Source organism: Opisthocomus hoazin, unplaced genomic scaffold (assembly GCF_030867145.1).
Source record: "Opisthocomus hoazin isolate bOpiHoa1 unplaced genomic scaffold, bOpiHoa1.hap1 HAP1_SCAFFOLD_121, whole genome shotgun sequence".
NCBI lineage: Eukaryota > Metazoa > Chordata > Aves > Opisthocomiformes > Opisthocomidae > Opisthocomus > Opisthocomus hoazin.
Window position 1 is genome coordinate 7,014 of NW_027449004.1, and position 71,799 is coordinate 78,812.

The window sequence follows — 71,799 nt, forward strand, 5'->3', positions numbered from 1 at the left end:
GCAGCCCCCTTGTGCCACCCGGCAGATGCATTTGTGACGGCTGCGTGTGCTGCTGCGTGCTGCGCTGCGTGGAGCGAGGCAGAGGCAGGAACAAGGGCCTCGAGGGCGCGAGGGAAGGTGGTGATTCGAAGATCCGGTAGGAAAACCTCACAGCACAATGTACACTGCTCAGCAGGGATTCTTTATTGCGGCGCCGGGCACACCGGGGATTTCTCCTCCAAACGTGCGCACCAGACACCCTGTTGCTTCAGGTTAAATACAATCACACATGTAAATACTCATTATATTTCTAGGAACCAATTAGCATATGTAAATATCTTTCACGCATGTCTGTTAGCATCTTTGGGTGGTCTTTGGGGGTCCCAAGATGAAGGCCCATCCTCTTCATCACGCTGTTCACTGATTGACATTTGTCTCTGCGCAAACTCCGTTCCAGGATCACGTATATCGTGTGCTTCAGGTGGTTTGGCTCCGGTCTTGTTGCCCTCTTGGTGCCTCCTGATCTCTGTAGCTTGGCGCATTTGCCCTCCCAAGGCCGAGCTGTCTGGAGTAGAGTTATTTAGGAGTCTCTTTTATCCCACAATTATCCCAATTATTTGCTGAGAACCAAGACCACTTTTGTTTCACTTAATTATTTTGTCTAACGACTAAGTGATAGCTTGTGCCCATGTCCTTCCACTACATTCCTTAATGAGGAAGCAGGGATTAGTGTAACAGTTACATCGTTAGATCACTGTGCATGCAGGAATACAAGTTACAGTACTAAAGACTACTAAAAACTAGAAAATATTAAGGCTTTTTGTTATAGTTTCACATTTCTTACAATCCCCTCTATCAGTCCCCCCTTCTCTTTAAGACTTTTGTTTCTTTTAGATCAAAAAGTCTTAGTAATCATCAGATCAGTCCATTCTTACATTCCCAACATAATCGATCACAGCACTTGCAGCATTGAATCATTATGCAGGCCAAAACACATACACCTCCTGTCACAAGAGCTAGGAGAAACAGGTTCTTTAACCAGGATAAATTTGGTAGCCATGAGGTGAGTTTATCAAATAGCTGGACTCATGGCTACCATCATTACCCACGGAGTTAGACCCATCGTGGTCGTCTTGTTATTTTTATCTTGAGATGCGACTGTTGTTGTACAGTCCAGGGAACAGAGGCTTTCTGGACCCTTGAATAATGAATCCGAGCTGGTTGTTCTCGGATTTTGATTGCAGTACAAGCGGTTAGCAGCTCTTGATAAGGTCCGTTCCACTTCTCTCCAAGGGGATCACCTGAAAGAGTCTTAACAAAAACCCAGTCTCCAGGTTTGATTAAGTGTATTGGTTGGTCTAGGCTCCTACCCCGTGCTTCTCATTTTTGAACATTATTTATCTGCTTTCCCAAAGCTAACAGATACTCTTGTAAGTACCCCTCCCCAATTTGCACCATGTCCCCCGCTTGATATGACAGTTGATAAGGCCTTCCAAACAAAATTTCAAATGGACTAATGCCCTCTTTGCTCCTGGGTTTTACTCTGATTCTCAGTAAAGCTAAGGGTAGAGCTTTGTCCCAAGACAAATTTGCCTCCTGACCGATTTTTGCCAGTTGTTTGATCCAATGATTCATTTTTTCTACTTGGCCACTTGCCTGCGGTCTGTAGGGGGTGTGTAGCTGCCAATCAATACCCAGAATTTTACTGATGTGCTGTACTACTAGTGCGCAAAAATGTGACCCTCTGTCCGAGGATATGATTGCTGGCACCTCAAACCGTGGTATGATTTCATTTAACAGAATTCGTACCACTTCCCGAGCCTTATTTGTTCTACAGGGAAACGCTTCAGGCCATCCGGCAAACGTGTCTGTTATAACCAGCAAGTATCGATACCCCCCTTTTCTTGGAAGTTCTGAAAAATCTATTTGCCAGTGTTGTCCTGCTATGTTCCCCTTTCCAGTTTTCCCAAAGTGTACTTTGCATGTTGTATTTGGATCATTTCTCAGACAAATTTCACACATTTGGGTTGCTTGTTTTACAGTAGTGTACAGGTTTCTGCCTACTGTTCTCTTGTTCAATCTTTATACAATGCATCTGCTCCCCAGTGAGTTTTGTTGTGTTCTGTTCTGACTACTTCCCATAATAGGTTTGAAGGTATAACTATACGATTATCTGGTGTTAAATACATCTTACCTTGCTCACTGGCTCCCAAATCTTTTACTAATTTCATATCCTCTTTTGAATATTTAAATTCCATTTCTGTATCTACGAGCTTACCGCCTGGTACCAGTGCCAAGGTTTTTACAGAATTTCTGTCTGCTGCCCTTTTAGCCTCTTGATCTGCAGTTTATTTCCCAGTTCCTGTTCAGTGTTACCTTTTTGATGCCCTCTGCAATGCATTATTGCCACTTGTTCTGGTAGATTTATAGCTTCCAAAAGCTGCAAGATTTCTTTGGCATGCTTGATCTGTTTACCTTGAGCTGTGAGCAGTCCTCGTTCTTTCCACAATGCTCCATGAGCATGGACGACCCCGAAGGCGTATTTGGAGTCTGTCCAAATATTTATTTTCTTTCCTTTCGCCAATTCTAAGGCTCTGGTTAAAGCGATTATCTCTGCCTTTTGAGCAGACGTAGCTGCAGGTAAAGGTTCTGCCCCGATTACCTTGTGTGCGGTGGTTACTGCATACCCTGCTTTACGAGCTCCGTCTTTTATGAAGCTGCTGCCATCGGTGAACCAGGAGTCCTCTGCGCTTTCCAACGGTTCCTCCTTTAAATCAGGTCTGCTGGAACAGACTGTTTCAATAGTCTCCAAGCAGTCGTGCGTTAGAGGTTCCATAGTGGCGGAATCTTTACTAAGAAAAGATGCTGGATTTACGATGTTAGCTGTCACAATATTAACATCATCTTGTTCCACCAAAACAGCCTGGTCCTTCAGGAATCGGGATGGTGAGAGCCAATGGCCCCCCTTTTGTTCCAATACTGCAGAAACTGTGTGTGAGACTACGACTGTCGTTTTCTGGCCCATAGTGAACTTAGGAGCTTCTGGAATGTTAAGGACAACTGCTGCAACAGCTCGCAGACACCCAGGCCATCCTTTGCCTGCCCCATCCAATTGCTTGGAGAAATATGCCACTGCTCCCTTGTGCGGCCCCAGCTGTTGAGCGAGCACTCCCAGGGCAACGCCTTGTCTCTCGTGAGAAAGTAGCCAAAAGGGTTTTAGAACATTTGGAAGTCCAAGAGCCGGGGCTCTCATAAGTTCCCTTTTTAATTGTTCAAAAGCCCTTTTTGCATCTCCGGTCCAAATCAGGTATCTGGCATTATTTTTCAACAGTTCATACAAGGGTTTTACCATTAGCCCATAATTATATATCCATAGTCTACACCATCCTGTCATTCCTAAAAAGGCTCTTAATTCTTTTACCGTTTGTGGTTCTGGAGTCCGGCAGATTGCTTCTTTCCTCTCTCTTCCCAGTTCTCGTTGTCCTCTTGAGATTTTGAGTCCGAGGTGAGTCACTTGTTGTTGAATCATCTGAGCTTTCTGTTGAGAAACTCGATAACCATTCAGTCCCAGGAAATTAAGAAGACTCACTGTCCATTTTTTGCAATCCCGCTCTGTTTCTGCAGCGATGAGGAGATCGTCGACAGATTGTAACCAAGTCCCCTTTTGTGTCAGAGGATTCCACTTTTCGAGATCCCGAGCTAGCTGATTTCCAAAGATGGTAGGGCTATTTTTGAAACCTTGGGGTAACACTGTCCAGGTTAACTGGGTTTTTCGTCCAGAATCTGGATTTTCCCATTCAGAAGCGAATAGGTTCTGACTGTTTGAGGCCAGAGGTAAAGAGAAAAAGGCATCTTTTAAATCCAGTACGGTAAACCATCCCTGGCTATCTTCCAGTTTATTCAACAAGGTATAGGGATTAGCTACTACTGGGTAGAGATCTTCCACGATTTTATTAATTGCCCTCAAATCTTGTACTAACCTGTAACTTTTCCCATCCGACTTCTTCACTGGCAAAATGGGGGTGTTGTATTCAGATTCACATTACACTAACAATCCAAAATTTATAAAACTATCAATTATTTTCTTAATTCCTCTTCAGTCCTCTAGCTTAAGGGGGTATTGTTTGATCTTAACTGGTCGAGCTCCAGGCTTCAATTTCATCTCTATTGGGTCTGCATTTTTGGCTCTGCCTGGGGTTCCCGAAGCCCATACCCCTGGATACGCTTGGTCCAGTATATCCTGAGGTATTTCTCCTTTTTCTAAAATTTGAATCAATGCCAGGCTCAGAATTTTGGTTAATTTAGTATCCTCAATTTTAAATTCTATTTGTGCCTTTCTGAAAATGATTGTGGCATTCAGTTGTTCCAACATGTCTCGTCCTAGAAGGGACTTAGGGGCCCCAGGCAGGTACAAAAATCTGTGTATTCCAATTTGCTTACCTAATTTGTACTTTAATGGTTTTAGAAAATATGCCTTTTCCGATTGGCCTGTAGCGCCCACAACGGTTATAAAATCCTTACCCAAAGGCATCAGTTGTTGATTTAAAACAGAAAACGACGCACCAGTGTCTACCAAAAATTCCACACTGCGTTTCCCTAGCTTGATATTAACCAGTGGATCCGCTAGGGTGGATTCCCCAGGTCCCCGTCATTCAGTGTCCTGTAGGTCAGCAGCTATTGTGGGGCAGGGTGCCTTTCTCTGCTGTGGACATTCCCTCTGCCAATGTCCGAATCCCTTACAACGAGCGCACTCATTGCTTTTTAGTCTCCTTTGATCGTAATTCCTCTTACTGTTCTCATCCCTGTTACGATACACTCGCCACGCCTCTTCCACTAGTGTCTCTAAATTCCTTACATCTGGTTCTTTAAGCTTCTGCAGCTTCTTTCTAATATCATTAGCAGCCTGTCCTATAAACAGAGATACCAGCTGCTGTCTAGCTGCATCTGATGTCGGATCTATGGTTGTGTGTTTCCGCACTGCTGTTCGTAATCTATCCAGGAATTCTCTCGGGGTCTCTGTCGGACCTTGTTTTACTTCATACAAGGCTGACCAGTTTACTGCTTTCGGGATCCCGTGTTCCAGCCCACACTGAACCCAAATACGGTATTGCTGTAACAGTCGATACTGGGTGTGATCATTAGGGCCCCACCCCGGGTCTCTGAGTGGAACATGTTGCTCCTCGGTCCCTTGTAAAGTACCTGCAGTAATTTGTGCCCTCACATGATCCCCTGCTGTTTTTAACACAATTCCTTTCTCAGTCTCTGTCATTGCCTCGACCATCAAATCCACATCTTTCCAATCCGGATCCAAATTCTTAACTATCCGTTCAAATTTCTTGGCTACCCCGCTAGGATCTTCCCTGGATTCCCTTACAGTTTCTCTCCATTTGTCTGTATCTTCCATTTGGAAGGGTGTTCTTATCAGGGTTGGCCCCCCCGGCCCCATCGCCCTTCTTAAAGGGGCTTGGATGATGGGTCCCACCTCACTGCGAGTCCGAGCAGTGATGGGACTTGACCGCTAGGTGGCGCTCCGCCCTCATCAGAGGCCTCGTCCCCGTCTGCGCGGGCGGGGGTTCCCGCAGCCGACCCAGCATCGGGGAGGGGGGGGTGACACAAAATCCTCCCTGCGCTCCTCCTGTTTCTTCTGATTCCCTTTTGTTTTCAGACACCTTTGCCCTATGCTGCATGCAGAACAACACCGCTTAAGTTTTCCCAGCTCGTTCTTTCTATCCCTTTCTAATGCCAGTCTGCGGGGCTAGATTTATACCACTTTCTTTTTGCCACTCGGGGTGATTTCACAAAGTGAAAAACATTTTGGCATAGGAGACCTCATCCCATTTTCCTTCTCTTCTCAAGAACAACATTAGCTGTAGCAAAGTATTATAATCCAGGGTGCCATTCTCAGGCCACTTTGCCTCATCATCTAACTTGTACAACGGCCACCATTGATTACAATACTTAACTAATGTCCTTTTATTCACACTACCTCCCGGGGGTCCCCCTATCTCCTTCCAATGATGCAAAATACAGCCCAAGGGGCTCTTCTTCAGGATCTCTTTGCTCTGTGAAGTTCCCATTATGCAGCACGTCCACCTCTGTTCCCCAATCAATGTACAGCAAACCCTAACAAACAAGCCTAAACCAACCCTTCTGACGCCGATAGCTCTAATTACTTAACCAAAATTCTATACTTTAAGCTACGAGAAATAGTTACTGAACCGCAATTTTACACCGGAATGTTGTATGACACTTATAACAAATACAACATACTATTATGATTATCACTAGTAGTATAATAACAACATAGGATAATTACTTTAAAATAAACATTCACTGTTTTCTTACGCTTTGTTTTTCACTGGCTGCTTCCCTCGTGGGAGAACAGAACCGCAGGTCAAAACTCCACACTCACCCTTGTTTCTATGTCTCATTCACACAGAGGCCTCACACACAGTCACACAATTTTAATCCGGAGTTACTGCAATCCGAACCGATTGCCAGAATCGTAGGCAATTTCCAGAATAATGATCCATGTATCAGTCAAGACCGCATCCAGTGGGGACTCAAACCCCTACAGTGGGGACTTGAACCCCTACAGTGGGGACTTGAACCCCTGTATACCTCTAAGGCGCTGGCAGCCCGGTATACTCTCCCTGTGTAATTAAATTACGACTCAGTGGACTCGAACCCCGTCGGTAGTAAAGAGTAGTAAAAGAATACCTTTACTCACAGATGGTCCTTGTCTGTTCCCGCGGTGATCCAGATAAGGCGAGGAGCCCCTTCGGGAAAAGGCTCCCGAGGGCCCAAGGGGGTCCTCTTCTTACCGGGTCCCGCAGCCGAACAGAATGGGTCCCATCTGGGGTGCCAAACTGATTCGAAGATCCGGTAGGAAAACCTCACAGCACAATGTACACTGCTCAGCAGGGATTCTTTATTGCGGCGCCGGGCACACCGGGGATTTCTCCTCCAAACGTGCGCACCAGACACCCTGTTGCTTCAGGTTAAATACAATCACACATGTAAATACTCATTATATTTCTAGGAACTAATTAGCATATGTAAATATCTTTCACGCATGTCTGTTAGCATCTTTGGGTGGTCTTTGGGGGTCCCAAGATGAAGGCCCATCCTCTTCATCACGCTGTTCACTGATTGACATTTGTCTCTGCGCAAACTCCGTTCCAGGATCACGTATATCGTGTCCTGCAGGTGGTTTGGCTCCGGTCTTGTTGCCCTCTTGGTGCCTCCTGATCTCTGTAGCTTGGCGCATTTGCCCTCCCAAGGCCGAGCTGTCTGGAGTAGAGTTATTTAGGAGTCTCTTTTATCCCACAATTATCCCAATTATTTGCTGAGAACCAAGACCACTTTTGTTTCACTTAATTATTTTGTCTAACGCCTAAGTGATAGCTTGTGCCCATGTCCTTCCACTACATTCCTTAATGAGAAAGCAGGGATTAGTGTAACAGTTACATCGTTAGATCACTGTGCATGCAGGAATACAAGTTACAGTACTAAAGACTACTAAAAACTAGAAAATATTAAGGCTTTTTGTTATAGTTTCACATTTCTTACAATCCCCTCTATCAGTGGCCTGCTCTTCCCCAGCGCTCGGTCGAGTGCTGCTGCCAGGTCTTTTGGTCTCCTGGTGGGCACACAGCTTCGGGTCGCCCTTGGAGGGGCCGTGCTTTCCCCGTGTGTGCGGCAGCCGGGAGGAGACGGCACCCGCCGCTGCGTGCTCCCAGCACCGGAGTGGATTGTGCGCAGCGTCGGCTGAGGAGGTGCTGGGGCTGTGTGTGCTCTGCCGCGTCCCGGCACAGCGCTGGAGGTGCAGAGCTGGGCTCTGCCCCGTGCCCCGAGCGTGCTGCAGCCGGTGTCCAGGCAGGGAGGGCGGCTGGGGCAGCTGTGGCCACCGAGTGCTGGGCTGTGGCTGAAGCTGTGTGAGGAGCAGCGGAGCCTCCCGGGAGACCTTTCTGGAAGGGAAGCCGGGTGGCCAGTAAGTGTGGTCTGCGAGGGCTGGGGTCATGGCCGAGAGTTAGAACATTGTGGAGGTCTGCAGAAGCTTGGTACAAGGGGCTGGGAGTAGAGGTGATCGTGTGTTCAGGAAAATGCATTGTGAGAAACCCTTCCGAGGACAACTGGCTTCCGAACCGACCTCATTGCCGAGGGATGAGTATGGACGTCGTGCGGTCACCGACGGCTTCTGGTTCACGTTGTTTTCTGCCTCTGCCGTCTGCAGGAAAAGCCTCGCAGGCAGACTGTCTCTCCCTGGAGCAGGAGCACGGTTCAGCCCAGGCAGTGCGAGTAAACTTGAGTTTTCTGGTGTCCAGAACAAAGCAGTTGAAATGCCTGCCCGTGGCCGTGATGGCGTCACGCAGTACCTGGCACCTTTGCTTCTCAGCAGTGCTGCTGGGAATTGTCCTTTCCTTCCGAGGAGGAAGAGGAAGGATGCCAGCAAGTGCCAGTGGGAGCTGAGCATGGGCACTGTGCCGTTTGGAGTGGCCTGGGAGTTCCCCTGCTGTCAGGGCTCTGGCCCGTGGGGAAGAAAGCCTGCGCTTCTTGCTCTAGCAGCAGGGATTTGAGCTTCGCTCCTGATGTGCTGTGCTGGGCACCTGCCTGCTTTGGGCAAGAGCAAGGCCTGGCTGGAGGAACAGCCTGCAGTAGCTGGTCCAGGTCAGCTGTGCTGGGGGATACCAGTTCCACGCTGTGAGCAGCGGTGGAGCTGCTCTTGTGCTTTGCATTTCTGTATCAGTGTATTTCACCAGTTCCCCCTCCCCAACGCGTGTTCCGGCTTTAGGACCACAAGTTTGTTGAGCAAACACGCAGGCATTCTCCACACCAATGTGGCCAACAACAGTGAGCCCAGGGCACTGGAGAAACGACTTGGTCCTTTACTGCCAAAGAGCAGAGGTTTCTGTTTTCAGAATGAGCGAGTGGCAGGGGTTGGAAGGGCCCCTGGGGATCATCTGCTCCAACCCCCCTGGCAAAGCAGGTTCCCCCAGAGCAGGCTGCAGAGGACGGCGTCCAGGCGGGTTGTGAAGATCTCCGGAGAAGGAGACTCCACAACGTGTCCGGGCAGGCTGTTGGGGTGCTGTGCCACCCTCAAAGTAAAGAAGTGCTTCCTCGTGTTTCTGCTACCAAAGAGCGTGGGAAATGCGTCTGCGCCGTGTGGCCAGGACCCCAAAGATGGTGTCCTGGTTTCGGCTGGGCTAGAGCTAGTTTTCCTCCCCGCAGCTGCTGTGTTTTGGGTTGCGTATGAGAAGAGTGTTGATCAGAGTGGTGGTTGTAGTTGTTGCTGAGAAATGCAGGGCTTTCTGCAGCCTCCCGTGCTGGCTGCTGAGCGGGTGTGCTGGAGCTGGGAGGGAGCAGAGCCAGGCAGCGAGGCCAAGGTGGCCCATGGAAAGAGTCTGTACCATGGATGTCATGCTCGGGTGGTAAAGGCAGGTTTTGTGGGGGTCAGGAACCCTTTATTTTTCAAATTCTCTTGTCTCTCTCTTGTGGGGGTTCGAACTTTTCCGAGAGGTTGGTCTTTTTCCCAGAGTTTGGCAAACTCTATGGATTTTGTGAGTTTGGGGAAATGGGTGAAATTCGTGAGCTCGGGGAAGCCCGCGGGTTCCGCTGTCGCTGCTCAGGAACTGGCTGCAAATCAGTCATCGGGCAGTGAGAAAACGGTCTTGTGTAGCGTTTGTTTGGCGTGTTGGTTGTTAGCAGCAGTAGTATTGGTACGAGTGTTTCCAGTGTTGTCGTATTAACGTGTCTTTGTCTCAACCCGGGAGCTTTCCCTGGTGTCCGTTTCTCCTGCCCATCGCCCTGTGAGGGAAGGAGAGGGGTGAGCGAGCGGCTGCCTGGTGCTTGGTTGCTGGCCGATGGGTTAAACGAGGACAGGTGGCATCTCTCTGTCTTTGCAGAGCAATGGATTTTTGTTGTTGTTAAGCTGTACGCTAAAGAAAAAGCCATCTTCCCTGCCAAACTGTGCTGTAGGAAAGGTGGAAAATAGGCAGCAGGAACCTGGCATATTTCTGAGAAGGGAGAGGTGTGTGAGCAGTGAGACACAAACCAGCAAGCAGGTTTTGGAGGCAGGCTGAGCGCTGAGTGTCAGAGGTGGCCAGCTGATGGTGCAGTGATGGTGAAGAGATGCGTCGGGGTGACAGTTCCTAGCTGGATGGAGCAGTTGTTATTCCGTACCCTTGTATTTTATTCTGCCGCGCGACTTCCATGTTAACGTGAGAACTCTCTGTTCTGGTTTTCTGACAGCCCTCATTTACGTTACTGAGAAGAAGCAGAAAGTGAGGCAGCCTTCAGGCAGTTTGCAGTGTCTTTGTGTTTGCTGTGTCTCTCAGGCCCATGTCACCAACCTCAGAGCTGCTCGTGCTCAGGACCGTCCCTTTGTGCATGGGGTCTGCCTTTCTGCAGTCCCTGCATTGCCCCAGCGGTGTGGCTGTCCGAGCTGGAGGCCAGAGCTGGAGGCTCCTCCCTGGTGAGTCACGTGCTCCAGTGGCTCCTGTGAACATGTCCCCAGTCTGCTGTGCTGGATGGAGACTGCAGCTGTGAATTGCAGTGCTTGCTGAAGGCACATCTGGAAGGAGTCAGGCCCTGGGTGTCTGCAGACCTGCTCCAGACTGCCCGACTGGGATGGAAGTTGTGTCAGGTGCTGCTGATCGTGTCCGAAGGGAGCAGGAGTTAGGCCAAATTTGCGGGTGATACAGAGGCACCCTCGGAACCTCCGGTGAGATGGGGAATTGGTCAGAGCAGCTTTTAGGGCCTTTTCAGTCAATGCAAAGGCACCAAAGGCTGCAGTCAGTGGGAAGAATACAGTGCTGAGTGATGCGCATTGCGTGATGAGGGAGAGCAAATGGATCCCCTTTTTCTCCTCCAAGCCTGGAGAAGGGCAGTTTTGAGGTGGGGCTGCCCTTGTCTGCAGAGGGACTGGGTGGGAAGAGCAGCCCTGCTCCTGCCCGGGTGTGTTCAGGACGGCCTGCTTCCACCTCGCTGCCTCTCGACAGCAGAGTCGCCAGGGAAGTTCCACGAGCTCGTTACTTTGCAGGGTGTGATGGGACCTGAGAGGTGTTCACCAAGGTAAGAGACTTTCCTGCTGTACAGCCTGACCGAGAGCAGAGTTGGGGAAGGGAATTTCCCTGACAGGTCTGAATTCCCTGGTGTCGTGTAGAACCTGAGGAGCGTGTAGAAACGCCTGGCGCAAGGAAACCCGGTGTTGGCCGTGAATGGACAAGAGCATGAGCAAGTACGTATGATGGGGAGCTGTGTTTGTTGTCCCTTTCTCCTTAGGCCACCCCTCTTCTCAGTAGCAAAGAGGTATCCAGAAAAGCAGTTTTGTTGGGAATACTGCTGAAGTTTTCGTCATTTGTTTCAGATGAATGAAGGTCACGATCGAGTGAGTAGTACCCCCGAGCTCTGCTGCCCATTTCAGGCCATGTGGGACTTGATGACGCGCTGCAGAGGGTTCCCGTGACAAGTCAGCCGGTACGTAGGAAGCAGAGAAACCCCTGACGATGGCTGCTTCAGGCCAGTTGTCGTTTGTTTCTTGACTGGACCTGCTGAGGCTGCAGGAGCGCTGCATCCCGCGGGATGCTCACCGCTTTTGAGCGGCTGGTGATGCTGTGCTGGATGCAGCCCGGGTGCGGTTTGCCCTCTCTGCGGCCAGGGCACACTGCTGAGTGACGCTGAGCCTGGTGTCGCGCAGCAGCCCCAGATGCCTTTCTGCAGGGCTGCTCTCCAGCCACTCGTCTCCCAGTTCAGACTTGTGCCTGGCAGGGCTCCGTCCGAGGCGCAGAATGCGTCATTTGGAGTCGCTCAGCGCCATCCCATTAATCCTAGCCCAGCGCTGCCATCTGTCTCGATCCCTCAGCAAGGCCTCTTGTCCGCCCAGAGAGTCAACAGCACCTCCCAGTTTGGTACCGTCAGCAAGGTGGCTCCTGGTGCGTTGAACCCCTGCTTCCAGATGGCTGGTAACGAAACATGACGGAGCTGGCCCTGGAGCTGAGCCCTGAGGAGCAGCGCTGGTGGCGTCAGAGCAGTGGGATGTTGCCAGCTGATGTGTGGGAGGTTGAAATCTCCCGTAAGGATGAGGTCTGGAACTTTCTCCTGGTGGCCTAAGGAAGAACTCGTGGGTGCTTCCATTGCAGCTGGGCGATCAGTAGTAGACATCCACTAGGCCATCTCCTTTCTTTTTAGCCAATGGAGATGGATGATTTTTTTGGAAGTACAAGTGTTACTTGACTGTCTTCTTGCTTTAACAATTCCTTTTCTCTCTGCGTCGAGTGGCGAGGCGGACGCGTACCTCGTCTGGTTAGAGAAAATATGAACCTTTGCCAGGAAGAGGAGAGCTGGTGAATGACTGATGCACAAAGGCTGTGCTCTGAAGAAGAAAAGGAAAACTTTCAGGATTGTGGTTTCTCTCTGTTTTTTCTTTTTTTGTAATGAATTTTTTTCACATCAGTTTTCATTGCAGCATCCAAAAAAGCCCTGAAAACATTGCCCCACCTAGATTAGAATTCCTTTTCTCCTTCTAAATTCTTCTTTCCTTTCAGCCTTTGAGAAGAAACAACTGTCAGCAGTGTCACCTAGCACCGAGGAGGAAAAACCAGTGGGAGCTCCAAAGCGCGGGGATCATTTGCAAGATGTCTGCCTGCGATTTCTTACGGCTGCTGGCCCTGGCTGTGCAGGGGTGGAGGCCGGAGAGCTCTGCAGTGCTCCTCAAGTGCTCCTGCAGAAGGCATTGCCTTGGTCAGAGAGCTTGTGGCCAGAGCCTGAGGGGAGATGCCGCTTCCCAAAGCCGCCTTTGTCTTGGCTGGCCCCAGGGTTTGGAGGTTTGCCTGGGAAATGGGCAATAAGGAGAGATGAAGTTTCCCTGCACTTGGTGTCTGGTTCGGTGATTGTTTTAATTATTTCTTTTCTTTCCCCCTTGCTGGTTCAACAAAGGCAAATGCAGGGTCCTGCACCTGGGGAGGAACAACCCCAGGCACCAGTACAGGCTGGGGCGGCCGTGCTGGAGAGCAGCTCTGGGAGAGGGACCTGGGTGTCCTGGTGGACGACAGGCTGACCATGAGCCAGCAGCGTGCCCTGGCTGCCAAGAAAGCCAAGGGGATCCTGGGGTGCATCAAGAGAAGTGTGGCCAGGAGGTTGAGGGAGATTATCCTCCTCCTCTGCTCTGCCCTGGGGAGGCCCCGTCTTGAGTGCTGTGTTCAAGCTCTGGGCTCCCCACTTCAAGAAAGATGAGGAACTACTGGAGAGTCCAGTGAAGGGTTACGAAGATGATGAGGGTGTCACCGAAAATCCGGGAATAACACCTCATAACACCAATGTAGTGTTAAAAGGCAGCATTCTTTATTGCAGCGCTGGATGCACGGGGGATAATTCCACCGAACGTGCATACCCCATACCTTTTCCGTATAGTTTATATAGATCAAAATATACATATTTATTAGGTTACATAACTTATCCCTTTCATAATAAAATTAGTTCATTTTCATACACTCCTCCCACCCGCGCTTGCGCAGTGCCTCCTAGTGGTGGTCGTCGGGGGTCCCAAGATGAAGGCTTATCCTCTTCGTCACAGTTTCTGCGCAAACTCAGTCCTCTTCTGGCTCTTGTCCCTGCGGCACGGGTCGTCTTGACCAGTTCTAGGCACCTGCTGGTTTTAATTGAAACTAACTTCTTTGGGGGGAGATGTATGACTTTTTGCTTCAATTAATTCACACAATAGATAGGTACCACAAATACACCTGCAATCATTTAATAACACTATTTCTATTAAAAATCCCCTTCACCATTATTGTTTAATGACTACCTAGGGACTAAACCCTCTGTTCCCAGACCTAATGTCCAGATGGGCAGGGCTGTACAAGGGACATAGCAGCATTGTTCGTGGTTTATGATTAATTCCATCACCTCGGTTACATTTCCCCCCTTTGGAAGTTTTGAAATAATTCTCTTTTCAATACTTCCATAATTAAATTTTTCTTAATCATATAATAATTAAATATTATTATAATATTTTTTTCAGAATCACAACACTACACTTATAGTCCACTTGTTTCGCTATAGGGTGGTGGAAGTGTAACAACCGACTCACTAAGGTTTTGTCTTCTTGCAATAGCCTGAATAATCTTTCGATTAAAAGCTGTTCTGCTGGTGAGTTCCTTTTTCAGACAATAATATATGAGCAGTATTATTAAAACTACTACCAGTAAAAGCAGTCCGGTACCGATTAAAGATTTGACCCAAGAACTAATATTCCACCCTAATCCGTTAAAAATTTTATCAAGCCAATTTTCTTGCATGTCCTGTTGGATTTCCTGAGTGTCTTTTTCTATTTGTTTTAGTAAGTTTAAGTCATGTTCAACATCCTGAGTGACATTGGGGATATGTAGACAGCAATGATCTCTCCTACCTTTTAGGTACTCACGTACTCCATGTTCTTTTAACAGGAGCATGTCTAAGGCCATTTTATTTTGCAGCGTCATTCTTGAGGTTGCTTGCAACTGTAGGTTTGACTGTCTGAATCCTCTCCTTGTTACATTTGCTAATTTTTCTACTTGACCAGTTAGTTTATATAACCAGGCTTTATTCCTATAAGTCGATAAGGGAGTCAATAAAGATTCTAAGGCCCATCCAATTTTTACTCCTGTTGAAGGCTCATTCCAGTTTTCATCTTCTTCAACTTCTGATCTTTTTATCCGTAATAATTTCAAATTCTCAGAGTTCCCCTTAAAGGGAGTCTTTTTCCAAATTGGACATAATGTTGGCATTCCTAAAGTAATTTGTTTTACCTTACCATCAACCGGTAGGTGAGTGGACCAGGTTCCATCACTCATTGCCCAAACTAAGTGTCCTGGACTTTGAATTGTAGATTTTCTACAACTAAAGAATGTTCCTCTTTGGGGCTTATAGCTATCAGTCAACTGTAAATCATTTCTAAGTCCCCTACACTGGCATCCATATTTCAAGGCAGCTGCTAAAGGTGGAACACTTTGGATTGCTTTACTAACTGTACTGCAATTACACATTTTTGTACAATTCCACCAGGGTACTACAATTTCCTTTTCCCGGGAAGTACTTCCTTTGTCATCGACCGATGGGAAAGCTGCAAAAATCATCCCATCCCAGGTGAAACACCAGGGGCCACTGGCCATGTACTGGAACTGAGATGTGATGGCCATGGACCATACTGAATCCCACAAAGTTATCTCTTGTTTAGTTTGATTGGGCTCTTTGCATTCCCATTTCATGATTGTTCGAGTAACATTTTTCTTAACGGGTTCATCATAAGCACACCAACCTATATTTGGAAAAACTATTTGGACAAAAACATAATTTAGTAACTTCTCACAATTTGCTTTACTTCCAGGGGTTTTTCCATTGTTTTCTAACATAATCTATTCGTTCCTGCCACTCAACAACGGGAACTTGTTCACAATGAGTACCGTTCTTGTTGGGTTCTTTGTTACTTCGATTTGTTGTCAAGATTCCCCACGGAACTGATTCTCCTACCGCCCTTGGGATTGGAAGACACGCAGTTATTTGGGTCACGTTTTGTAAATTTGCAAATTCTTTTATAAGCCCGATCATCAAATTTTCTTCTGGAGTCCTCCTTGGGAGGTATATTAATTGTTCTGCTTTTATTGGCAGCGTAGTAATGTCTTTTGTTCTTACTTCCAATACACTGAACAGTGCTCCTATTATCATCAGTTTCCAGATCGAGATACAGTCTCCCCGCATTTTGCAGCAATAGCTACTCTTTTTAGATATATTTCAAAGTCAGTTTTGCAGTCTCTGGATCTCTATTGATGACTCTCCACGAAGGGGCCTTCTTCACTCGGGTGTAGTGTATCCACGGTTCCACCCCTTCTACTTTGATCGCAGTGTCAGTTGTTAACAGTACCTGAAAAGGTCCTTTCCACTTCACCTGCAGTGGTTCAGAGTTCCAAGTCTTTATGCACACGAAATCACCTGGTGGATATTGATGCACAGGTGTATCCAAAGCAAGCGATCTGGTCAGCACAACGTATTTTCGGAGTGCTTCAAGTGTTTTTCCTAAAGAAATCAAATACATCTTTAAATCTGTTTCCCCTGTTATTTTCATATCCCCTGGGATTAAAGGAGTCTGATAAGGTTTGCCATACAGAATTTCGTATGGACTTACACCATCTTTAGATCTAGGTTGAACTCTGACTCTCAGAAGTGCTAATGGTAAAGCTTGTGGCCATTTCAAAGACACCTCTTGACAAATTTTACTTATTTGTCGCTTTAATGTTTGGTTCATTCTTTCAATTCTCCCACTTGATTGTGGCCTCCAGGGGGTATGTAAATCCCAATTTATCCCTAAAATTTTACTTACTTGCTGAACTATTTCTGCTACAAAATGTGGTCCCCTATCGGAAGACATGCCAATTGGTACCCCAAACCTTGGTATGATTTCTTTCAACAATATTTTAACTACTTCTCTCGCTTTGCTGGTGCGACAAGGAAAGGCTTCCGGCCATCCAGAAAAAGTATCAATGAATACTAATAGATACCTGAATCCATTCTGCCTGGGGAGTTCAGAAAAATCAACTTGCCAGTAATCTCCTGGAATGTTACCCTGTTTTGTTACTCCTAGGGGTGCCCTTTTCCGATTTAAAGAATTATTTTTGAGACAAATTGGACACTTCGTTACTATGGATTTAATTACTCCTGTCATTCCTACACACACCACAGATGATTTTAGGCTCGAGACCATAGCATCTACACCCCAATGTGTCTGTGCATGTTTTTCTTTCGCAAGTTCTAACATAACTTGCGGGGTTACAATTACCTGTTTTTCTGGCGTTACCTACCGCCCTTCTATATTTTGTGATGCTTTCAATTGTTCTGCTAATTGTTCATCCAATTTACTGTATTTTGGTTTCAGATTTGGGATTTTTATTTGTTTTACTGGTACTAGAGCAAGGATACCTTGTTCAGCAGCCTCCTTTGCTGTTTTGTCTGCCAATCGATTACCTATGTTTACAGCTGTCTGACCAAATTGATGAGCCTTGCAGTGCATCAGTGCCACTTCCTTTGGTTTCTGCGCCTCTTCGAGGAGCTGAAGGATTTCTTCTTTGTGTTTTATCGATGAACCTTGGGCTGGGAGCAGTCCTCTTTCTCTCCAGATGGCTCCATGAGCGTGAATCACACCAAATGCATATTTAGAGTCAGTCCATATATTTACCCTTTTTCCTTCTGCCATTCGCAAGGCTTGCCTCAACGCCACCAGTTCTGCTTTCTGTGCCGAGGGATTTGCAGGCAGCGTTCCTGACTCCAGTGCCTCGGTGGTGGTGACAAGAGCGTATCCGGCCGTTCGTCTTCCTTCTTTCACAAAGCTGCTTCCATCCGTGAACAACTCCAGAGCAGGGTTCTCCAGAGGCTCATCCCTCAGGTCCGGTCTGCTGGAATAGACTTGTTCAACAGTTAGCAGGCAGTCATGTTCTAGATTTTCTGTCGGATTCTCCGTTGACAGAAACATTGCTGGATTTACGATGGTTGTGGTTTTTAATTCCACATCATCTTGCTCCAGTAAGACAACTTGATATTTCAGCATTCTGCTGGGGGACAGCCAATGACCCCCCTTTTGTTCTAGAACAGTTACCACCATGTGTGGTACATACACCACCATCTTTTGGCCCATAGTCAATTTTCGAGCTTCCTGAATCAGCAATACCGTCGCTGCCACAGCGTGCAAACGTCCCGGCCATCCTTTACTCACGTTGTCAAGTTGTTTAGAGAAATATCCTACTGGCCGCTTCCAGGATCCCAGACGTTGTGCCAGCACTCCAAGGGCCAGATGCTGCCTCTCATGGACAAACAGTTCAAAAGGTTTGGTTAAATTAGGTAAACCCAAAGCAGGGGCCATCATCAATGCTTTTTTAAGTTCTTTAAATGATTTTTGGCATTCAGGTGTCCATGTCAGATACAAGTCTTTGGATTCTCTTAAAGCGTTGTAGAGTGGCTTCACATATAGTCCATAGTTTGGAATCCAAAGCCGACACCATCCAATCATTCCCAAAAAGGTTCTCAGCTCCTTTGGACTGTTAGGTTCTGGGATTTGGCAAATGGCTTCCTTCCTTTCGTTGCTTAGTTGCCTTTGCCCTTGAGATATTTCAAATCCCAGATAAATCACTGCTTCTCTTCCTATCTGGGCCTTATTTCTGGAGACTCTATATCCTCCTTGGCCCAGAAAATTCAACAAACTGATAGTAATTTCAAAACATTCTTCTTTGCTTTCTGCTGCTATCAGAATATCATCCACATATTGTAACAATGTCCCCTTTTCCTGGTTTTGTCTCTTCCATATTTCTAATTCCTTTGCCAACTGGTTTCCAAATACTGTGGGGCTCTTTTTAAATCCTTGTGGAAGTACAGTCCACGTCAGTTGCATCTTTCGTCCTGTTGCAGGGCTCTCCCATTCAAAAGCAAATATGCTTTGACTTTGTGCATCCAGAGGTATGCAAAAGAAGGCCTCCTTTAAATCTAGTACAGTAAACCATTTATGCTCCTCTTTCAGGGATGTCAATAAACTATAGGCATTGGCTGCTACTGGGTGTATATCTTGAACTATTTGATTTATAGCTCTTAGACCCTGGACTAGTCGATATTCCCGTCCCCCAGGTTTCTTTACCGGTAATATAGGTGTGTTATATTCTGACTCGCATTCTACCAAAAGCCCATATTGCAAAAATTTCATGATTAACCCCTCTAATCGTTTTCGTGCCTCCCACTTAATAGGATACTGTTTTTGTCTTACCAGTTTGGATCCGGCTTTTAAGGTCACTTTTACCGGTTCTGCCAGTTTAGATCGTCCTGGAACCTCACTTGCCCAAACCAAGGGGGTTACAGCATTTTCCACCTCTTCTGGAATTCGTTCTTCTTTAAAAGAATCCTGTAACATAAATACTTTCGCCTCTATGGCTTTTGATTCAGGTATCAATAATTCAATTTCCCCATTTTTAAAAGTTATTTGTGCCTCCAATTTACTTAACAAGTCTCGCCCTAACAAAGGCAAAGGGCATTCAGGCATATATAAAAACTGGTGTGTTACCCACTGTTTTCCCAATTTAAATTTTAATGGTTCCAGAAAAGGCCGATTTTCCCTTTGTCCTGTCGCACCAACGACATCTACCAAATGATGACTGCATTTTCCTCTACATGTGTTCAATACCGAATAAGTGGCTCCCGTATCTACTAAAAATTCTACTTCTTCATTCCCTAGCTCTAGTGTAACCAGGGGTTCAGCTATGGTTGACTCCCCCGGTCCTCTTCATGATTCCTCATCTAAAGTCATCAATTTAATCGCGCGAAGAGTCGGATCTAACTCCCCGGCCTTAGGACATTCTCTTTTCCAGTGCCCACGTTCCTTACAAATAGCACATTGGTCTGGTGCTAATCGAAGATTTATCCTTTCCCTTTCTCCAATATTCATCCCTCTTCCTCTTCCTCTTCCTCTGCCTTTTCTATTATTCCCAGCTAGAGCCGCCAATAACTTTCCATCTCTCCGAGCCTGTTTTCCTTCCTTCTCTTTTTCTCTATTATTATACACAGTCCATGCTACTTCAAGCATTTTTCCCAAATCTCTAGATTCAGGTCCTTCCAGTTTTTGGAGCTTTTTCCTAATATCGGGAGCCGACTGACCCATGAATATGGAGGCCAATTGTATTGCTTCGTCTGGTTGTTCTGGGTCCAAATTAGTATACTTTCGGGCAGTTTCCTTCAGTCTCTCCATGAAAGCTGAAGGAGACTCATTTAGCTCCTGCCTTATTCCATAAATTTTTGAGCAATTTATCGCCTTTGGCATTGCATGTTTAACATCGAACAAAATCCACCTCTGATATCTGGTCAACATTCCTCTGGGTCCCGGCTGATTCGGGTCCCAGTCAGGATCTGAAGAGGGAAAGTTCTGATCTACCGTTCCCTGCAAATCTCCGTGGGCGTGAGCTCCCTCTACCTGTTTCTTAGCAGTATTCAGCACCATCCTTTTCTCTGTGCCATCAAGCAAAGTATCTAAAATCACCTGCAAATCATTCCAGTCAGGATCCTAGGTCCTAATTATTGTCTCAAAGACCTTTGCTACTCTCTCAGGGTCTTCTCGATAAGTGCCTGCTATTTCCTTCCACGACCTTAAATCAGTTATTGAAAACGGAACCTTTACTGTCACCGGACCAGTATTTCCTACTGCTTCTCGGAGAGGGGCCTGGAGGGGAGCTGGCTCCGCTGCCCCCCCTGTCCTTCCCCGCGTTCTTCCCGAAACCGGGCTAAATTCTCCCGCACCCTGCCCCAGAGGGGAGGTGGAAGGGCTACCGATCTCGGATCCCTCTGCATGATTATCCCCCCATTTCCGACGCGGTGCCACCATTAGCTCGACATCATCCTCCTCGGACTCAAACTTCAAACATTCTTTCCCGACGCTACAAGCGGCGCAGCATTTCTTTGAACCTTTCTTACATTTTCCCTTTCCCAAAGCCATTACCATAGAACTATGCGGATGTATCTCACACTGCCTTTGCCATTCCGGATGATTTCTCAACGAGAAAAACAAATCTACATAGGTCATTTCTTCCCATTTACCTTCCCTTTTACAAAACAACATCAACTGCAAAGTGGTATTCTAACACAGTGTCCCGTCCTCCGGCCACTTCTCCCCGTCATCCAGAGTATATAACGGCCACCAAGGATTACAATATTCAATTAACTGTTTCCGAGTTAAAGGATCCCCCCCCAGCTCTTTCCAGTGTTTTAAAATACATCCCAAAGACGTGCCCCTTGGGATGGGTCTTTTACTCGGAAAGGTGCCCATCCTTCAAATGACCAGTGGTAGTGATTGTGCACTATATCACAAACACTAATCAGAGGGACCCCAACCCTTGTTGGAGCTCCCTTTTGGGATCCCAGACCCCTGCTGAGATCCTGGAGACTTCAACCCCCTGTTGAAGACCTCCCCCTTGGGCCCCGCTCCACCGGCTTTCACCGAGCAGAGACTTTCCACAAAGGTACCTTTCAGCCCAACTCTACGAGGTTTTCACCGCGATTTACGAGCAGGCGTATATTATACTTAAAGAATGCCTTAATTAAATTCCAGGAGACTTACTTGGAATCCTTCGGTCCGGGGATCAGAGGTTCTCCTCGAGAATCCCTCGATGCCGGCTGCAGGTCCCGTGATCCCGCGGATCCGTCGGTTTTCACAAGCAGGGTCCCATCTGGGGTGCCAGAAACTGTCACCGAAAATCCGGGAAGAAAACGTCGTAACACCAATGTAGTGTTAAAAGGCAGCATTCTTTATTGCAGCGCTGGATGCACGGGGGATAATTCCGCCAAGCGTGCATACCCCATACCCTTTTTGTGCAGTTTATACAGATCAAAATATACATATTCATCTGATTACATAAGCCCTTTCTTTCGTAGTCAAATCAGTCCATTTTCATACACTCCTCCCACCCGCGCTTGCGCAGTGCCTCCTAGTGGTGGTCGTCGGGGGTCCCAAGATGAAGGCTTATCCTCTTCGTCACAGTTTCTGCGCAAACTCAGTCCTCTTCTGGCTCTTGTCCCTGCAGCACGGGTCGTCTTGACCAGTTCTAGGCACCTGCTGGTTTTAATTGAAACTAACTTCTTTGGGGGGAGATGTATGACTTTTTGCTTCAATTAATTCACACAATAGATAGGTACCACAAATACACCTGCAACCATTTGGTAACGCTGTTTCTATTAAAAATCCCCTTCACCATTATTGTTTAACATTAATGACTACCTAGGGACTAAACCCTCTGTTCCCAGACCTAATGTCCAGATGGGCAGGGCTGTACAGGGGACATAGCAGCATTGTTCGTGTTTTATGATTAACTGATTCCATCACCTTGGTTACATTTCCCCGCTTTGGAAGTTTTGAAATAATTCTCTTTTCAATACTTCCATAATTACATTTTTCTTAATCATATAATGATTAAATATTATTATAATATTTTTTTCAGAATCACAACACTACACTTATAGTCCACTTGTTTCGCTATAGGGTGGTGGAAGTGTAACAACCGACTCACTAAGGTTTTGTCTTCTTGCAATAGCCTGAATAATCATTCGATTAAAAGCTGTTCTGCTGGTGAGTTCCTTTTTCAGACAATAATATATGAGCAGTATTATTAAAACTACTACCAGTAAAAGCAGTCCGGTACCGATTAAAGGTTTGACCCAAGAACTACTATTCCACCCTAATCCGTTAAAAATTTTATCAAGCCAATTTTCTTGCATGTCCTGTTGGATTTCCTGAGTGTCTTTTTCTATTTGTTTTAGTAAGTTTAAGTCATGTTCAACATCCTGAGTGACGTTGGGGATATGTAGACAGCAATGATCTCTCCTACCTTTTAGGTACTCACATACTCCATGTTCTTTTAACAGGAGCATGTCTAAGGCCATTTTATTTTGCTGCGTCATTCTTGAGGTTGCTTGCAACTGTAGGTTTAACTGTCTGAATCCTCTCCTTGTTACATTTGCTAATTTTTCTACTTGACCAGTTAGTTTATATAACCAGGCTTTATTCCTATAAGTCGATAAGGGAGTCAATAAAGATTCTAAGGCCCGTCCGATTTTTACTCCTGTTGAAGGCTCATTCATGTTTTCATCTTCTTCAACTTCTGATCTTTTTATTCGTAATAATTTCAAATTCTCAGAGTTCCCCTTAAAGGGAGTCTTTTTCCAAATTGGACATAATGTTGGCATTCCTAAAGTAATTTGTTTTACCTTACCATCAACCGGTAGGTGAGTGGACCAGGTTCCATCACTCATTGCCCAAACTAAGTGTCCTGGACTTTGAATTGTAGATTTTCTACAACTAAAGAATGTTCCTCTTTGGGGCTTATAGGTATCAGTCAACTGTAAATCATTTCTAAGTCCCCTACACTGGCATCCATATTTCAAGGCAGCTGCTAAAGGTGGAACACTTTGGATTGCTTTACTAACTGTACTGCAATTACACATTTTTGTACAATTCCACCAGGGTACTACAATTTCCTTTTCCCGGGAAGTACTTCCTTTGTCATCGACCGATGGGAAAGCTGCAAAAATCATCCCATCCCAGGTGAAACACCAGGGGGCACTGGCCATGTACTGGAACTGAGATGTGATGGCCATTGACCATACTGAATCCCACAAAGTTATCTCTTGTTTAGTTTGATTGGGCTCTTTGCATTCCCATTTCATGATTGTTTGAGTAACATTTTTCTTAACGGGTTCATCATAAGCACACCAACCTATATTGGGAAAAACTATTTGGACAAAAACATAATTTAGTAACTTCTCACAATTTGCTTTACTTCCAGGGGTTTTCCATTGTTTTCTAACACAATCTATTCGTTCCTGCCACTCAACAACGGGAACTTGTTCACAATGAGTACCGTTCTTGTTGGGTTCTTTGTTACTTCGATTTGTTGTCAAGATTCCCCACGGAACTGATTCTCCTACTGCCCTTGGGATTGGAAGACACGCAGTTATTTGGGTCACGTTTTGTAAATTTGCAAATTCTTTTATAAGCCCGATCATCACATTTTCTTCTGGAGTCCTCCTTGGGAGGTATATTAATTGTTCTGCTTTTATTGGCAGTGTAGTAATGTCTTTTGTTCTTACTTCCAATACACTGAACAGTGCTCCTATTATCATCAGTTTCCAGATCGAGATACAGTCTCCCCGCATTTTGCAGCAATAGCTACTCTTTTTAGATATATTTCAAAGTCAGTTTTGCAGTCTCTGGATCTCTACTGATGACTCTCCACGAAGGGGCCTTCTTCACTCGGGTGTAGTGTATCCACGGTTCCACCCCTTCTACTTTGATCGCAGTGTCAGTTGTTAACAGTACCTGAAAAGGTCCTTTCCACTTCACCTGCAGTGGTTCAGAGTTCCAAGTCTTTATGCACACGAAATCACCAGGTGGATATTGATGCACAGGTGTATCCAAAGCAAGCGATCTGGTCAGCACAACGTATTTTCGGAGTGCTTCAAGTGTTTTTCCTAAAGAAATCAAATACATCTTTAAATCTGTTTCCCCTGTTATTTTCGTATCCCCTGGGATTAGAGGAGTCTGATAAGGTTTGCCATACAGAATTTCGTATGGACTTACACCATCTTTAGATCTAGGTTGAACTCTGACTCTCAGAAGTGCTAATGGTAAAGCTTGTGGCCATTTCAAAGACACCTCTTGACAAATTTTACTTATTTGTCGCTTTAATGTTTGGTTCATTCTTTCAATTCTCCCACTTGATTGTGGCCTCCAGGGGGTATGTAAATCCCAATTTATCCCTAAAATTTTACTTACTTGCTGAACTATTTCTGCTACAAAATGTGGTCCCCTATCGGAAGACATGCCAATTGGTACCCCAAACCTTGGTATGATTTCTTTCAACAATATTTTAACTACTTCTCTCGCTTTGCTGGTGCGACAAGGAAAGGCTTCCGGCCATCCAGAAAAAGTATCAATGAATACTAATAGACACCTGAATCCATTCTGCCTGGGGAGTTCAGAAAAATCAACTTGCCAGTAATCTCCTGGAATGTTACCCTGTTTTGTTACTCCTAGGGGTGCCCTTTTCCGATTTAAAGAATTATTTTTGAGACAAATTGGACACTTCGTTACTATGGATTTAATTACTCCTGTCATTCCTACACACACCACAGATGATTTTAGGCTCGAGACCATAGCATCTACACCCCAATGTGTCTGTGCATGTTTTTCTTTCGCAAGTACTAACATAACTTGCGGGGTTACAATTACCTGTTTTTCTGGCGTTACCTACCACCCTTCTATATTTTGTGATGCTTTCAATTGTTCTGCTAATTGTTCATCCAGTTTACTGTATTTTGGTTTCAGATTTGGGATTTTTATTTGTTTTACTGGTACTAGAGCAAGGATACCTTGTTCAGCAGCCTCCTTTGCTGTTTTGTCTGCCAATCGATTACCTATGTTTACAGCTGTCTGACCAAATTGATGAGCCTTGCAGTGCATCACTGCCACTTCCTTTGGTTTCTGCGCCTCTTCGAGGAGCTGAAGGATTTCTTCTTTGTGTTTTATCGATGAACCTTGGGCTGAGAGCAGTCCTCTTTCTTTCCAGATGGCTCCATGAGCGTGAATCACACCAAATGCATATTTAGAGTCAGTCCATATATTTACCCTTTTTCCTTCTGCCATTCGCAAGGCTTGCCTCAACGCCACCAGTTCTGCTTTCTGTGCCGAGGGATTTGCAGGCAGCGTTCCTGACTCCAGTGCCTCGGTGGTGGTGACAAGAGCGTATCCGGCCGTTCGTCTTCCTTCTTTCACAAAGCTGCTTCCATCCGTGAACAACTCCAGAGCAGGGTTCTCCAGAGGCTCATCCCTCAGGTCCGGTCTGCTGGAATAGACTTGTTCAACAGTTAGCAGGCAGTCATGTTCTAGATTTTCTGTCGGATTCTCCGTCGACAGAAACATTGCTGGATTTACGATGGTTGTGGTTTTTAATTCCACATCATCTTGCTCCAGTAAGACAACTTGATATTTCAGCATTCTGCTGGGGGACAGCCAATGACCCCCCTTTTGTTCTAGAACAGTTACCACCATGTGTGGTACATACACCACCATCTTTTGGCCCATAGTCAATTTTCGAGCTTCCTGAATCAGCAATACCGTCGCTGCCACAGCGCGCAAACGTCCCGGCCATCCTTTACTCACGTTGTCAAGTTGTTTAGAGAAATATCCTACTGGCCGCTTCCAGGATCCCAGACGTTGTGCCAGCACTCCAAGGGCCAGATGCTGCCTCTCATGGACAAACAGTTCAAAAGGTTTGGTTAAATTAGGTAAAGCCAAAGCAGGGGCCATCATCAATGCTTTTTTAAGTTCTTTAAATGATTTTTGGCATTCAGGTGTCCATGTCAGATACAAGTCTTTGGATTCTCTTAAAGCGTTGTAGAGTGGCTTCACATATAGTCCATAGTTTGGAATCCAAAGCCGACACCATCCAATCATTCCCAAAAAGGTTCTCAGCTCCTTTGGACTGTTAGGTTCTGGGATTTGGCAAATGGCTTCCTTCCTTTCGTTGCTTAGTTGCCTTTGCCCTTGAGATATTTCAAATCCCAGATAAATCACTGCTTCTCTTCCTATCTGGGCCTTATTTCTGGAGACTCTATATCCTCCTTGGCCCAGAAAATTCAACAAACTGATAGTAATTTCAAAACATTCTTCTTTGCTTTCTGCTGCTATCAGAATATCATCCACATATTGTAACAATGTCCCCTTTTCCTGGTTTTGTCTCTTCCATATTTCTAATTCCTTTGCCAACTGGTTTCCAAATACTGTGGGGCTCTTTTTAAATCCTTGTGGAAGTACAGTCCACGTCAGTTGCATCTTTCGTCCTGTTGCAGAGCTCTCCCATTCAAAAGCAAATATGCTTTGACTTTGTGCATCCAGAGGTATGCAAAAGAAGGCCTCCTTTAAATCTAGTACAGTAAACCATTTATGCTCCTCTTTCAGGGATGTCAATAAACTATAGGCATTGGCTGCTACTGGGTGTATATCTTGAACTATTTGATTTATAGCTCTTAGACCCTGGACTAGTCGATATTCCCGTCCCCCAGGTTTCTTTACCGGTAATATAGGTGTGTTATATTCTGACTCGCATTCTACCAAAAGCCCATATTCCAAAAATTTCATGATTAACCCCTCTAATCCTTTTCGTGCCTCCCACTTAATAGGATACTGTTTTTGTCTTACCAGTTTGGATCCGGCTTTTAAGGTCACTTTTACCGGTTCTGCCAGTTTCGATCGTCCTGGAACCTCACTTGCCCAAACCAAGGGGGTTACAGCATTTTCCACCTCTTCTGGAATTCGTTCTTCTTTAAAAGAATCCTGTAACATAAATACTTTCGCCTCTATGGCTTTTGATTCAGGTATCAATAATTCAATTTCCCCATTTTTAAAAGTTATTTGTGCCTCCAATTTACTTAACAAGTCTCGCCCTAACAAAGGCAAAGGGCATTCAGGCATATATAAAAACTGGTGTGTTACCCACTGTTTTCCCAATTTAAATTTTAATGGTTCCAGAAAAGGCCGATTTTCCCTTTGTCCTGTCACACCAACGACATCTACCGAATGATGACTGCATTTTCCTCTACATGTGTTCAATACCGAATAAGTGGCTCCCGTATCTACTAAAAATTCTACTTCTTCATTCCCTAGCTCTAGTGTAACCAGGGGTTCAGCTATGGTTGACTCCCCCGGTCCTCTTCATGATTCCTCATCTAAAGTCATCAATTTAATCGCGCGAAGAGTCGGATCTAACTCCCCGGCCTTAGGACATTCTCTTTTCCAGTGCCCACGTTCCTTACAAATAGCACATTGGTCTGGTGCTAATCGAAGATTTATCCTTTCCCTTTCTCCAATATTCATCCCTCTTCCTCTTCCTCTTCCTCTGCCTTTTCTATTATTCCCAGCTAGAGCCGCCAATAACTTTCCATCTCTCCGAGCCTGTTTTCCTTCCTTCTCTTTTTCTCTATTATTATACACAGTCCATGCTACTTCAAGCATTTTTCCCAAATCTCTAGATTCAGGTCCTTCCAGTTTTTGGAGCTTTTTCCTAATATCGGGAGCCGACTGACCCATGAATATGGAGGCCAATTGTATTGCTTCGTCTGGTTGTTCTGGGTCCAAATTAGTATACTTTCGGGCAGTTTCCTTCAGTCTCTCCATGAAAGCTGAAGGAGACTCATTTAGCTCCTGCCTTATTCCATAAATTTTTGAGCAATTTATCGCCTTTGGCATTGCATGTTTAACATCGAACAAAATCCACCTCTGATATCTGGTCAACATTCCTCTGGGTCCCGGCTGATTCGGGTCCCAGTCAGGATCTGAAGAGGGAAAGTTCTGATCTACCGTTCCCTGCAAATCTCCGTGGGCGTGAGCTCCCTCTACCTGTTTCTTAGCAGTATTCAGTACCATCCTTTTCTCTGTGCCATCAAGCAAAGTATCTAAAATCACCTGCAAATCATTCCAGTCAGGATCCTAGGTCCTAATTATTGTCTCAAAGACCTTTGCTACTCTCTCAGGGTCTTCTCGATAAGTGCCTGCTATTTCCTTCCACGACCTTAAATCAGTTATTGAAAACGGAACCTTTACTGTCACCGGACCAGTATTTCCTACTGCTTCTCGGAGAGGGGCCTGGAGGGGAGCTGGCTCCGCTGCCCCCCCTGTCCTTCCCCGCGTTCTTCCCGAAACCGGGCTAAATTCTCCCGCACCCTGCCCCAGAGGGGAGGTGGAAGGGCTACCGATCTCGGATCCCTCTGCATGATTATCCCCCCATTTCCGACGCGGTGCCACCATTAGCTCGACATCATCCTCCTCGGACTCAAACTTCAAACATTCTTTCCCGACGCTACAAGCGGCGCAGCATTTCTTTGAACCTTTCTTACATTTTCCCTTTCCCAAAGCCATTACCATAGAACTATGCGGATGTATCCCACACTGCCTTTGCCATTCTGGATGATTTCTCAACGAGAAAAACAAATCTACATATGTCATTTCTTCCCATTTACCTTCCCTTTTACAAAACAACATCAATTGCAAAATGGTATTATAACACAGTGTCCCGTCCTCCGGCCACTTCTCCCCGTCATCCAGAGTATATAACGGCCACCAAGGATTACAATATTCAATTAACTGTTTCCGAGTTAAAGGGTGCCCCCCCAGCTCTTTCCAGTGTTTTAAAATACATCCCAAAGGCGTGCCCCTTGGGATGGGTCTTTTACTCGGAAAGGTGCCCATCCTTCAAGTGACCAGTGGTAGTGATTGTGCACTATATCACAAACACTAATCAAAGGGACCCCAACCCTTGTTGGAGCTCCCTTTTGGGATCCCAGACCCCTGCTGAGATCCTGGAGACTTCAACCCCCTGTTGAAGACCTCCCCCTTGGGCCCCGCTCCACCGGCATTCACCGAGCAGAGTCTTTCCACAAAGGTACCTTTCAGCCCAACTCTACGAGGTTTTCACCGCGATTTACGAGCAGGCGTATATTATACTTAAAGAATGCCTTAATTAAATTCCAGGGGACTTACTTGGAATCCTTTGGTCCGGGGATCAGAGGTTCTCCTCGAGAATCCCTCGATGCCGGCTGGAGGTCCCGTGATCCCGTGGATCCGTCGGTTTTCACAAGCAGGGTCCCATCTGGGGTGCCAGAAACTGTCACCGAAAATCCGGGAAGAAAACGTCGTAACACCAATGTAGTGTTAAAAGGCAGCATTCTTTATTGCAGCGCTGGATGCACGGGGGATAATTCCGCCAAGCGTGCATACCCCATACCCTTTTTGTGCAGTTTATACAGATCAAAATATACATATTCATCTGATTACATAAGCCCTTTCTTTCGTAGTCAAATCAGTCCATTTTCATACACTCCTCCCACCCGCGCTTGCGCAGTGCCTCCTAGTGGTGGTCGTCGGGGGTCCCAAGATGAAGGCTTATCCTCTTCGTCACAGTTTCTGCGCAAACTCAGTCCTCTTCTGGCTCTTGTCCCTGCAGCACGGGTCGTCTTGACCAGTTCTAGGCACCTGCTGGTTTTAATTGAAACTAACTTCTTTGGGGGGAGATGTATGACTTTTTGCTTCAATTAATTCACACAATAGATAGGTACCACAAATACACCTGCAACCTTTTGGTAACACTATTTCTATTAAAAATCCCCTTCACCATTATTGTTTAACATTAATGATTACTTAGGGACTAAACCCTCTGTTCCCAGACCTAATGTCCAGATGGGCAGGGCTGTACAAGGGACATAGCAGCATTGTTCATGTTTTATGATTAACTAATTCCATCACCTTGGTTACACCGTAACAGCATTAAAATTGTGAGTTGCGGTTGTGCCTTCACAAGTTTGCTCTTAGGTTCTCTGGGTTACAGCCGCCAGAAATGTTTTGTGCGCGATACACAATTCTAAAACGATGACAGCTTTTGTTGTAGCTTGGGCAGGACTTGAACTTCGGCCTCCTGCGCTGGAGCTGAGTGACCGTCGTTTTGTCCTGCCGTGCCTCTGCTCTGCCCCTGGCTCGCTGGCTGTGCCCTGGGGTGCCTCTTCTGGTCTTTGTACCAATGTTCTTGTAGGGATAAAAGAGACCCTTTCTCTCCCCAGGTGTTTGTGAGGATGGTGCAGGCAAGGCTGTGATCTGTAGTTTTCTTGACCCCGTTATTTCTGCTGCCTGTGCCTGTTCTCTCCCCTCGCAGGAGATGGGAAGAGCCGCTGGCGCAGCGCTCTCGAAGCAGTGTGGGTGGCGGGCTGAGCTGCGGGACCCCGATCTGGAGGTCGTGGTGGACGGCCTGTGGCTGCTTCCAGGGTTGCCCCTGACATCTCTTGCTGTGTGTTCTGCTCCCTTTGCACGTGGGGCCGTGGCCTCTCCCTGTTTGTCTTTGTGCCGCTGAGTTGAGCTAGAAATGATCTGGTAGCGCTGAGCAGAGCTTTTTGGTAGGCGCTGTGTGCGTGCCGTGCAGAGCCCTCAAACATCAGCCCGGCCAGCGTGGGCCTGTACGAGAGGGGCAGGATCCACACAGGCGCTGTCTTGGGATGCTTACGGACTGCTGGGCTCCGCTGGAAACGGAGATGGCCCGAGCCACTGGGCAGCTGGTTCAGCCTCTGTAGGGGAAGAGAGCGGGCAGCAAGGCCATGTTCTCGAGGAGCTGGACTTGAGAATGCCCATGGTGGGAGAGCCTCCTCCTAGACCCTCTCCCCGACAAGGAGCTTGCTTGAGGAACCCTCCCTGGTGCCAAGCTGCCTGGAGACCTCGGAGAGGACTGGCTGCTCGTGACAAGCTGTTTCTCCATGCCTGTGCTTGGCGTGTGGAAGCTGCTCTCAGCACTGATGCTGAGGCCGCCTGTGAAAGCTCCGAGTTCATCCACTGGCTCCGGTTTTCCCAGGCTCTGCATCAAATACGGCTTTGCTGAGCCTCAAGTGGGGCTCTTGGTCTTGTCCACGTTTCTGCTCTGAAAACGTTCAGGTGCTGAGGACTGGGACATTTCAAAAGCATCGTGTTTCTCTGTGGGCTTCCCGGGGAGGGACTGCGGTCATGCAAGACGCGTTGGGGAGCTCAGTCTGCTTTTGGGATGCTCTGAACGGCACAGGAGGACGATTTCTTTGAGGTGCCTGTACTTCTGGAAGGATTACCCACACCTGCCTTCCATCTGAAATATGGCTTGGTGGCACTCACTTTTTGATGGGGGTTTGTTTTGGGGTTTTGTGTGTTTTTTTGAAAAGGGGGTGTATGTGTGAACAGCTCAGTGCTAGTAGCTAGCATAGTGTGAAGAATCTTCTCCTGCTTAGAGTGAGTGGTTTTATAATTAAAAATACCCATTCAGTGTTACAAAACTCGGCTCCCTTAGGTTCAAGTGCTTGCTGATGGATTCCTGGCTGACAAAATCCCCATCCCTGCTTGCTTGGATATTAAATCCTCTTTAAAGTGGCCTTCAGGTTACCTAGTGTGATTTCTTCCAGCTAATCACAATTGTCGAAAGTGTGCGTTTTTGTTCTTAAAAAGTAGGATCAGAAGTTTGTAGAAACATCTTCTGTGTCTGGTTTAAATGAGTTAAAGCTGTTGCTGTTTCAGGTTGAGGGTTTCTAATGTAATTTTTTTCCTCTTTCCGATCTTTGTACATCTTAATGACATTCACTCTGTGGTGGGGATTCCTCTTTTCAGGTGGGCATTCTCCTCACCGGATTTGTCTCGGCAGTGTCAGAATGGGCATAATTTCTAAATGCTCTTGCTGTGAGTATTTGTCTTCTGGTTTAATATTCACTGGACTGTCACACTGGTCTTGTGGTCTGTCTGGAGCTGAGCTGAGCACGTAGGCCAGACTTTGCAGGGAGTTATGGATAAAAGCAGACTGTGGTTTCTATCTGTCTGTCTGCAGATCTGTCCAGTTCATTTGGTCGTTCTTATTACAGGGGCTTTTCTGGGTGGTTGTACCGTTATCTTCCCTTGATTTTTTGCTGTCTGCAGGCTTCCGCTGGCAAACGGAGAGTATATCAAACCGGCAGGGCTGCGGTCCACAGCTGCGTGGGCCATGGCATCTCTGGCTGAAATCAGCATCAGTGGGTGCTTGTGGCAAAGATGTGGAGTCCTGAATGAAGAAGGGGGTTGCTGCTTGTCAGGGCTGGTGCTGGAAGCTTGGGAGAAGTGTGGTGATTTTAATGCCCCGCGCTCTAATGGCTGTGGGCAGGGTTTGCCTTACCTGTGGTCAGAGCGCGCTGTCACCTGCTGTTCAGCCAGATATCTGCTGTATTCCCGGGTCCTTCTCAGGATCCATATATCCTTGTATGGGTGTGTATGTCGAAATGGCAAGAGTTTTTCACTGTGCGGGCTTCAAACCGTGTTTGGGGTTGTTCTCCCAAAAGAGAACAGAAGCAAGTGTGATGTTTTCCACGGATGAATTTGGTGCCATTACCTGTCTGCAGTCCGCTTGTAATTTGTTTCCCTAAACGTCACCTCCAGGCTAGAGGCACTGATGCACTGGCTTTAGCGAAACTGTCGATGCTTTCTGCTCTGCTCTCTCATGGGCAGGTTTGGCCCGGTAAACCAGTGGTGGTTGTTACCTAGGCTGGATTCAGTGGGAGTTGGTAGGTGACCTGTGCGTCCCTGAGGAGGCTCTGTCCCGGGAGAGGAGTCTGTCTGGCGTGGGACGCCGTAACCCCTTTGTTTGTGCAGGTGGGTGCCTTTGTGCTGGATCCCGTGTGTGGGCTGGGGACCGTACTGCTGGAAGCTGCCAAAGAGTGGCCCGTGAGCAGAAGTGTCCTAGTGCAAATGTTCCTCCGTAGGAACATAAACCAAGGTCCTGCGTAGCTGTGCAGGCAGGTGCTGGCAGCCCTGGATTTATACCGCAGGGTCTGCGTGAGGCAGCCGTGGCCTTTGAAAACTGCCTGGGCTCGTCCTGGGAGCGGAGGTGCCAGCGGGACAGCGCGCTCGGTTGTCGGTGTTAGAGGCAGCGTGGCTGTCTGTAGCTGGCTGGGGTCTTGCTGTTAGGACATAGCCTCAATATTTCTGTAAGTCCCAAGTGTCTTGAGCAGAGCAGAGCATGGAAGGAGTGAAGACAGCAGAGGCTTCAGCCATTCTTCTGTCCGCTGGGTCTGTGTATTGCTCTGTGTAATGGTACTGGATCTCCCAGCAAGGATTTTGTGGTGGAAGGGCTGTGCAGCAGGGCAGTTCTGAGAAGGCTTTATAAAATAAATACACCTGCTTGGCAACTAGATGACCTTTCTGTTTTTTCTCTGACCAGGAAGCCTGTTACTGGGGTGCTGATATGAGCGATTCACAGTTAGAGGGCACAGATGTGAATGGAAGGACTGCAGGCCTGATGGAGAAGATGGAGTTACTGAAAGCTTCTGTGAAAGGTACGCCTGTAGGCTTCCCAAGCAAGATAGGCTGGAAGTGTTTTGTGGTTTGGGGATTATACAGGTGATGTAGGTTCTCTTGAGGCGATGTGTGGTAGAGCTAGCTCTCAGCCAGTAGCTGAGCAGGGACGCTGTAGCGCTAGCAAACAGGTAATTATTTGTTCTCTCCCCCTCTGAACTTTGGCAAGAATAAACTCAGCAGAAGACAATGAAAATAATTGTAGGACGTGGGCAGTAGTTGTCTGTCTTGATGGTGAATGTGGGAATACCACTACGAGTACCTACCACGTGAGAGTTTTTTGTGTCTTAGGGGAACACAGCAAGGACAAATCCAGATAAAATGTGGCTTGTAAATTAAGTTTACCAGAGCAGAATAGCAGGGACTCCTGAAGCTCAGTGTTAAATTGTTAATGTTTTGCAGTAGGAGTATTTTAAATGACGATGCCTTTTTCCTGGATGTGAGGGAGCGTGCTTACTCTCAGTTCCTGAGCTAGTCTGGGGAGAAGGTAATAATTTTATGACCTTACTTGGGACCTCAAAGCCTGAGTCTAAATTAGTCCTGTATGAAATTTCTGACAGACAAAAGCTGGGTGTTTTTCCCTGTGCGTGAGTGATGGAAGTATACATTTTTTTCCACCTTGCAATATTTATTCTTACCAGAATGGTAAGAAATATGATTTCTTATTGATAAGAAAATATATAGTGCTTTCTTTCTGTACTGAAAAGCTGCAGTTGGCCTAGGCTTCTAGGATAATGGAAGGTACTTTGACGTCAGGCTTTTCTAATACTGAACAAGTAATCGGTGTCTTTGTCACTGGTCAGAAGCTGTTATTATTTCTGCATATTTTGAGAAGTACTGTAGGTAACTTGCCCTTCCATTTGTAGATAAAATTGTTACAGAATTGTTATGCTGCAAATGGTGCTCCACGGATGGTCCAAGAAGCATCTCCATCCAGACCTAGAAAGGCTGGCGCAGAATCACAGCAGAGTTTAGGTGGGAAGGGACCGCCGAAGGTCTTTAGTCCTGTCAGCTGCTCGAAGCAGGACTAAGCCCAAAGCTGGGTCAGGTTGCTCAGGGCCTTGTCCTGTCGAGTTTGGAGCATGCTGAGGGATGGAGAACCCATAGTCTCGTCCTTTCACGTGCTGGCTACGCTCTGGCCAGCACAGCATGGTGTGTGGCCGGCCTTCATCACCGCAGGGATGCAGTGCTGCCTCATGGTCAAGAGAACTGACTGTTCCCAGGGTGCACAGACTCTGGGGAGATGCTTCAGAGACGCAAGCTCGGAGAGAATGCAAGGGATTCTGGCTGTAACCAGATTCTTGGGGGGAAAAAAGGGGGGCAGAGAGGAATTTAACTTGTGTTTCCTTGCCATTCGTACGGGTGCACGTGAACATCTGGAGTAAGTTGCTTGCAAGCTTAGCTCCTCTTTTGCCTTTTGCTTGTAAAGATGTGCTGCGTGTTGAGAAGAGGCAGTTAGCTTGGACCCATGCAGTCCCTGTTCGGAGAATTGCGCTGTTGGGGCAAACAGATCACCAGTAACAGGGAATCTGCAAGCTAAACCGTGCTCTCATGCATTTGTTTCTTCCCAGTCTGCATCGAGTTGGTGGCTTCCTCGTGCTTTTGGTGAGGATAGGTGCAGAAGGAGCCACGAATCTGGGTGCATAACCTGTGAAAGAGCTGGCAGGCAGTTTTGTAAGGTGAGTGGAAGCGTAGCTGCTGTTGGTTTTTCCCCACAGTCGGCTGTGAAGACCTGCCTTTATTCTGCAGCGTTGCCAGTGCCTTCAGAAAGCTTTGATGCTGTGATTTCGGATATTCTGTTTGGGAAGAAGTTCAAGATCACAAAAGACATACAGCTCCTGCCGGATATTCTCCAGGGAATGGAGTGGTCCGTGTGGCCTTTGACAGGCTTGGGGTTTGGTTTGCGATCCTAACCGGTCAGTCAGCTTTATGTTTGCTTTATTCCCAGCACTCTCCAGCTCTGTAATCCGATCCTGTGCAGGCTGTGGGAGTCCGAGTCCTCTGCTTGTCCCTTAGAGGCTGTTGTGGCTTGTCGTGCAAGCCGTGGCAGTGCTGATGGCAGCGCCAGCTGGCAAGGAACGAGCTGCTTGTGCGAGCCACACGCACAAAGACTCTCTACAAGGCCTGACAGGGAAATGTGTGAGCCACACGCGCAAATACTCTCTACAAGGCAGGATGGGGGAAGAGGAGAGAATGACCTAGACAAACTGAAAGCATGGCCAGGCGAATAAAGCAGCAGTCCTTTCTCAGCTGAGGTCTGATTGTATAAAATCCTAGGCTTTCCTTTTGGGTTCACAACCCAGCTTTTACCAAGCTTCGTGCCTTGGCAGGAAGGATCTCAGACCAGAAAGTGGTGGTATGCATTTTCCTTTCTGTTAGCGGATCCTGGAACGTCCAGCTACCCACCTGGTCTGCTTTTAGATGCCTCCTTGCATCTCTCACCCTGTCATTTTGTGGCAGAGTTGAGCCAAGCTAATAGTGGGCTGCTTGTAACGGGCAGTTCAAACCATCTGCCCCTGTATTTCTTTTCTTGGCTGAAAAGGAGCCCTTTCTGTAGGACTGGTCTTCAGTGGGTGTTGCTCTCGCTCACCCAATACAGGAAGGGGGTGGGAAGATGGTGAGGAAGGTGAGGTAGCTCCAGAGAGTGGCAGGGCAATCTTATGTCGGCTTGTGCTGACCATCCCTCCCTTTGGCCGTGCTTGTCTTCTGGTGTCACTTGCTCTATTGGGCCATCGTAAGCAGAATATTTCCTTGGGGAGGTGGAGGTGAGAAAGGGACCATGACCACGAGAGCCCCACCGATAAGACTGTTCAGTCCCCTTGCTGTGAACAGAGCCAGGGTAGTTCTTTTTTTCCCCTCTTTCAAAGCCAAGTGCAATGTTTGCTCATGTACTAAGAAAAATGGATGACAAACAGTGGTTACTTTTCCTCTGTTTCCTGGGTTTGAAAGCCATTAAGGCCCAGTGGCACACAGAAAGGACAGACCTTTTGCAGGTTCCAAAGGGAAAGGCCAGCCATTAAGCACTGGAAAATGCAGAGCCGCTCCCCTGCTAGCCTCTCCCCATCCCTCTGTTGCCATGGGTGGCTTCTTGGCCCACGAAGGAGAAGTTCTCTTGGGCTCTAACTCCAGCACGCTGCACTGCCCCGTAGGGATGCTTGGTGCAAGCACTATCCAGGCTATGACCATCCTGGTTGATGAACTTTCTCTGCCTTGCAGGAGACACCATTTCCAAGCTGTGAAATTGCAGTTGACATAAATGCTTTTGACAGAGGCAAGTATTTTACTACAGATACTGTAGCTTGACAAATGCCTCATACCCAAGGGACCATCCAGGATGACCATGCAGGAATGAAAAACACCCAGCAGTTCAGCTCGTTTCAGTCGTTTAAGACAAGGCTTTTGGCTAGCACACAGTCAAGAAAATTTAAAACCAGAACTAACCTGCGCTGAAACCTTGATTGGCACCGTGTTCTTCATCAGTTCTTTGCATTTATTTCTTTCCTCGGGAGCTTTTCCTTATGAAAAGAAACAAGAAAGATCGGTCACAAACAGGCAGAAAACCTGGCCTCCACATACTCAGTGCCTACACAGCAACATTAGCAAGGACCTGCCTATACACAGAAGATTAAATTAAGGTACCATTTTCCTACACAGCAAGCAACTAAATGCGTTTTGAGCTTCTTTGGACCAGATCAATTGGGTGGGGTTGTTTTTCAACAGTTCATATAAAGGTCTCGCTATTATTCCATAATTGTAAATCCATAACCGGCACCAACCTGTCATTCCCAGAAAGGTCCTGAGCTCCTTTACCGTCTGAGGGAGGGGAGTCCTGCAGGTGGCTGCTTTCTGCTCTGTTCCTGGTTCTCTCTGTCCTCCAGACAGCTCGTATCCAAGGTAGGTTACCCACTGGCGCACCATCTGAGCTTTCTGTTGAGAGACTCGATACCCATTTAGTCCCAAAATGTTTCACAAACTGATAGTCCACTGTATACAGTCAGGTTTTGTTTCAGTTGCTATTAATAAATCGTCTACATACTGTAAAAGAGTTCCACCTCTGGATGGGGGAGTTCCATGCTTCAGGTTCTCGTGCTAGTTGGTTTCCAAAGGTCGTTGGGCTGTTCTTAAAACCTTGGGGTAACACTGTCCAGGCAAGCCGGGTTTTTCTACCCGTGGTAGGATTTTCCCACTCAAATGCATATAAATTCTGACTCTCTTTGGCTAAAGGCAGACAGAAGAATGCATCCTTTAAATCCAATACTGTAAACCATACTTGATTATCTCGTAATTTAGTAAGTAAAATCTAGGGATTAGCCACCACAGGGTGTATGTCTGTAACAATTTTATTCACTTCTCTTACATCCTGTACTGCCTGATAAGTTCCATCTGCTTTTTTTTCACCTGTAATATAGGTGTATTGTATTCTGGCTCACATTCCACTAGTAGTCCATGCTGTAAAAAGTTATTGATTGGTCCTTTTGTTCCTTTTGGGTCCTGTAGTTTCAAGGGATGTTGCTTTTGTCGTAGAGGTTTTGCCCCTTTTTGCTGGGGAAGACTGCCCTGTTTCAGCCCCCCTCCTTTTTCATTCCATATTTCTGTCTCTCGACTTTAAAGTTCTCCTCTGCTCTTCTTTATTTTTTTTTTCTATTCAGAGCAGCAGCTAAAGAACCTGGTACCCTGATACCATTTTGTCTTAATCACTTTACACAACCCTTCATAAAATCCAGAGGTATTTTACTTTATTTTTTTTTCCAATACCACATTAAACTTTTTGTCTTCTGTACCTCTTAATTGTCTATAAAGCTGTAACAGCATATTATAAGTCAATTAATTGTTTCTTTGTGAGGGGATCACCTCCTCCCGAAGCTCACGTTACAAAAAAAGAACTTCTTAATTTCTTCACCGATCGGTTAACACAACACATGCACACCCCCCCCCCCAAAAGGGATCTTGTAAAATCCTTCTGTTTACAACTTGTGTATCCCCAAGTACAACAATATATACAGGTAAATTACTTCAGCTAATATGTTTATATGTATATACACATAGAGCTCCTTTAAAACAATATATACAGTGTATTTCATACATACCCCAAAACCAGAGTCCCAAAGTGATCGATCAATGCAAATCACTAGAGATCTTGTCACCCCACAATATATACCAACTGGTAAGTATTTTCAAACCAATTCCCAAGTTCCCAATTCAATTCCTAAATCATGCCAATTTCTCTTTAAACAAACTAAATCCCACACATTATGAAGCTGTATTCTCCCCGTTTTTCCCAGTGTTTCAATAACCATCCTAGGAGAGACTTTCTCAAAATTCCCCCCATGGGAAGACCTTGCACTGATACTGAAGAAATCATAAACCGCAGCCCCAATAAATCAGAGTCTAAATACAACAGTCCTAAGTCAAAACCCGTAAATAATCAATGCAGAACATACCAAACGTACGTGGGTTTTCTTGTTCTGGTTTTTTTTTCTCTTTTATTTTTTTTCTGTGATTTTTCTTTTTTTTTCCTTTTTTTTTTTTTTTCCCTGCTTCATTGGTCTCTGGCTGCTTTTCTCACGGGAGAGCAGAACTCCACACTGGCTTCGTCCTTATTTGTACTTCTTTGAGTTCTTTGTCATTCACACAGAGGTTTCACACACAGTCCTACAATCTTTCCAATGTGCTAGGATACATCCTAAGGGGTTTTCTTTAAAATACCGCTGCTTTACTGTCCCCCCACTTTACTTATTCTGTACTTCTGTTGTCTTTGCACAGATTATTTTAACAACTTTAACCTGTCATCCCCTTCTGTGCCGCTCTGACCACGTTCCACAAATGTCACAATTAATATTCTAGTTGCAGAAAAAAAACAATTTATAAGAAAACGAGATTCACGGCGAAATGCACAGATTTTCGAGTTTGGTGTTGTTTTCTTTGTTTGTTTTTCCCACTCCCACTTTCCAGCCGTACCGCCTTTTGGTCACGCATTCGCTCACCAGCTAACTCGCATTCACACTCATTCACACTCAGTTGCCCGTTTTACGATGCCGGACGGGATGTTCACGAGCCGTGTCCGAGCTATCCCATATCCGAGTTCAGTGCCAACAAACCCGCATCGCCAGCAGTACAACTCCCGCGGGTTCCCTAAGCGCACCGACACCAGCAGTGCGTTCTTACAGCAGTGCAGGGCACAGCCTGTGCCCGCACCACCGCACCGAGCTGCACACCCTGCGGCACCAGGAGCCTGGGCACAGCGCTCAGCGTAGGGCGTCTCCTGCGACTGAGGAGAACTCCCCAAATGACCGGTCCCACACTGCAAAACAGAGAAAGAAAGGGAAAAAAAGAGAATACTCCTTGAGCGGGTCCTTGTCTGCTCCCGCAGTGACCCCAGCGAGGCGAGGAGTCCCTCGGGAATCCCGGGGTACCCCAGGGTGTCCTGTTCCCAGCGGGTCCTGCGGCCGAGCAGAGCGGGTCCCATCTGGGGGGCCAGCAGTGACGCCGTGAAAAGCCGGAGCTGCAGACTCCATAGTCAGAGGGCTATGAAGCAGGGATTCTTTATCGCGGCGCCGGGCACACGGGGGATCTCTCCTCCAAACGGGCACCCCAAACACCCCGTCGTTTCAGGTCAAACACAATCACAATACACATCTTCATTATATTTCCGAGAAATGCTTAGCATATTCATGGCTTTTCCAAGAACGAATTAGCATATGTTAATATCTTTCAGGCGTGTCTGTTAGAGTCTTGGGTGGTCTTTGGGGGTCTCAAGATGAAGGCTCATACTCCTCATCACAGTGTTGTTATAGATGACAATACGCCATTTGCGTTATCTTTTTCTTTATTAATATTTTAGGCAATAAAAAGCAAGCAAACAGCGCTGGGTGCGCGGGGGGTCGCTGCTCCACCAACGCGCACACCTGCTCCTGGCACCTGCGGTCTTTATATTCTCTCCGAGCTGTTCGTTTCCGCGAAGCCTCCTCCTCCTTTTGATTCTCTGTGCTTACGTGGCATCGTTTATTGACGCATGCATTTCATGATGTTGGCGGTCTTTATAGTTCTTCTGGCGGTCTTCGGGATGAAGAGTTTCTTCTTCCTCGGTGTCCTCTAAATGTCCTTTTCCTGTAAGCGCATGCACACTTGGTTTTTTCCTTGCACAAGCGATACAGTTAGCCCGATCTCAACCCCACAGCTGTGCTGTCTGTTGTTCCATGCCTTAGGCGGTTTTGTTATTTCACAGGATGCTGGTTTCCACAGGTGCACAATATGTGCACTTGACAGGAATCATCTTCCAGTCTGTTACAGTGTCCGCTGGCCGATCTTTGTTTCTGCGCAGACTCCGTTCTAAGATCACGTATCCCGTGTCCTTCCAGGTTGTTTTGCTCCGGTCTTGTTGCCCTCCTGGTGCCTCTTTCTCTCTGTAGCTTGGTGCATCTGCCCTCCCAAGGCTGAGCTGTCTGGGATAGAATTATTGAGGAGCCTCTCTGTCTTAGAGCTTTCCTGTCTTCTCAAAACAGCAAGGATCTTGTTTAGTTTAATGCCAATCTCTCTGGGAAGTGGAAATTTTACATTTACGGGTATCACTTTGCAGGGCTTTGCTGAATAATGATGTACTATAATAGAATTAAGAGTAGTAAAAGAATTTACTAACTTCTTTGAAAAGGGGGAACTGAAGGAGGAAGGGGTTAAAAGGGATTTTAACAGAAGTGGCATTACCTAATAGTTGCTGTGCATTTAAAGAGAATTGATAGTGCCTATCTATTGTCTAAATTAACTGAAGCAGAGAGTCTGGCATCTCCATCCAAAGGGGTCAGTTCCTGACAGGGGCTGGGAGTCGCCTCGAGCCGGTCAAGACCGGCCCTGCTGTGTGGATGGGAGCCAGGGGAGAACTGAGTTTGCGCAGAAACAAAGGTCCATCAGCGAACACCGTGATGAAGAGGATGGGCCTTCATCTTGGGACCCCCGACGACCACCACCAGGAGGCACTGCACAAGCGCAGCTGGGAGGAGTCTATGGAAATTACTTCTTGGAACTGATTATAATATGGAAATTATTTCTCGGAACTGATTTTGATATGCAACGAGGATAGATGCATATGTATAGGTGTATTGGGAAATCTAATGTATATGTAATATTTGATTGTATAAATTGAAGAGACACGTTGCTGCTCGGCGTGCACGACTTTGGTGGGACTGCCCCCCGTGCTGCCCGGCGCCGAATAAACATCCCTGCTTTACAGTCTGACAGATTGGGGAGTCTGCTTTCCGCACGTCAGTTTTGGCGAGCCAGCCAGGAGATCTCTACTCGACCGTGGGAGCGACTGCGGAGCGGACGCTCCTGGGCGTGCCCCGGGCACTTTCCTCGGAGCAGCCTCCGCTGCCGGCCGCTCGCCCGGAGAGCAGACAACAACCTCCTGCAGCCGCGGATGTGAATGGTGTGTTTTGTAGGGAAGGGCCTGTGAGTCGTCCGCGTGGCTGGGGCTGCTGGTGAATAGCACTGAGACGTCTGGCGTGCAGCACAGTCCCCGTGGGGAAAGGGTGCCCTGGTGAGGAAGGGGGGTTTGCTGACCGATAGAGCGGCCACTGCCCATCTTGAGGGTAGATCGAGCAAACCCGAGGCTACCACTGCATCCCAGTGTCGGGAGCCAGGACAGACCTGCTGATGTTTCACAGAATCACAGAATCACAGAATGGTGGGGGTTGGAAGGGACCTCTGTGGGTCCAACCCTCCTGCCCAAGCAGGGTCACCCAGAGCAGGCTGCACAGCACCGCGTCCAGGCGGGGCTGGAATATCTCCAGAGAAGGAGACTCCACAGCCTCCCTGGGCAGCCTGGGCCAGGGCTCCGTCACCCTCAGAGGGAAGAAGTTCTTCCTCATGTTCAGACGGAACTTCCTGTGCCTCACTTTGTGCCCATTGCCCCTTGTCCTGTCGCTGGGCACCACTGAAAAGAGCTTGGCCCCATCCTCCTGACACCCACCCTGCAAATATTTATAAGCATTTATTAGGTCCCCTCGCAGCCTTCTCCAGGCTGAACAAGCCCAGCTCCCTCAGCCTCTCCTCGTAGGAGAGATGTTCCAGTCCCCTCATCATCCTCGTAGCCCTCCTCTGGACTCTCTCCAGGAGCTCCTCATCTTTCTTGAACTGGGGAGCCCAGAACTGGACACAGTACTCCAGATGGGGCCTCACTAGGGCAGTGTAGAGGGGAAGGAGAACCTCCCTCGTCCTGCTGGCCACACTCTTCTTGATGCACCCCAGGATGCCACTGGCCTTCTTGGCAGCCAGGGCACGCTGCTGGGTCATGGTCAGCCTGTCGTCCACCAGGACACCCAGGTCCCTCTCCGCAGAGCTGCTCTCCAGCAGGGCTGCCCCAGCCTGTACTGGTGCCTGGGGTTGTTCCTCCCCAGGTGCAGGACCCTGCATTTGCCTTTGTTGAACCTCATCAGGTTCCTCTCTGGCCACCTCTCCAGCCTGTCCAGGTCTCGCTGAATGGCAGCACAGCCTGCTGGTGTATCCACCACTCCTCCCAGTTTGGTGTCATCAGCAAACCTGCTGAGGGTACACTCTAACTCTTCATCCGGGTCACTGATGAAGAAGTTAAACAAGGCCGGGCCCAGTGCTGACCCCTGGGGCACCCCACTGGTTACATGTTTGGTACAGAAGGGGAAGCGGACCTCCGCACAGTTGCGTTCGGGCGGGTTTTATAATGCTGACTTCTGCACAGCTGCGTTCGCGCGGGTTTTGCACAGAAGCAGCAGGAGAAGGTAAGCGGACCTGCACGCAATTGCGTTTGAGTGGTTTTTGTATGAATGCTAACTGTAATTGTGTTTGGGTGGTTTTTATACGAATGTTAACTGAAGTGATAATATTATAATTTGAATACCCGGGGATTTTATGTGAAAAGTTTTGCCTTTGTGCGTGTGTATGTGTGGCTGAGACACAGCACTGCGGTGAAGCGAGTGGGAGTCCCGATCTGCGGTTCCGTAACTCCGCGAGGAGCACGGCCAGAGACGGACAAAGTGCTTGGAATAATTACAAAGCCTGTAAATCTTCTGATGTGCAACTTGGGCTGCGGTAGTGCCTAATCACTCTCCTAAGTGACAGGGAGTGGGAACTGGTTAATTATTAAAGTGGCAGCGCAAAAGAAATCACTCCTTAGGTGGTTTGGGCTCGAACCTTGGGAGTATTTGAATGAGGGGGGGAATTGGATACAAAGGGGAGAAGAGAGATTTTATTTGAAAGGGGCATACGTGACTCCCGCCGGGTGGCAGGTAGCCTTAGATTGGGAACAACCTCCAGAAATCCTTACAAGTCCTGGGGTTGGGGGGCAAGCAGGAATAATTCCCTGCTTCGCACGTGGGCTAGCTCCTAGATTATATCAGAATTGGCACCAAGCTTGGGTCCTGTTGAAGTGTAAATCTTGTGATAAAAAGAGGTCCTGTGTATCTAGGAGGCGAGGAGCGCAGTGTCCTAAGTGCCTTCCCCGGACCCCACGGTTTTATAGCTGCGAAAGGTAGTGAAGCTGGTGCGTGGAAGGGAAAATTTGATTCCGGAAATTTGGGACGTGGGGGAGAAAGATTGGGAAGAAACTATAGTGAATTGTAAGAAGCGATTCGCGTGGAAACTTATTAAAAGAATAGCAAAAGGCAAGTTAAAGGGGCAATAAGTCGCGAAATGGGTAACAATCAGGGAGGAGTTTTGAAAAAAGAGTCCTTTAGGCTGTGTGCTCACTCACTGGAAAGACATTGCTGGGACCGGAGGCACAGAAAGTAAAAGGACCCTTATCAAATATTGCAATTAATAGTGGCCTCTACATAAATTGGAAGACGGGGCCAAGTGGCCATTAAACGGGTCAATAGATTATAATACTCTCTTGCAATTAATGCCGGTTTTAAGGAGAGAAGGAAAACAGGATGAGGTTTCATACGCAGATACGGAAACCATCCGGAGTGGCAAAGGGACTGTGGAATGATACCACCACAGGACCCCACGGTACTCGCACTCGAGCAAGAAAATAATAAAGAACTCAGGGGAAAACTGAGGCGGTGTTGTTCGGCATGTAGCATTCGGCAAAGATGTACTAAAGCTGACAAAATTCACCAGGCACCAGAACAAGATCTGACTGACTTGTTTAAGCCTCCTCCTCAACCACAGGAACCGGATGCGAACTCGGATGAAATTCCCACTCCTTCAGACAGCCCTGTATCTTCCCGGACTAGGAAGAAATTCGCTACAATGGTCTTACAAGCACCTCTCCAAGAGGCAGTAGGACTTGATGGTGGAACTATGCTAATCAAAATACCTTTTTCCACCACCGATTTAGACGCCTGGAAAAAGGTAGCCCGGGAACATCGGGTCGACCCAGTGGGTGTCGCTAAACACTTTCAATTCATAATGAAACAACATAATCCAGATTGGAATGATATACAATTACCATTAGAATATGTAACCGATACAGAGAAACAGTTAATTCTAAAAACTGCAGGTGATCTGGCTGAAGATCACTATAAGACTGCGGAAGGTGATGTTAAGGATTATTTCCCCCTCCAAGACCCAAAGTGGGATGCTAACAGGTCTGCTCATACGGAGAGACTGCAGGCATACCAAGAGTGGATTTTTAAAGGAATGGAAAGGGCCATTCCCAGAACTATCAAGTGGTCAGCTTTATATGCAGTTAAACAGGGTCCTTCCAAGTCCCCATCCGAATTCCTGGATCGACTGAGGGATGTAATGCGCCGTAACACACCGCTGGACCCTGGGTCAGAGGCAGGGATACAACAACTAATCTCCCTATTTTTGGGTCAGTCTACGGGAGACATTAGGTGCAAACTCCAGAAGTTGCATCCTACAAAAAGGAGGAACTTTTTGGGATGCAGGCAAGGACAGAGAATAGTGACAGTTGTTAGGGAAGAGGAAGGAAGAAGGCCTAGACAGGAATTGTCCCGGTTGGGTAAAGACCAATGTGCACTGTGTAAAAGATTTTGTCATTGGAAAAGGGAATGTCCAAAAAATAAGGAAAAGGGACGAGGCCGCCAGATAGAAAAAATAGCCCATGTAAAGGAAGATTGACGGGGACCTGTGGAATCCACCCTAGCGGATCCACTGGTTATAATGAAGCTAGGGAAGGAACGAGAGGTAGAATTTTTGGTTGACATGGGGGCAACATACTCACTTTTGAATCAAGCCTTGATGCCCCTGGGGAGTGACTATATCGTGGTAAAAGGGGCAACTGGCCACAGTGAAAAGGCATACTTTTGTAAACCTTTGAAGTATAAATTAGGAAAACAATGGGGCATCCACAAATTCTTGTATATGCCCAACTCCCCAAAGGCACTTCTGGGAAGGGATTTGTTGGAACAACTGGGTGCAAAAATTACATTTGAAAAAGGAGAAATTACTCTGGAGGTAAAGGATCCACAATATATTCAGGTACTGAGTCTATTTCTAACCAGTCCTCCCACAGAAGGAAAAATTCCCGAGGAGATCCTAAACCAGGTGTACCCTGGGGTATGGGCCACTGATGTCCCTGGAAGAGCAAAGAATGCTCCACCCGTTGAAGTCAGACTCAAAGAAGGCTGGCAACTGGTAAGAGTTAAGCAATATCCCCTAAGACAGGAAGATAAAGAAGGAATCCGGCCAGAGATAGAAAGATTTTTACAATTAGGATTACTGAAAGAGTGCAAGTCGGATTTTAACACCCCTATACTACCTGTCTGTAAATCTGACGGGTCGTATCGGGTGGTCCAGGATTTGCGAGCCATAAACAAAATAACAGAGGACCTCTACCCAGTAGTAGCAAACCCATATACTTTGTTGACCGTATTGGCTCCCAAATTAACCTGGTTTACTGTTTTAGATTTGAAAGATGCCTTCTTTTGCCTCCCTCTCCATGAAGCCAGTCAGAAATTATTTGCATTTGAAAGGGAGAACCCCAAAAGTGGTCGAAAGACTCAGCTCACTTGGACGGTGCTGCCACAAGGATTTAAGAACAGTCCTACCATCTTCGGTAATCAACTTGCAAAAGACTTGGAGTCCTGGGAAATCCCGTCTGAAGAAGGGAAATTGCTACAGTGTGGTTGTATCACTTGGACGGTGAGTCTACTAAATTTCTTGGGCTCCAAGGGTACCGGGTATCTAAAAAGAAGGCCCAGATAATGCAGCGCGAGGTGATTTACGTGGGCTATGAGATTAGTGCTGGACAAAGAACTCTGGGACAGGCCCGTAAAGAGGCAATATGCCAAACTCCGAGACCTCAGACAGTGACAGAGCTACGGACTTTCTTGGGAATGACCGACTGGTGCCGGCTGTGGATTTATAATTATGGGCTACTTGTTAAACCACCGTATGCACTAACAGCTGCTGGACAAAATCACCTTGAATGGAACAAGGAGACCACGCAAGCCTTTGAACTACTGAAAAAGGCTCTGATGTCAGCCCTTGCCCTAGGGCTCCCAGATGTGAGTAAGCCGTTTTTCCTTTTCTCTCACGAAAAGCAGGGGATTGCTCTGGGGATATCAGCACAAGATCTGGGTCCGTATCGACGAGCAGTTGCCTATCTCTCCAAACAACTGGATGCAACTGCAAAGGGTTGGCCTGGATGCCTGCGAGCAGTTGCAGCTGTAATATTAAATATACAGGAAGCCCGAAAATTTACCTTGGGCCAGAAAATGACTGTCTTGGTGTCCCACACGGTATCCACAGTATTGGAAGCAAAAGGAGGACACTGGCTTTCTCCACAAAGATTCCTGAGATATCAGGCTATACTGGCAGAGCAGGATGATGTGCAGATTACAGTTACTAACAATGTCAATCCAGCTGCCTTTCTCAGTGGAAACACAGGAGAACCAGTGCATCATGACTGCTTGGAGACCACTGAAACAACCTATGCAAGTCGCCCGGATTTGAGAGACAGCCCTATGGAAAACGGAGAAAACTGCTCCACAGATGGAAGCAGCTATGTTCTGAGTGGCAGGAGACACGCGGGGCACGCTATTACCACCAGTCAAGAAATCACAGAGTCAGGACCTTTGCCCATAAACACCTCCATGCAAAAGGCAGAGATAATTGCTTTAACCCGTGCCTTGGAATTGGCCCAAGGCAAAGTGGTGAATATCTACACAGACTCGAAGTGTGCCTTCGGAGCTGTGCATGCGCACGGAGCGATCTGGAAGGAAAGAGGACTATTGAACTCTCAAGGGAAAAACATCAAACATGCAGAAGAAATTCTGAAACTACTGGAGGCAGTTCAACTCCCCGAGAAAGTGGCAATCATGCATATTAAGGCGCACCAGAAAGTGAGCTCAGAATTGGAAAAAGGAAACGAGCTTGCGGACAGAGAGGCAAAACAGGTGGCTAAAACGGAGGGAAGAACTGAAGGGGCTTTAATCCCTGATGGACGAGTCTCCCTAGAAGGTAAGCCAGAATATACTAAGGAAGATCAGAAACTTATTACAGATTTAGAAGGGTCATAGAATGAGGAGGGGTGGGCTAAACCCCATAGGGAAAACTAATCATTCCCTCCTGTCTGATATGGCATCTGGTAAGGGAAGAACACAGGAAAAGGCACTGGGGGACAGAGGCTCTGTATAAACACCTAATTAGAGAGATTGTGGCCAGAAACCTATACACCACGGTGAGACAGCTGACTCAGCAGTGCGATCTTTGCCTCCAGACTCATCCAAAAAATAACCCTAAACCAGAAATGGGTCAGACTGGAAAAGGTAATGGGCCTGGACAACAATGGCAAATTGATTTCACGGAACTCCCAAGAAAAGCGGGGTACCGATATCCACTGGTATTAACCGATACCTTTTCAGGTTGGCCGGAGGCATTCCCAACCAGGACAGCTAAAGCTCGGCAAGTAACTAAAGTATTAATACAAGAGATAATATCACATTTTGGGGTTCCAGCAACTATGTCTTCTGACAGGGGACCACATTTTGTTTCAAAAATACTACAACAAACTAGCCGTCACCTGGGTATAGATTGGCAACTCCACACCCCTTACCGCCCTCAGTTGAGCGGCCAAGTGGAGAAAATGAACCACTTAATCAAGCAACAAATTGTGAAATTAGGGCAAGAAGCAAATTTGGCATGGCCTCAGTCCCTCCCTCTAGCCCTCCTGTGTATACGGACAAGGCCAAGGGCAAGGGAGGGACTGAGCCCCTTTGAGATCCTGTATGCACGACCCTACGGGATACAGAAGGGGATATCCACGCAAATTGGGGATGAAATTATGACTTCTTATTTGGTGGCATTGAGCAAACAATTAAGCAAAATCAGGAAACATGTGGTTGGAACCCGGGGGAGGGGTCTAGATGGACCTGTACTTAATATACACCCTGGAGATTATGTATATATAAAGTCTCTTGCAGAAAAAACTTCAGAGCCACAGTGGGAAGGACCATACCAAGTACTGCTCACCTCCTTCACGGCCATCAGGATCAAGGAACAGAACGCCTGGATTCATCACACCAGAGTCAAAAGGGCACCTAAACAGCCACGGCATCGCGAGAAATTGGACCCTTGAAGCTCAAAGTATCAAGGCATTGATAAAAATTGTATTTTTAGGATGGACATTACCTAGAGGGGAAGCCTGGAGCCAAAACACCTATTTACAAATAACTGAAAATATGTCAAGAATACTGAACTTATCCGATTGTTGGATACGCAATACTCTCCCTCGGGGTGGGCTAGAACTCCCTTTAATAGGAATATCGACTAGAAATTGGGCCATTTACACTAATGGAATGAACAGGAATGGATCACGTGTGTATGGGAAGGGGAATGCAAGAGAAGGACCAAGTTTTGACCTAGACCTCCCGCTCTCAGAAAAGGTAGTGATTTTGGGTCGTTGTTTAGGATTCGAAGACAAAACATGGATAGATATGAAAGACTGTCCTGCTGCCAAAGATTTAGGGACTTTTGATGCGGAAAGATTGAAACAGATTAAACTTGACTTCAAGTTTATACCTCATTCAAACACCAAGAAAGGAAAAAGGTAGGGAAGATGGTAGAGAACAGAACAAGGGTCCAAGATGCAACATGGGACCTGGATATTGGTGGCTTTGCGGTGACGGAAGGGCTAGAAAGAGCTTACCTTTAAGCTGGAAAGGACATTGTACTAGAGCGTACCTTACGCCTGGAGCAAGCATTCACAAAGGTACCTCCCCTCTTACGGGACTTTTAAGAACCCCCTGGATTCGTTTTAAGAGAGCGGAGAATCCGTTGGTAATTCGAGGCACTGGCTTTCATAGCTTTGTACGATGGTTAATCCCCTCTTTGGGAGTAAGCGAGTTAGAGAAAGCTATAGTTAATATATCGGCTACTGTCGAAACTCCGGAAAATTTAACATTGGATGCCATACCAGGAATACAATTAGAAGTAGAATCTTTAAGCAAGGTGGTAAAGCAAAATCGAATGGGATTAGCTATGCTTTTAGCTGAGGAAGGAGGATTGTGCCTGGTTATTAATCAAACCTGTTGCACCTATGTAAACCAGAATAAAAGAATAGAAACAGATTTGAATGAAATCTGGGAAAAGACCAAGGTGTTACATCGTTGCCCAGGATGATACATCCTGGGGTTTCTCGGAAATATGGGAAAAACTCACCTCTTGGTTACCTAATTTAGGATGGCTGAGGCAATTATTTGTTACAATGGTTTGGATCATAATGCTAGGTATCATTTTGTGTATTTTGATTAGGTGTAGCCTTTGGTGTTGCAGGAGTACGGGAGATTCTTATAGTGAATGGAAAAGGAACCAATTACGATGAAAGCTGGAGTCCAATAAGTATTTTGAGAAGATGCTGAATAATGATGTACTATAACAGAATTAAGAGTAGTAAAAGAATTTACTGACTTCTTTGAAAAGGGGGGACTGAAGGAGGAAGGGGTTAAAAGGGATTTTAACAGAAGTGGCATTACCTAATAGTTGCTGTGCATTTAAAGAGAATTGATAGTGCCTATCTATTGTCTAAATTAACTGAAGCAGAGAGTCTGGCATCTCCATCCAAAGGGGTCAGTTCCTGACAGGGGCTGGGAGTCGCCTCGAACCGGTCAAGACCGGCCCTGCTGTGTGGATGGGAGCCAGGGGAGAACTGAGTTTGCGCAGAAACAAAGGGCCATCAGCGAACACCGTGATGAAGAGGATGGGCCTTCATCTTGGGACCCCCGACGACCACCACCAGGAGGCACTGCGCAAGCGCAGCTGGGAGGAGTCTATGGAAATTACTTCTTGGAACTGATTATAATATGGAAATTATTTCTCGGAACTGATTTTGATATGCAACGAGGATAGATGCATATGTATAGGTGTATTGGGAAATCTAACGTATATGTAATATTCGATTGTATAAATTGAAGAGACACGTTGCTGCTCGGCGTGCACGACTTTGGTGGGACTACCCCCTCGTGCTGCCCGGCGCCGAATAAACATCCCTGCTTTACAGTCTGACAGATTGGGGAGTCTGCTTTCCGCACGTCAACACTCTGCTTTTATCCATAACCCCCTGCAAAGTCTGCAAAGCAGCCACAGGCCGGGTCAGGGCAGAGCAGCCGGGGCCAGGCCGGGCGCCAGGGACGAGCCGGTGCCGCCCTCTGCCGTCACCCCGCCCCCCCGAACGCGCTCTTTTTGCAGCCAGGAGCCTGCTTTGGGCATTTTCCTGCCCTTGTTCGAGGGCTCCCGGCCCTCCCGACGGGCTCTCCGAGCCTCTCCCCGCCATGGCCCCGGCCCCGGCCCGCCCGCTCCCGCAGCGGCCGCATCCTCGCGCCGAGCCCCGCGCGCCCCCGCAGCGCCGTTCGGGTGGGCTCCGCTCCCCTCCCCCTCGCGCCCCGCAGCCGCGCGCTTAACGGACAGCCTCGCGTTCCACCGTAATCCGTTGCAAGCGCGGGACGCGGCGGGACTCGAGCTCGGAACGCGGCCGCGGACGGACGGACGCTCGCCGCGCAGCCGCTCCCCACGGCCCGCCGGACCCCTTCGCCCGCCTCCCGCTGCCCCCCCGAAGCCGCCGGGACGGCGCCCGCCGCGTCCCCCGCGCCCTCGGCGCCTGCTCCGTCCCGCCCGGCCGCCCTCCGCCGCGGCCGCGCCTCCGCCCGCCGCTCCCCCTGTTGGCTCTGGCGGCGCTGGGCGGGCCGCCGCGGCTGGGCCTGCCATGGCGGCACCGCCTTCCGCCCGCGGGCGGCCCGCCCCCGGGCCCTGCTCCAGCCGGGGCCGGCCGGGCCCCGCCGAGCCCCCCGGGAGCCCGGCACCGCGCCCGGCAGCCGCCCCGCCGCCGCCGCCGCCGCCGCTGCCGCCCCCCGGCGCTGGCCCGCGCCCGCCGGGACCGGGTTACCGGTAGGCGGAGGGGCTCGGCAGAAGCCCGCAGAGGTTGCGAAACCGGGCGAGCGAGTCGGGACGCTGCCGGCGAACACCACCCCGTCGGCTCGTCCGCGTCCCGGGAGCGGCGGGGAGCTCGGCGGCGGGAAGCGGCAGCCCGGTAAGAGAGAAGCGGGCGGGTGCCGCCCTCCGGGGACGGCTGCGGGGCGGTTGGGGCCCCGGCGGAGCGCTGACGGCCGCCTCGCCCGCAGGGCAGGAGAAGGAGCCGCTGGAGCACCTGTACCGGGTGGGCTCGCTGCTGGGCTCCGGCGGCTTCGGCACCGTGTACGCGGCTGTCCGGCTCTCCGACGGCAGCCCGGTAAGTGGCGGGGACGGCGGCGAGGAGGAGGAGGAGGAGGAGGAGGAGGAGGAGGAGGAAGGAGGGGGAGAGGCGGCGGGGCGGGCGGCGTGCTCAGCCCGGCGCTGCCCTTGGCTTGCAGGTGGCCATCAAACACGTGCCCCGGGAGAGCATCGGCCGGTGGGGCGAACTGGTGAGTGGGGGGGGGCAGCGGGGCGTCAGCGGGGGGGATAGGCCGGGGCCCGGGAGGGGGGGAAGCGGGGGACGCGGAGCATCCCCGGGGCAGGGGGATGCCAGGACCGTTGGGACAGGGGAGGGGGGCACCGGAGCATCCCCGGGGCAGGGGGATGCCAGGACCGTTGGGGCAGGGGAGGGGGGCACCGGAGCATCCCCGGGGCTGGGGGGGGGCACTGGAGCATGCCTGGGGCAGGGCGATGCCAGGAGCGTTGGGGCCGGGCAGGGGGGCCCACGGGGACCGAGGGATGCCAGGACCGTTGGGGCCAGGCAGGGGGGCACCGGAGCATCCCAGGCAGGGGGTACCGGACCACCGGCGCAGCATCAGCCCCGCTGACAGCGTTGTGGTTCCCCCCGGCAGCCCTGTGGCACCCGTGTGCCGATGGAGATTGTGCTCCTGAAGCAGGTGGGCTCCGGGTTCCGCGGCGTCATCCAGCTCCTTGACTGGTACGAGCTGCCCGACTGCTACGTGCTGGTGCTGGAGCGTCCGGAGCCGTCGCAGGATCTCTTTGACTTCATCACAGAACGAGAGTTCCTGCCCGAGGATCTGGCTCGGGAGCTTTTCCGTCAGGTGCTGGAGGCCGTGCGACACTGCAACAACTGCGGCGTCCTGCACCGCGACATCAAGGACGAGAACATCATCGTCAACCTGGCCACCGGCGAGCTCAAGCTCATCGACTTCGGTTGCGGCACCTTCCTCAAGGACACCGTCTACACCGAATTTGACGGTGAGCCCACAGCCAGGAGGGTGCTGCCGGTACCGGGCACTGCACGGCCCAGCCTGCCCGGGCACCATTTGCTGGGGGGGGGAAGAAGAATTTTTAAACATTCAGCCGGCTGCTGAGCTGCGTTTTGGCCCGGGGTGGATGCTGTGAAACGGGAGCCAGCTCCCAGCGCTGCCAGCAGCCTGGGCCCCCCACCCTGCCCCGCGCTGGGGCGGGGGGAGCCCACCCAGCAGAACAACTGCCCCGGGGGGGGCTGCAAAGCCCCGCTCGCTCTGCAGCCACAGAAGGGACTGGGCTGCTCGGCTCCCTTTGATTGCCTTGGCTTATTTCTCTTTCATTTTTCGGCCAAGGCCAGGGGGGTGGGGAGGGGCAAGGCGTGGTTGTTCCCCACCCGTGGGGTGGTCTGGGGTTTTTTTCCCCCACCCTCGTGAGGGTCCGGCCTTCCCCGGGCGCGCGCTGACCTCTTCCGGCACCGGCGGCTGCTTTTTACAACCCAAAGTTTGTAAACAAGAGCCACGTGGTGACACCGGCTGTGTCCCGTGTCCCCGTCACCCCGCGTCCCCGGGGGTGAGGATGCTCGGGCCGGGAGCCCGCAGCGTCCGCCTGACGAGCTCCGCCTGTATCCCGCAGGAACGCGGGTGTACAGCCCGCCGGAGTGGGTGCGCTACCACCGCTACCACGGGCGCACGGCCACCATCTGGTCCCTGGGCGTGCTGCTCTACGCCATGGTCTGCGGGGACGTCCCCTTCGAGCAGGACGCCGACATCGCCCAGGGGCAGTTCTCCTTCCGGCGGAGGGTTTCTCCAGGTGGGTACCCGGCTCCGCGGCGAGGGGGGGATCGCGGGTTTTGGGAGATGGCACCAGGCACATGAGCCTCCCGCTTTTATGGCTGTGGAGGAGGTTCATCTTCCGTGGCTGGAGGAGATGGCCCAGGAGGAGGTTCATCTCCCACGGTTGGTTGGATGAGGTGGCACATGTCCTCCCATCTTGCTCTCCAAAATGGATAATCACTTGGGAGGCTTGGGTGCAGCTCTGAGCACACTCAGTATGGCCTGGGCAGCGTGGACGGTGGCACAAGGTGGACAACAGCCTTCTCTGCCTGACCGGCGGTTTCTGGTTTCTCTCCCCAGAGTGCCAGCAGCTCATCAGATGGTGTTTGTCCGTGTGCCCCTCGGACAGGCCAACTCTGGAAGACATCTTCCACCATCCTTGGCTGCAAGGCACTCACCTGCCCTAGGAGTCATCCGAGATCCACCTGCACAGTTGGATCCAGGAGCCTGGCAAGTAACAACCCCACACAGCTCCTGGCCATAAGAAGCAAAGAACACCAGATTTTTCTCCTCGTGAGCGTAGCACTGAGCAGGGATCATCAGATGGAAACGCGCACATCTTGTCCTGGAGCTGGGCTGGAGACCTGGTGGCCACCATCCAACCCAGCTGTCCTGGACTCCATCTGAATGACCCTGTCTCATCTGGTGTTTTGCCAGTCAATTTTTTGAGTTTTGGTTCTGTGTTTGGAGGCTCCCGGGTGTCTTCCTGACCTGCTGAATTTTGGGACCGCGAGAGGATCGGACACCTTATTGCGAGAAAAGCTTCAGTGGGGCCGGGGGGGATGCACTGGTTGGGGTGGAGAGCAGGTACCGCGGCCGAATGGCTGTCTCTTCTCCGCTGTCACCGTGCTCGAGTGCCTTCAGTTGCGATCTGGGCTGCGCTGGAGGAAATACTTGAATTTTCCTGCACTGCCGCTTTTCCAAGACTCGCCTGGGTATACCGTTCCTTTTCCCTTTTCAAGAAAAAACAGGTCAGAAGATGCTGGGGAGCCAAGCGGGCGATGGCTCGCCTCCTGTGCCTCCATCTCGCGGGGATTTTCTGGGGTTCTTTGCTTCTTTGTGCCCTCACGAATGCACAAACAGTGCAAAGCAGCAGAGCTAGAAACATGTACAAAGTTATATAGGAGCAAAGTTTGATATCCAGTTGTTAATAGTGATAAGATTTTACATTGTTTCTCTTTTCCACTTTTTGTCGTTTAATGTATTTTCATGAATTTGTCTTTCTTTTTTTTTTTAACAAAGTTCTAGCCAGTAGGATAACTTATTTATTTATTTATAATTCCGGTGGGTTTCCAACCCACGCCTTGCTGCTACAGCTGCCGATGCCCCGGTTTTCCGTTCGGGTCTCCCCTCCGTGTCTGTCCTGTGTCCAGCCCCGGGCCCGCGGTGTTTCTGGCGGGTGTCTGGCGGAGGTGTGGAGCGCCCGCCTGCTCCCAGCTGTGCTGGGCACTGGGGTTTCCTTGCCACGGGCAGATCCGTTCGCAGCTGAGTTTTGGTTTTCCTCACAGGTGTCTTGTTCGGGGCTGGAGAGGAGGAGCCGGCCCGGGCTGTCTGCACTGTCGAGTCTTTACGTGTCACCAACTGCGGAGCCGGCGGGGATTTTTTTTTGTTAATAATGTTGTACAGGGGAATTCAGAAGTCTTATTTTTTTATGTGGTTTTAAATAAAAACAAACTACTTGATGTGATGGAGTCATTCTTGGTCAGAATCGAAAGTTGCCAGAGATCCTGGGCTCGCTCTGCAGATCCTGGGCTCGCTGCCACGGTCCTGGGCTCGCTGTGCCCCCCGAAGCACCCCCCTGTCCCTCGGCAGCGGGGGATGCAGAGGGAAGCAGCAGCCACAGGCCGGGTCAGGGCAGAGCAGCCGGGGCCAGGCCGGGCGCCAGGGACGAGCCGGTGCCACCCTCTGCCGTCACCCCGTCCCCCCGAACGCGCTCTTTTTGCAGCCAGGAGCCTGCTTTTGGCATTTTCCTGCCCTTGTTCGAGGGCTCCCGGCCCTCCCGACGGGCTCTCCGAGCTTCTCCCCGACCCCTCAGGGGGAGCCATCCGCCCGCCGAGCCAGGCACCAGCGCTGAGGGGCCGGCCAGAGCCCTGCGTGGCCGGGGCTGAGCTGGGGGGTGACAGCTGTCCCTTTCCCCATGTCCCCAGTGCCCGAGACGCCCCGAGGGACGCCCAGCTCCCCTCCTGCCATTGCCCGGCCCTTTGCAAATGGGGAAACTGAGGCGCCGCGTGAGGCACGGGCTCACGGGCCATGGCCACACCGGCCACCCGACTGTGACAGAGGCGGCTGCGAAGTCACCGGGGGCCATCGCACGCTTCCCCCGGGAGCAGCAGGTCCCCATGTCCCCACGACGCCGGTGACAGCGGGGCCTGTCCCGCTCGGCCAGCCCGGCGCCATCGAGGCCCGGCGGCTGCCGGCCACCCCCGCCGCGGGGCTTCTCCTCAGGGCGTGCGAGGGACGACAGCGCCCGCGGCGTTCCCGCCTCACCCGCGAGGTTCGGGGGCGGGGGGGCTGACATCTGTGGTTTGGGTTTTTTTTTCCCCAGTTTAGTCAGGGGCTAACGGGGTCCAGACACCGGTTTGCCCGCGATGAAGTAGCGGCAGCGCGGGATGAGGCGGCGGTGAAGGAAGGGGTCAAAGGGATTTTAACAGAAGTGGCATTACCTAATAGTTGCTGTGCATTTAAAGAGAGTTGATAGTGCCTATCTATTGTCTAAATTAACTGAAGCAGAGACTCCACAGCCTCCCTGGGCAGCCTGGGCCAGGGCTCCGTCACCCTCAGAGGGAAGAAGTTCTTCCTCATGTTCAGACGGAACTTCCTGTGCCTCACTTTGTGCCCATTGCCCCTTGTCCTGTCGCTGGGCACCACTGAAAAGAGCTTGGCCCCATCCTCCTGACACCCACCCTGCAGATATTTATAAGCATTTATTAGGTCCCCTCGCAGCCTTCTCTTCTCCAGGCTGAACAAGCCCAGCTCCCTCAGCCTCTCCTCGTAGGAGAGATGTTCCAGTCCCCTCATCATCCTTTTAGCCCTCCTCTGGACTCTCTCCAGGAGCTCCTCATCTTTCTTGAACTGGGGAGCCCAGAACTGGACACAATACTCCAGATGGGGCCTCACTAGGGCAGTGTAGAGGGGAAGGAGAACCTCCCTCGTCCTGCTGGCCACACTCTTCTTGATGCACCCCAGGATGCCACTGGCCTTCTTGGCAGCCAGGGCACGCTGCTGGGTCATGGTCAGCCTGTCGTCCACCAGGACACCCAGGTCCCTCTCCGCAGAGCTGCTCTCCAGCAGGGCCGCCCCAGCCTGTACTGGTGCCTGGGGTTGTTCCTCCCCAGGTGCAGGACCCTGCATTTGCCTTTGTTGAACCTCATCAGGTTCCTCTCTGGCCACCTCTCCAGCCTGTCCAGGTCTCGCTGAATGGCAGCACAGCCTGCTGGTGTATCCACCACTCCTCCCAGTTTGGTGTCATCAGCAAACTTGCTGAGGGTACACTCTAACTCTTCATCCAGGTCACTGATGAAGAAGTTAAACAAGGCCGGGCCCAGTGCTGACCCCTGGGGCACCCCACTGGTTACATGTTTGGTACAGAAGGGGAAGCGGACCTCCGCACAGTTGCGTTCGGGTGGGTTTTATAATGCTGACTTCTGCACAGCTGCGTTCGGGCGGGTTTTGCACAGAAGCAGCAGGAGAAGGTAAGCGGACCTGCACGCAATTGCGTTTGAGTGGTTTTTGTATGAATGGTAACTGTAATTGTGTTTGGGTGGTTTTTATACGAATGTTAACTGAAGTGATAATATTATAATTTGAATACCCGGGGATTTTATGTGAAAAGTTTTGCCTTTGTGCGTGTGTATGTGTGGCTGAGACACAGCACTGCGGTGAAGTGAGTGGGAGTCCCGATCTGCGGTTCCGTAACTCCGCGAGGAGCACGGCCAGAGACGGACAAAGTGCTTGGAATAATTATAAAGCCTGTAAATCTTCTGATGTGCAACTTGGGCTGCGGTAGTGCCTAATCACTCTCCTAAGTGACAGGGAGTGGGAACTGGTTAATTATTAAAGTGGCAGCGCAAAAGAAATCACTCCTTAGGTGGTTTGGGCTCGAACCTTGGGAGTATTTGAATGAGGGGGGGAATTGGATACAAAGGGGAGAAGAGAGATTTTATTTGAAAGGGGCATACGTGACTCCCGCCGGGTGGCAGGTAGCCTTAGATTGGGAACAACCTCCAGAAATCCTTACAAGTCCTGGGGTTGGGGGGCAAGCAGGAATAATTCCCTGCTTCGCACGTGGGCTAGCTCCTAGATTATATCAGAATTGGCACCAAGCTTGGGTCCTGTTGAAGTGTAAATCTTGTGATAAAAAGAGGTCCTGTGTATCTAGGAGGCGAGGAGCGCAGTGTCCTAAGTGCCTTCCCCGGACCCCACGGTTTTATAGCTGCGAAAGGTAGTGAAGCTGGTGCGTGGAAGGGAAAATTTGATTCCGGAAATTTGGGACGTGGGGGAGAAAGATTGGGAAGAAACTATAGTGAATTGTAAGAAGCGATTCGCGTGGAAACTTATTAAAAGAATAGCAAAAGGCAAGTTAAAGGGGCAATAAGTCGCGAAATGGGTAACAATCAGGGAGGAGTTTTGAAAAAAGAGTCCTTTAGGCTGTGTGCTCACTCACTGGAAAGACATTGCTGGGACCGGAGGCACAGAAAGTAAAAGGACCCTTATCAAATATTGCAATTAATAGTGGCCTCTACATAAATTGGAAGATGGGGCCAAGTGGCCATTAAACGGGTCAATAGATTATAATACTCTCTTGCAATTAATGCTGGTTTTAAGGAGAGAAGGAAAACAGGATGAGGTTTCATACGCAGATACGGAAACCATCCGGAGTGGCAAAGGGACTGTGGAATGATACCACCACAGGACCCCACGGTACTCGCACTCGAGCAAGAAAATGATAAAGAACTCGGGGGAAAACTGAGGCGGTGTTGTTCGGCATGTAGCATTCGGCAAAGATGTACTAAAGCTGACAAAATTCACCAGGCACCAGAACAAGATCTAACTGACTTGTTTAAGCCTCCTCCTCAACCACAGGAACCGGATGCGAACTCGGATGAAATTCCCACTCCTTCAGACAGCCCTGTATCTTCCCGGACTAGGAAGAAATTCGCTACCATGGTCTTACAAGCACCTCTCCAAGAGGCAGTAGGACTTGATGGTGGAACTATGCTAATCAAAATACCTTTTTCCACCACCGATTTAGACGCCTGGAAAAAGGTAGCCCGGGAACATCGGGTCGACCCAGTGGGTGTCGCTAAACACTTTCAATTCATAATGAAACAACATAATCCAGATTGGAATGATATACAATTACCATTAGAATATGTAACCGATACAGAGAAACAGTTTAATTCTAAAAACTGCAGGTGATCTGGCTGAAGATCACTATAAGACTGCGGAAGGTGATGTTAAGGATTATTTCCCCCTCCAAGACCCAAAGTGGGATGCTAACAGGTCTGCTCATACGGAGAGACTGCAGGCATACCAAGAGTGGATTTTTAAAGGAATGGAAAGGGCCATTCCCAGAACTATGAAGTGGTCAGCTTTATATGCAGTTAAACAGGGTCCTTCCAAGTCCCCATCCCAATTCCTGGATCGACTGAGGGATGTAATGCGCCGTAACACACCGCTGGACCCTGGGTCAGAGGCAGGGATACAACAACTAGTCTCCCTATTTTTGGGTCAGTCTACGGGAGACATTAGGTGCAAACTCCAGAAGTTGCATCCTACAAAAAGGAGGAACTTAAAAGTCCTGCTGGATGAAGCATGGAGAGTGTTTAGCAATAGAGAAGAGGGATGCAGGCAAGGACAGAGAATAGTGACAGTTGTCAGGGAAGAGGAAGGAAGAAGGCCTAGACAGGAATTGTCCCGGTTGGGTAAAGACCAATGTGCACTGTGTAAAAGATTTGGTCATTGGAAAAGGGAATGTCCAAAAAATAAGGAAAAGGGACGAGGCCGCCAGATAGAAAAAATAGCCCATGTAAAGGAAGATTGACGGGGACCTGTGGAATCCACCCTAGCGGATCCACTGGTTATAATGAAGCTAGGGAAGGAACGAGAGGTAGAATTTTTGGTTGACATGGGGGCAACATACTCACTTTTGAATCAAGCCTTGATGCCCCTGGGGAGTGACTATATCGTGGTAAAAGGGGCAACTGGCCACAGTGAAAAGGCATACTTTTGTAAACCTTTGAAGTATAAATTAGGAAAACAATGGGGCATCCACAAATTCTTGTATATGCCCAACTCCCCAAAGGCACTTCTGGGAAGGGATTTGTTGGAACAACTGGGTGCAAAAATTACATTTGAAAAAGGAGAAATTACTCTGGAGGTAAAGGATCCACAATATATTCAGGTACTGAGTCTATTTCTAACCAGTCCTCCCACAGAAGGAAAAATTCCCGAGGAGATCCTAAACCAGGTGTACCCTGGGGTATGGGCCACTGATGTCCCTGGAAGAGCAAAGAATGCTCCACCCGTTGAAGTCAGACTCAAAGAAGGCCGGCAACTGGTAAGAGTTAAGCAATATCCCCTAAGACAGGAAGATAAAGAAGGAATCCGGCCAGAGATAGAAAGATTTTTACAATTAGGATTATTGAAAGAGTGCAAGTCGGATTTTAACACCCCTATACTACCTGTCTGTAAATCTGACGGGTCGTATCGGGTGGTCCAGGATTTGCGAGCCACAAACAAAATAACAGAGGACCTCTACCCAGTAGTAGCAAACCCATATACTTTGTTGACCGTATTGGCTCCCAAATTCACCTGGTTTACTGTTTTAGATTTGAAAGATGCCTTCTTTTGCCTCCCTCTCCATGAAGCCAGTCAGAAATTATTTGCATTTGAATGGGAGAACCCCAAAAGTGGTCGAAAGACTCAGCTCACTTGGACGGTGCTGCCACAAGGATTTAAGAACAGTCCTACCATCTTCGGTAATCAACTTGCAAAAGACTTGGAGTCCTGGGAAATCCCGTCTGAAGAAGGGAAATTACTACAGTGTGGTTGTATCACTTGGACGGTGAGTCTACTAAATTTCTTGGGCTCCAAGGGTACCGGGTATCTAAAAAGAAGGCCCAGATAATGCAGCGTGAGGTGATTTACGTGGGCTATGAGATTAGTGCTGGACAAAGAACTCTGGGACAGGCCCGTAAAGAGGCAATATGCCAAACTCCGAGACCTCAGACAGTGAAAGAGCTACGGACTTTCTTGGGAATGACCGGCTGGTGCCGGCTGTGGATTTATAATTATGGACTGCTTGTTAAACCACCGTATGCACTAACAGCTGCTGGACAAAATCACCTTGAATGGAACAAGGAGACCACGCAAGCCTTTGAACTACTGAAAAAGGCTCTGATGTCGGCCCTTGCCCTAGGGCTCCCAGATGTGAGTAAGCCGTTTTTCCTTTTCTCTCACGAAAAGCAGGGGATTGCTCTGGGGATATCAGCACAAGATCTGGGTCCGTATCGACGAGCAGTTGCCTATCTCTCCAAACAACTGGATGCAACTGCGAAGGGTTGGCCTGGATGCCTGCGAGCAGTTGCAGCTGGAATATTAAATATACAGGAAGCCCGAAAATTTACCTTGGGCCAGAAAATGACTGTCTTGGTGTCCCACACGGTATCCACAGTATTGGAAGCAAAAGGAGGACACTGGCTTTCTCCACAAAGATTCCTGAGATATCAGGCTATACTGGCAGAGCAGGATGATGTGGAGATTACAGTTACTAACAATGTCAATCCAGCTTCCTTTCTCAGTGGAAACACAGGAGAACCAGTGCATCATGACTGCTTGGAGACCACTGAAACAACCTATGCAAGTCGCCCGGATTTGAGAGACAGCCCTATGGAAAACGGAGAAAACTGCTCCACAGATGGAAGCAGCTATGTTCTGAGTGGCAGGAGACACGCGGGGCACGCTATTACCACCAGTCAAGAAATCACAGAGTCAGGACCTTTGCCCATAAACACCTCCATGCAAAAGGCAGAGATAATTGCTTTAACCCGTGCCTTGGAATTGGCCCAAGGCAAAGTGGTGAATATCTACACAGACTCGAAGTGTGCCTTCGGAGCTGTGCATGCACACGGAGCGATCTGGAAGGAAAGAGGACTATTGAACTCTCAAGGGAAAAACATCAAACATGCAGAAGAAATTCTGAAACTACTGGAGGCAGTTCAACTCCCCGAGAAAGTGGCAATCATGCATATTAAGGCGCACCAGAAAGTGAGCTCAGAATTGGAAAAAGGAAACGAGCTGGCGGACAGAGAGGCAAAACAGGTGGCTAAAACGGAGGGAAGAACTGAAGGGGCTTTAATCCCTGATGGACAAGTCTCCCTAGAAGGTAAGCCAGAATATACTAAGGAAGATCAGAAACTTATTACAGATTTAGAAGGGTCATATAATGAGGAGGGGTGGGCTCAAACCCGATAGGGAAAACCAATCATTCCCTCCTGTCTGATATGGCATCTGGTAAGGGAAGAACGTAGGAAAAGGCACTGGGGGACAGAGGCTTTGTATAAACATCTAATTAGAGAGATTGTGGCCAGAAACCTATACACCACGGTGAGACAGCTGACTCAGCAGTGCGATCTTTGCCTCCAGACTCATCCAAAAAATAACCCTAAACCAGAAATGGGTCAGACTGGAAAAGGTAATGGGCCTGGACAACAATGGCAAATTGATTTCACGGAACTCCCAAGAAAAGCGGGGTACCGATATCCACCGGTATTAACCGATACCTTTTCAGGTTGGCCGGAGGCATTCCCAACCAGGACAGCTAAAGCTCGGCAAGTAACTAAAGTATTAATACAAGAGATAATATCACATTTTGGGGTTCCAGCAACTATGTCCTCTGATAGGGGACCACATTTTGTTTCAAAAATACTACAACAAACTAGCCGTCACCTGGGTATAGATTGGCAACTCCACACCCCATACCGCCCTCAGTTGAGCGGCCAAGTGGAGAAAATGAACCACTTCATCAAGCAACAAATTGTGAAATTAGGGCAAGAAGCAAATTTGGCATGGCCTCAGTCCCTCCCTCTAGCCCTCCTGTGTATACGGACAAGGCCAAGGGCAAGGGAGGGACTGAGCCCCTTTGAGATCCTGTATGCACGACCCTACGGGATACAGAAGGGGATATCCACGCAAATTGGGGATGAAATTATGACTTCTTATTTGGTGGCATTGAGCAAACAATTAAGCAAAATCAGGAAACATGTGGTTGGAACCCGGTGGAGGGGTCTAGATGGACCTGTACTTCATATACACCCTGGAGATTATGTATATATCAAGTCTCTTGCAGAAAAAACTTCAGAGCCACAGTGGGAAGGACCATACCAAGTACTGCTCACCTCCTTCACGGCCATCAGGATCAAGGAACAGAACGCCTGGATTCATCACACCAGAGTCAAAAGGGCACCTAAACAGCCACGGGCATCGCGAGAAATTGGACCCTTGAAGCTCAAAGTATCAAGGCATTGATAAAAATTGTATTTTTAGGATGGACATTACCTAGAGGGGAAGCCTGGAGCCAAAACACCTATTTACAAATAACTGAAAATATGTCAAGAATACTGAACTTATCCGATTGTTGGATACGCAATACTCTCCCTCGGGGTGGGCTAGAACTCCCTTTAATAGGAATATCGACTAGAAATTGGGCCATTTACACTAATGGAATGAACAGGAATGGATCACGTGTGTATGGGAAGGGGAATGCAAGAGAAGGACCAAGTTTTGACCTAGACCTCCCGCTCTCAGAAAAGGTAGTGATTTTGGGTCGTTGTTTAGGATTCGAAGACAAAACATGGATAGATATGAAAGACTGTCCTGCTGCCAAAGATTTAGGGACTTTTGATGCGGAAAGATTGAAACAGATTAAACTTGACTTCAAGTTTATACCTCATTCAAACACCAAGAAAGGAAAAAGGTAGGGAAGATGGTAGAGAACAGAACAAGGGTCCAAGATGCAACATGGGACCTGGATATTGGTGGCTTTGCGGTGACGGAAGGGCTAGAAAGAGCTTACCTTTAAGCTGGAAAGGACATTGTACTAGAGCGTACCTTACGCCTGGAGCAAGCATTCACAAAGGTACCTCCCCTCTTACGGGACTTTTAAGAACCCCCTGGATTCGTTTTAAGAGAGCGGAGAATCCGTTGGTAATTCGAGGCACTGGCTTTCATAGCTTTGTACGATGGTTAATCCCCTCTTTGGGAGTAAGCGAGTTAGAGAAAGCTATAGTTAATATATCGGCTACTGTCGAAACTCCGGAAAATTTAACATTGGATGCCATACCAGGAATACAATTAGAAGTAGAATCTTTAAGCAAGGTGGTAAAGCAAAATCGAATGGGATTAGCTATGCTTTTAGCTGAGGAAGGAGGATTGTGCCTGGTTATTAATCAAACCTGTTGCACCTATGTAAACCAGAATAAAAGAATAGAAACAGATTTGAATGAAATCTGGGAAAAGACCAAGGTGTTACATCGTTGCCCAGGATGATACATCCTGGGGTTTCTCGGAAATATGGGAAAAACTCACCTCTTGGTTACCTAATTTAGGATGGCTGAGGCAATTATTTGTTACAATGGTTTGGATCATAATGCTAGGTATCATTTTGTGTATTTTGATTAGGTGTAGCCTTTGGTGTTGCAGGAGTACGGGAGATTCTTATAGTGAATGGAAAAGGAACCAATTACGATGAAAGCTGGAGTCCAATAAGTATTTTGAGAAGATGCTGAATAATGATGTACTATAACAGAATTAAGAGTAGTAAAAGAATTTACTGACTTCTTTGAAAAGGGGGGACTGAAGGAGGAAGGGGTTAAAAGGGATTTTAACAGAAGTGGCATTACCTAATAGTTGCTGTGCATTTAAAGAGAATTGATAGTGCCTATCTATTGTCTAAATTAACTGAAGCAGAGAGTCTGGCATCTCCATCCAAAGGGGTCAGTTCCTGACAGGGGCTGGGAGTCGCCTCGAACCGGTCAAGACCGGCCCTGCTGTGTGGATGGGAGCCAGGGGAGAACTGAGTTTGCGCAGAAACAAAGGGCCATCAGCGAACACCGTGATGAAGAGGATGGGCCTTCATCTTGGGACCCCCGACGACCACCACCAGGAGGCACTGCGCAAGCGCAGCTGGGAGGAGTCTATGGAAATTACTTCTTGGAACTGATTATAATATGGAAATTATTTCTCGGAACTGATTTTGATATGCAACGAGGATAGATGCATATGTATAGGTGTATTGGGAAATCTAACGTATATGTAATATTCGATTGTATAAATTGAAGAGACACGTTGCTGCTCGGCGTGCACGACTTTGGTGGGACTACCCCCCCGTGCTGCCCGGCGCCGAATAAACATCCCTGCTTTACAGTCTGACAGATTGGGGAGTCTGCTTTCCGCACGTCAACACTCTGCTTTTATCCATAACCCCCTGCAAAGTCTGCAAAGCAGCCACAGGCCGGGTCAGGGCAGAGCAGCCGGGGCCAGGCCGGGCGCCAGGGACGAGCCGGTGCCGCCCTCTGCCGTCACCCCGCCCCCCCGAACGCGCTCTTTTTGCAGCCAGGAGCCTGCTTTGGGCATTTTCCTGCCCTTGTTCGAGGGCTCCCGGCCCTCCCGACGGGCTCTCCGAGCCTCTCCCCGCCATGGCCCCGGCCCCGGCCCGCCCGCTCCCGCAGCGGCCGCATCCTCGCGCCGAGCCCCGCGCGCCCCCGCAGCGCCGTTCGGGTGGGCTCCGCTCCCCTCCCCCTCGCGCCCCGCAGCCGCGCGCTTAACGGACAGCCTCGCGTTCCACCGTAATCCGTTGCAAGCGCGGGACGCGGCGGGACTCGAGCTCGGAACGCGGCCGCGGACGGACGGACGCTCGCCGCGCAGCCGCTCCCCACGGCCCGCCGGACCCCTTCGCCCGCCTCCCGCTGCCCCCCCGAAGCCGCCGGGACGGCGCCCGCCGCGTCCCCCGCGCCCTCGGCGCCTGCTCCGTCCCGCCCGGCCGCCCTCCGCCGCGGCCGCGCCTCCGCCCGCCGCTCCCCCTGTTGGCTCTGGCGGCGCTGGGCGGGCCGCCGCGGCTGGGCCTGCCATGGCGGCACCGCCTTCCGCCCGCGGGCGGCCCGCCCCCGGGCCCTGCTCCAGCCGGGGCCGGCCGGGCCCCGCCGAGCCCCCCGGGAGCCCGGCACCGCGCCCGGCAGCCGCCCCGCCGCCGCCGCCGCCGCCGCTGCCGCCCCCCGGCGCTGGCCCGCGCCCGCCGGGACCGGGTTACCGGTAGGCGGAGGGGCTCGGCAGAAGCCGGCAGCGGTTGCGAAACCGGGCGAGCGAGTCGGGACGCTGCCGGCGAACACCACCCCGTCGGCTCGTCCGCGTCCCGGGAGCGGCGGGGAGCTCGGCGGCGGGAAGCGGCAGCCCGGTAAGAGAGAAGCGGGCGGGTGCCGCCCTCCGGGGACGGCTGCGGGGCGGTTGGGGCCCCGGCGGAGCGCTGACGGCCGCCTCGCCCGCAGGGCAGGAGAAGGAGCCGCTGGAGCACCTGTACCGGGTGGGCTCGCTGCTGGGCTCCGGCGGCTTCGGCACCGTGTACGCGGCTGTCCGGCTCTCCGACGGCAGCCCGGTAAGTGGCGGGGACGGCGGCGAGGAGGAGGAGGAGGAGGAGGAGGAGGAGGAGGAGGAAGGAGGGGGAGAGGCGGCGGGGCGGGCGGCGTGCTCAGCCCGGCGCTGCCCTTGGCTTGCAGGTGGCCATCAAACACGTGCCCCGGGAGAGCATCGGCCGGTGGGGCGAACTGGTGAGTGGGGGGGGGCAGCGGGGCGTCAGCGGGGGGGATAGGCCGGGGCCCGGGAGGGGGGGAAGCGGGGGACGCGGAGCATCCCCGGGGCAGGGGGATGCCAGGACCGTTGGGGCAGGGGAGGGGGGCACCGGAGCATCCCCGGGGCAGGGGGATGCCAGGACCGTTGGGGCAGGGGAGGGGGGCACCGGAGCATCCCCGGGGCAGGGGGATGCCAGGACCGTTGGGGCAGGGGAGGGGGGCACCGGAGCATCCCCGGGGCTGGGGGGGGGCACTGGAGCATGCCTGGGGCAGGGCGATGCCAGGAGCGTTGGGGCCGGGCAGGGGGGCCCACGGGGACCGAGGGATGCCAGGACCGTTGGGGCCAGGCAGGGGGGCACCGGAGCATCCCAGGCAGGGGGTACCGGACCACCGGCGCAGCATCAGCCCCGCTGACAGCGTTGTGGTTCCCCCCGGCAGCCCTGTGGCACCCGTGTGCCGATGGAGATTGTGCTCCTGAAGCAGGTGGGCTCCGGGTTCCGCGGCGTCATCCAGCTCCTTGACTGGTACGAGCTGCCCGACTGCTACGTGCTGGTGCTGGAGCGTCCGGAGCCGTCGCAGGATCTCTTTGACTTCATCACAGAACGAGAGTTCCTGCCCGAGGATCTGGCTCGGGAGCTTTTCCGTCAGGTGCTGGAGGCCGTGCGACACTGCAACAACTGCGGCGTCCTGCACCGCGACATCAAGGACGAGAACATCATCGTCAACCTGGCCACCGGCGAGCTCAAGCTCATCGACTTCGGTTGCGGCACCTTCCTCAAGGACACCGTCTACACCGAATTTGACGGTGAGCCCACAGCCAGGAGGGTGCTGCCGGTACCGGGCACTGCACGGCCCAGCCTGCCCGGGCACCATTTGCTGGGGGGGGGGAAGAAGAATTTTTAAACATTCAGCCGGCTGCCGAGCTGCGTTTTGGCCCGGGGTGGATGCTGTGAAACGGGAGCCAGCTCCCAGCGCTGCCAGCAGCCTGGGCCCCCCACCCTGCCCCGCGCTGGGGCGGGGGGAGCCCACCCAGCAGAACAACCGCCCCGGGGGGGGCTGCAAAGCCCCGCTCGCTCTGCAGCCACAGAAGGGACTGGGCTGCTCCGCTCCCTTTGATTGCCTTGGCTTATTTCTCTTTCATTTTTCGGCCAAGGCCAGGGGGGTGGGGAGGGGCAAGGCGTGGTTGTTCCCCACCCGTGGGGTCGTCTGGGGTTTTTTTCCCCCACCCTCGTGAGGGTCCGGCCTTCCCCGGGCGCGCGCTGACCTCTTCCGGCACCGGCGGCTGCTTTTTACAACCCAAAGTTTGTAAACAAGAGCCACGTGGTGACACCGGCTGTGTCCCGTGTCCCCGTCACCCCGCGTCCCCGGGGGTGAGGATGCTCGGGCCGGGAGCCCGCAGCGTCCGCCTGACGAGCTCCGCCTGTATCCCGCAGGAACGCGGGTGTACAGCCCGCCGGAGTGGGTGCGCTACCACCGCTACCACGGGCGCACGGCCACCATCTGGTCCCTGGGCGTGCTGCTCTACGCCATGGTCTGCGGGGACGTCCCCTTCGAGCAGGACGCCGACATCGCCCAGGGGCAGTTCTCCTTCCGGCGGAGGGTTTCTCCAGGTGGGTACCCGGCTCCGCGGCGAGGGGGGGATCGCGGGTTTTGGGAGATGGCACCAGGCACATGAGCCTCCCGCTTTTATGGCTGTGGAGGAGGTTCATCTTCCGTGGCTGGAGGAGATGGCCCAGGAGGAGGTTCATCTCCCACGGTTGGTTGGATGAGGTGGCACATGTCCTCCCATCTTGCTCTCCAAAATGGATAATCACTTGGGAGGCTTGGGTGCAGCTCTGAGCACACTCAGTATGGCCTGGGCAGCGTGGATGGTGGCACAAGGTGGACAAGAGCCTTCTCTGCCTGACCGGCGGTTTCTGGTTTCTCTCCCCAGAGTGCCAGCAGCTCATCAGATGGTGTTTGTCCGTGTGCCCCTCGGACAGGCCAACTCTGGAAGACATCTTCCACCATCCTTGGCTGCAAGGCACTCACCTGCCCTAGGAGTCATCCGAGATCCACCTGCACAGTTGGATCCAGGAGCCTGGCAAGTAACAACCCCACACAGCTCCTGGCCATAAGAAGCAAAGAACACCAGATTTTTCTCCTCGTGAGCGTAGCACTGAGCAGGGATCATCAGATGGAAACGCGCACATCTTGTCCTGGAGCTGGGCTGGAGACCTGGTGGCCACCATCCAACCCAGCTGTCCTGGACTCCATCTGAATGACCCTGTCTCATCTGGTGTTTTGCCAGTCAATTTTTTGAGTTTTGGTTCTGTGTTTGGAGGCTCCCGGGTGTCTTCCTGACCTGCTGAATTTTGGGACCGCGAGAGGATCGGACACCTTATTGCGAGAAAAGCTTCAGTGGGGCCGGGGGGGATGCACTGGTTGGGGTGGAGAGCAGGTACCGCGGCCGAATGGCTGTCTCTTCTCCGCTGTCACCGTGCTCGAGTGCCTTCAGTTGCGATCTGGGCTGCGCTGGAGGAAATACTTGAATTTTCCTGCACTGCCGCTTTTCCAAGACTCGCCTGGGTATACCGTTCCTTTTCCCTTTTCAAGAAAAAACAGGTCAGAAGATGCTGGGGAGCCAAGCGGGCGATGGCTCGCCTCCTGTGCCTCCATCTCGCGGGGATTTTCTGGGGTTCTTTGCTTCTTTGTGCCCTCACGAATGCACAAACAGTGCAAAGCAGCAGAGCTAGAAACATGTACAAAGTTATATAGGAGCAAAGTTTGATATCCAGTTGTTAATAGTGATAAGATTTTACATTGTTTCTCTTTTCCACTTTTTGTCGTTTAATGTATTTTCATGAATTTGTCTTTCTTTTTTTTTTTAACAAAGTTCTAGCCAGTAGGATAACTTATTTATTTATTTATAATTCCGGTGGGTTTCCAACCCACGCCTTGCTGCTACAGCTGCCGATGCCCCGGTTTTCCGTTCGGGTCTCCCCTCCGTGTCTGTCCTGTGTCCAGCCCCGGGCCCGCGGTGTTTCTGGCGGGTGTCTGGCGGAGGTGTGGAGCGCCCGCCTGCTCCCAGCTGTGCTGGGCACTGGGGTTTCCTTGCCACGGGCAGATCCGTTCGCAGCTGAGTTTTGGTTTTCCTCACAGGTGTCTTGTTCGGGGCTGGAGAGGAGGAGCCGGCCCGGGCTGTCTGCACTGTCGAGTCTTTACGTGTCACCAACTGCGGAGCCGGCGGGGATTTTTTTTTGTTAATAATGTTGTACAGGGGAATTCAGAAGTCTTATTTTTTTATGTGGTTTTAAATAAAAACAAACTACTTGATGTGATGGAGTCATTCTTGGTCAGAATCGAAAGTTGCCAGAGATCCTGGGCTCGCTCTGCAGATCCTGGGCTCGCTGCCACGGTCCTGGGCTCGCTGTGCCCCCCGAAGCACCCCCCTGTCCCTCGGCAGCGGGGGATGCAGAGGGAAGCAGCAGCCACAGGCCGGGTCAGGGCAGAGCAGCCGGGGCCAGGCCGGGCGCCAGGGACGAGCCGGTGCCACCCTCTGCCGTCACCCCGTCCCCCCGAACGCGCTCTTTTTGCAGCCAGGAGCCTGCTTTTGGCATTTTCCTGCCCTTGTTCGAGGGCTCCCGGCCCTCCCGACGGGCTCTCCGAGCTTCTCCCCGACCCCTCAGGGGGAGCCATCCGCCCGCCGAGCCAGGCACCAGCGCTGAGGGGCCGGCCAGAGCCCTGCGTGGCCGGGGCTGAGCTGGGGGGTGACAGCTGTCCCTTTCCCCATGTCCCCAGTGCCCGAGACGCCCCGAGGGACGCCCAGCTCCCCTCCTGCCATTGCCCGGCCCTTTGCAAATGGGGAAACTGAGGCGCCGCGTGAGGCACGGGCTCACGGGCCATGGCCACACCGGCCACCCGACTGTGACAGAGGCGGCTGCGAAGTCACCGGGGGCCATCGCACGCTTCCCCCGGGAGCAGCAGGTCCCCATGTCCCCACGACGCCGGTGACAGCGGGGCCTGTCCCGCTCGGCCAGCCCGGCGCCATCGAGGCCCGGCGGCTGCCGGCCACCCCCGCCGCGGGGCTTCTCCTCAGGGCGTGCGAGGGACGGCAGCGCCCGCGGCGTTCCCGCCTCACCCACGAGGTTCGGGGGCAGGGGGGGTGACATCTGTGGTTTGGGTTTTTTTTTCCCCAGTTTAGTCAGGGGCTAACGGGGTCCAGACACCGGTTTGCCCGCGATGAAGTAGCGGCAGCGCGGGATGAGGCGGCGGTGAAGGAAGGGGTCAAAGGGATTTTAACAGAAGTGGCATTACCTAATAGTTGCAGTCCATTTAAAGAGAGTTGATAGTGCCTATCTATTGTCTAAATTAACTGAAGCAGAGACTCCACAGCCTCCCTGGGCAGCCTGGGCCAGGGCTCCGTCACCCTCAGAGGGAAGAAGTTCTTCCTCATGTTCAGACGGAACTTCCTGTGCCTCACTTTGTGCCCATTGCCCCTTGTCCTGTCGCTGGGCACCACTGAAAAGAGCTTGGCCCCATCCTCCTGACACCCACCCTGCAGATATTTATAAGCATTTATTAGGTCCCCTCGCAGCCTTCTCCAGGCGGAACAAGCCCAGCTCCCTCAGCCTCTCCTCGTAGGAGAGATGTTCCAGTCCCCTCATCATCCTCGTAGCCCTCCTCTGGACTCTCTCCAGGAGCTCCTCATCTTTCTTGAACTGGGGAGCCCAGAACTGGACACAGTACTCCAGATGGGGCCTCACTAGGGCAGTGTAGAGGGGAAGGAGAACCTCCCTCGACCTGCTGGCCCACACTCTTCTTGATGCACCCCAGGATGCCATTGGCCTTCTTGGCAGCCAGGGCACGCTGCTGGCTCATGGTCAGCCTGTCGTCCACCAGGACACCCAGGTCCCTCTCCGCAGAGCTGCTCTCCAGCAGGGCCGCCCCAGCCTGTACTGGTGCCTGGGGTTGTTCCCCCCCAGGTGCAGGACCCTGCATTTGCCTTTGTTGAACCTCATCAGGTTCCTCTCTGGCCACCTCTCCAGCCTGTCCAGGTCTCGCTGAATGGCAGCACAGCCTGCTGGTGTATCCACCACTCCTCCCAGTTTGGTGTCATCAGCAAACTTGCTGAGGGTACACTCTAACTCTT